Here is a 72,089-nt window from a genome sequence, read left to right as displayed (position 1 = left end):
CGTTTTCAGGGTATCAATCTTCCTCAGCCAGGCTAGCTTGAATCCAGTGGCATAGTGAGCAAGGGACCCACGTCTGGGAATACCCTTCCCACTTAGGGCAACTTTAGCAACACAAAAGTCACCAAATGTTTGGAAGATGACGAAAATAGAGTATGTATGAGCATCCCCGGTGTTTCAGTAAGGTCACGAACGTGTGCTGTTGATGAAGAACTTGGACTATCCTATGTTCCCGCAACATCAGTTTGACAACCTTAATTTTATGGTGCTCTGTTTGGTGTAATCCTGAGGCCTCTCTAAACAGTGAGAATATCATGAACTGTCTCCTTTGTGACAAGGGTCATCATACCCCTGGCCTAAAGCATAGTAATGATTCCTGTACCGACTTAGGTAGACCTGCTATTTCTTCTACGTCTTTTTTTCTGTATCCACAATGGATAAAAGTTGGGAAAAGTCTAGCTTTCGAGAACAAAGGAGAGGGTAAAGAGAGCTGTCCAAATTGAGGAAGCCTGCCAATAGAAAGTACCTGAAGGTGGTAACACACTAGGGATGGAACCTTCTTTGGAGTATGTTACTGACTAGATTTAGGTGTGGTCAGATTAAAAGTCAGCTCTCGTTTCCCCTGGGCTAGTTTGACCATTACGTTATTCTCATCTGCCCTTGCAGTGAGAACTCCCTGCAAACAGTGGTGTATTTTGTATTTTTCTGTAGGTTTTATTATAGTTATACCAGAAGGTTTTTAATCTTGCTTCTTAGATGTGCCTCGGTGACCAGATATATCTCAGCAATTTTATATCTGCAGGCTTCTCATACCTTGGGTTTGTGTTGGTGTTGTCACTTTTCTTAAATTTTCTCTCCGGCACAGGCAAACATTACTGCTTTAGCCTGTAAATTATTTACTATGCTAAGGAGCGATTACTGATGTGTGTCTGCTCATCCATGCCCGAAGTGCCTTATGGAGGGTCCAGACTCAATATCACTGTTGACTAGACTGCTGACCCAAATTGGTTGTTTAAGTCAAAGAAGATGGCAAATGCCGACGTGGTTCTAACCGTGGCCACAGCACCAGATATGCTTGAATAAAAACGCCCCCCTGCTCTTCAACAGAGAAAGAGTCTTAAAAACAAGTGTAAAAGCCTTAAAAGGTTATAAAATCCCCCACATTTTTTGCAGCAAGGAGATTATGTTGAGCACAATTACCGGCGTGTGTTTTCTCCTCATCATTGTGTCTTTACATTATCATTGTTTTTAGATGGATTGCTAGTTGCTATTTTGTTTAGTTGTTCGTGCGAGGCTGTTTATTTAGATTATCGTATTGGTGGCCCCAACATCCCTGTTAATGTAGGGCTCAGATTTGAGGTTTTTGTTGACCAGTAATTGTTGAGTGAGCTCCCTGACTGTACACTGTATTTATTATCTTTGCACAATGTGTTGTACTGTGTTATGTTGGTTTGCATGGAATGCTACTCATGTTGTAAATGTTTATCCTGGTGCTTTATTGTAATTTTGTGGTTTATATTCAAATGAATAAAGCAAAAACTTAGAAAAAAAGTTAGAGCTGTGAGAGAGCGTAGTTTAAATAATATATATATTAGACGTGAAATGCTTATACCTAACAATGCTGCATACAAAAACGATCACAAAATATTATCCACTTGAATGTATTCTTAACGCAATTATAAGTGTGAAGCTGCTATTGTACTTATACACTAATATCGATTATAAGAAATAAATACTTGCATTATGATTAATTGAATATGTTAACATCTACAAGGATTACGTTTACTAGAATCCATGAGTCTTAAGTTAGCGTGAGTTGAAAACTTAGTCGTGTAGCTCTCATATTAAAGCATATTTTTCTGTTCCTTCAGTGTGCTGACTCGCAAAACGCCATGACCCAGCATTTGTTCTTTTCTCCGCTTATTGTATCAATGACAGTTATATTCCCATCCGCTTGCTAGATGTTTTAGTATAAGATTTATATTGTTTGCAACAAAAATTGGAAACTTCCAAGGACATTCGACCATGGACAAAGGAACTTTTGACCTGATGAACGTGCCAGTAAATGAAGTAACCCCGGATGTGCCACCTACGAAAACGTCAAATATAAAGACCAATCAAAGTATTATAATTTATCATAAAATTACAAATGCATTTCTTAATGTATAATTTGATAGGTTGAAGATAGTGGGGTGTAGTGACTATCCAATAGAATTTTGGGGGAATGTATTATGAAAAAGGGATAAAAACCCATGACACAGGAGACTCGAGAGCATTAGGTAGGGAATGATATCGATTGCATCCAGAAACTCTGTCACTCTATTTGGTGATTTGAGACTTAGACAAAACCATCCTCACCCATAGACTGCCCCATTACACTTCCCTCCTTATGAGGGAAGTGTCCCTGTCCTTAGATGAAATAGACTGTTGGCGCTCTTACTGATGTCCTGAAGACGAAGACTGATCCTGTATGCTGACTCATTCTGAGGAGGGTAACTATGACAATTGCTATCGTAATTTGTCTAAATGCTTTTCCTTTCTAGGTACCAACTGCTGTATTTTTGATTAGAGACCGTAGTTAGATGTTTTCCAAATTGGTGTTCTAAAATTGTTTTGCATGAAGTCCAACATGCTGATGCCAATTAGTGGTTAGATTAGGTATTCACTTTGACTGACACCAACAGACGTGACTGACATTGTGCTATGTTGAACTAAGCGTATATCATGTTCTATGCATTCTGATCTACGTGCTTCATATATCGATGTTTATGTTTGTGATCTTTGCGTTGGCAAAACCTTATCACAGTTGTCATACCGTGACTATGCTCTTTGCTTCATGGTTTTGAGATTAATACCTTTGCTATTAGGTTGTAATCAATAGGGAATAAAAATTCACAAAACTCCAACAAAGGTGTGGTTATTCATGACTGAAAGGTCATGGTTGTGTCGGTAGTTTAACCAATGTCTAAAGTGAAATATATTGTGGTGATATATGTTGATAACATCATTGACATATTGCTTGACATATTGATTAGTTATCTCGTTCTACGGTGTCTCACCACTGGGTCAAAAGATTCATCGGCCTAAAACGAGTTCTAATGTGCATAAATTAACATAAAGGGACGTGTTAACAGCTGCATATTTTATATGAAAGATTTGAGCACCGGCACAGGTTTTGCTTTGTGGTCTAATCTAAATGCTAAATAATTAAAACAGCTGTCACAAAGTCTATTTCTGTACAGTTAATTGTACACTTTTTTGGCCATTATTTGCACAACCATTGAAATGACTATTGTTTTGAGAATTGCTTTGAATTAGACGTTCTTAACATATTGATGTTTTGACTTTTATGAAGTCCCATTGAATCACTACTGGAAGCTGGGAGCCCAATACAAAGCATCTTGTTATGATTTGAATCTCAAAATAATACACAAATATACAGAATCAAGTGTAGGTCAAACAAGTACACAACTTCTGAAGTATTATTTTTATTCACAAATTAAATCCATAGAAATCAAAATTGTAATGTTACTGGGTCGGTTGAAGCTAATCAAAATGTATTTTTAGTCACAAAAGGCAACCCTATATGGTAAACTACAGCATATCACTTTGCCTTTTATGCTCCTTATGCATCCTTTCTTTTTGTTGATGCATACTCTTTCTTCAACTGTGGCCCTCAATCAACCAAACTAGATTCTGTGTGCCGGTTTCAGGAACCAAGAGAAGGCTTCAAACCTGATTTTTGGCCCCCAAAACCACATTTATACACATTTAAAGACCATTACTTTTTTCAGTTTTCAATTGTGTTTTTATGCATATACTTTATTAATCTGATAATATTACTTAGTTTTCTAAACAGCAGTGGATCCCCTGAGTAGACCTTAACCCTGAGGAGTCTCTAGACCTCAGGATAGGAATCTCTGCTCTACAGCATTGTTGATATTACATACTGAATAAAAAATAATTTAAACATGTATTGACAGAAATCAGAGTGAGCCAAGCATTCACTGCTGTCACCTGTGGGATCAGCAAGTCAATGTGTTTTAATATCGGCAAGCCAACATCAAACTTATTCCCTTCAAGGTTGATACTTTGAGTTCCATTACATTAGATAATGATAGTATCCATACATTTCTGCACTGAGAAAGTGCAAACGGTGACATTAAGAACTACATACGTAAAAGTTATTAGTAGGCAATTCTAGTCAATGGTGCCGACGTCTATCAATCTAGCAATTAAAAAAAAAAAAAAAAACTTGCATTTTTCTCAGGTGCGTTTGAAGCAAGGTTGCATTTTAAAAAAATAAGCAGAATGGACACAAATTAATATTTAAACAGTTCTGCTTATTTCAGGTAACACAGAATATACAACAATCGCAGTGAATCAGCATTCAGATAATTTAGGATATAAACCTGATTGAGTTGGTTTAAGTTGAAGGGTTGCATGATATATTACGCCCTAAGACATATCATCAATGAGAAAAACCCTATATTAAGCTCTTACCACACCACACACATCTAAAGTGTGTTTTAACTGCCATGGAGATTGTCAATCATATAAACTTACAATCACAGTGCATGTTAACAAGTCCGAAACGCAGGCAGGCTAACGAACAGGAGACAATGGGGAAGGTAGATCACAAGGATACTGATACCCTAAGTGAGTCTGAACTGCAGAGAGACATCTACTTCAGCCAAGCAAGATAACAAAGACATTTGTAATCTAGGGCAACTGAGCAACCTGATTTTTAAATCAACTTAAATGCTCACTGCAGTACTCAATACAGTAATCCCCCATCTAGTCTATAACACCATTTTCCAAAACACAAAACCCAATAACACTTAGAAACATTGAACCCGTTAGAGTTACATTAACAACTCTCACACTATAAAACATCTAAATAGATTCAACACACCCCTTGGAAGGCAATGAAAGGAAAAACTCACCACCCAGCACATCAGTGTCACTAGGGCCCATATTTATTAAAATGATGTAAAACTGCGCAATCTCAGTTTTGCGTCATTTTTCTTAACACCAGTTAGTGTCATTCCTCAGCACCATCCTAACACCCTATTTATGAAATGAGGTAGGCGGGCATTAAGGAATGGATAGTGCCAAGAAAAAGGCACTAACTCCTGTGCAATGCCGTAAGGAAAAATGATGTTAATGCTGCAAAAATGGTGCAACACCATTTTGCTGCAAGTAAACATGTTGCAAAAGGGCTAGAGCCATTGGAACACCTCATTAGCGTCAAAATAAAATGCAAAAGCAGGAGACAGTGCAATTGCAATGGAAGATTGAATAAACAGGCAAGGAGAGACCCCAGGGAGACCGCAAACACACAAGTACCAGCCAGGAGGGTACTGAAAAATCACAGGAGATGAAGAAGAGAAAGCACAAGTTTCGCTTTAGAGAGGAGGAGCATGACATCCTGGTCAGAGAGGTGATGGAGCACCAACATCAGCTATTCGCCACCTCCTTGTCAGTTGGGAAGAGAGATTGAATACGGCAATAAATAGTGGACAAAATAAACAGTGTCACAGAGGTGAAGAGAACTGTCACTGAGGTCAAGAAGCGCTGGCATGATTGCAAGTGCACAACTAAAGAGAATCTTGCCAGAAACCGTAAGGCAGCACTGCAGACTGGAGGTTGAAGTCCTGCTCCACAGGAGGACCTGGATGAGCTGCAGAAGATGGTTGCAGCGATCATCTTTGAGGAAATGGTCACTGAAATCGCAGGTCAGCGCAGACTACCAGGAACCACCCAAATTCAGGGTAAGTTGCGGGGTGATATCTGGAACTTCACTAATGGCAGAAGGGGGAGGCACATAGGACACACTCATTGCTTGTTAAAGAGTTGCATCCATACATATAGGCTCTGAGTAAAGCCGTACCATTCTTACCCAAGCCACATATGTACTGACGCTTTGGTTGTGCTATGCACACCAACATATACACAACGTTAACATAGGTCAATCACTATTGCTAAACTCCACTGTGTAAATATGCAGCACATTGCCTGGTAGGCAGGTGCAAAAAGTGTGGCTGTGCCAGCACAACACCCATTGCATATAGTCAAAGCCCCTCTACCAACACAACGTAGACATCAGAGACTAGGAGGGAAGCTGGAGGGGTGTCAGAGTGGTGTATCAGGCCATTATGCTTACCTAACTCAATGTCACATTGCCTATACTCATGTGTGCTGCATTTTGCAGCACACATTGAAATGCCATCTCAGTTAAAATAGTTTGTACATGGTCAGGAAGGGACATCAGTGGAGCACAACCCATACAGGCTGGACCCATAACAACTCATACACAACCATATGCGTCACATGGGAATGGCCACAGAATAAATGCATACAACACATTGTGCATATGTGTGAACATCATGTGTGAAGCTGCACTAGTGGCTGCAATCTCACCATTTGACAAGTTAGAAGGCTAGATCAAACAGAAAATTATGGTGTTTGCTGCTCTGCAAAATTAGGCAGCATCATGCACCGTCATATTAAAAAAGATAGGCATGCACCATATACATTAGAATACACCGCTCCCTTGTATACCTCCCTGCGCAAGTGGTAATCAGATACTGTGTGCCAATGCACCATAGTGCAAGGATGGCAGCGTTGAGGGGCAGAATGTGTTTGTGCTGAAAGGAACACCATCCTGCACAGCAACAACCTGAAAGTGTCATTTGCTCTTACGCTGTGTGCTGCATAATGCAGCACACATAGTAAAAGCAAGAAATGCAGTACAAATGTAAGTATCACTCCTAGATCTTGACATGTGAAACCTACCCCTGGGCTGGTGTTGGATATTGGGCCAGCATCCAGAATACAAATGGTCAAAAATCTGAGACAGTGTCAAAATGCAATGAGTGTTGCCATGCTATGCCCACAGCAACACCCATTGCATTTGGACGTTGCCTCAGATTTATGAGTATCAGTGAACATGTGGCAGCGCAGAAATCTAAGGCCATCCCAGGTATGGTATCAGCAAGGCCCAAAAAGAAGGCATATATGTATTTCCCCTTGTTTATATGTTTCCATGTGTGCTGCATTCTGCACAAATGAAGGAGCCAAATTGACATGAGTGATTGTGTATGTGCAGGAACGGACACAGTCCCACACATAAATATTCAAACATTTCAACGCAGACATCCTTGCGTGATGGTTCAAGGATGCCTGCATTGGTGCGAGACAGCTCCATGTAGTGCCAGCACAGGGGACAACAAAGGGGTGCGCCATATGCAAATGAATACGGCGCATTACTGCATTGTGCGTTTGACGTCGCGGGGTGCTGCCACTCTGAGTGCAGCATTGCGCTCCGTCATTTTCCATTACTAGTGAGCGTGACCCATGTGTGATGCACAATACTACCTATAAGTCAACTACAACTTTGGGTCAGTGACATGTCAGTGAGCCTTTAGTGGCAAATACATAATGTCCCATGTCTACAGCCAATACAATACAATATTGATTTTACACTATCTCATTGCAGAGGATGATGGCTTATCTCCTGCAAGCATGCCTGTCCTGGATTTCCCTGATGACATGGATGGCCAGCTGCCAAGCATCAATGAACAGACCCTCCAGCATGTCCTAGGAGCACTTCATACACCACCTCCAGGTGCAGGGAGGACACACAGTTTTGCGGGTTATCCACAGGGACCACCCAGCCACCAACCAGTACTCACAAAGCCCTGGACCCCGAGGACCCAGAGATTAGCTTTGAGAGGACAGTAGTAGTAGTTCAGCGGGAGCTGGCACAGCAGGTTTCGGGTGGGGATGGAGACCACGACAGGCAGCCTAGAGGGAGTGCGGACGAGCCTCAGTTAAAAAAAGAACAACTCAATTTCCATCAGAGGCACCCACTCCCTGCTAAATGGAGTCCAGCAGTCTCTGGAGGACATAGCTGCTGTCATGAGGAAGAGGCTATGACAAATGCCCTCCCACAATGCCAGCAGCATACAGAATACCCTGGACTCCATACATCAGAAAGTGGCCTCCCTCAGGGAGAACATGGCTGACTACCACTGTGATGTTGTTGCGGTCTTGAAGAATCAGCAGTTCCTCCTTGCAGCAGTGAAGCCTTATGAGTTGCCACAAATGGCAGCTACCGGGTCATTTGACTCCACATCTCCTGAATTGTGTGTGGCCCCCTCTACCTCTACAACAGCACCAGCCATAGCACAGGAGGCCCCACACACATCTGAGGATGAAGATGTGATGGAAAAGCACCCGGGTGCTCCAGTCTGTGCCACATGGACAGTTTCTCCTTAGTTCTGGGCTTAAGATTGTGCCAGTGTTGTGACAGTATGAAATGTGCCCTCTTCACCTAACCACTGCAGAAATGTCTGCTATGTGCTGTCATTGTCTCTACTATACCAAATGGCAATATTAGGCACTCCTCATTAATGCACACTACTCTTAACCATGTCTCATGACATGTCCCTCTACCCTGGACTCTGAGTGTGCTACATATGGAAAACGTTTATTCATGGAATCTATGAAATTGATATTGTATAGAAATCACCATAACTATTGCTCGGGTAAAGTAAGCACTTATACACATGTAGCATTTCTACGTTTACTGTGATCCATCTACTCAGCTAAAAGTTTGCATTGTGTCAATCCATGTCAATGTGTACAGACTATCAGTACATGAGTGCATGACTGTCAGACACTAAGGGCCAGATGTAGGTAGGAAAAATTTAGCGAGTCAGAAATTGCGAGTCGTTGCGACTCGCAATTTCCGACTCGCTAAATGGTATCCAAGAAGAAAACGCGACTTCAATTTGCGACTCGCAAATGAAGTCGCACCGCAGATTGCGAGTCCGCTGTTTGCGAGGTCGCTTTTTGCGACCGCGCTAAAAACGAACACGCAATTTGCGAGTGGGTGTCACAAATTGCGACTGTGCTGCAAATTGAATGCAGGTGCTGCAGAACACTCTGGAAAACACTTCCTGGCTCATGATGATGACATCACAGCCAGGAAGTTTTCAAATACACCTGGGAGGAGGGAGGACCACACCCATTTTAACAGCAGAACTGCAAACAGAGGGAACAGCAGCTACCATGGCTGAGACACCAAGGAAGTGCAAACTTAAATTTGCAGAGAAAGAGCTGGAGGTGCTGACAGAGGAGTGCTGCCAGCACCATGACCAACTATTTGGGAGGGCAGCGCTCACCGTGCCAGAGGTGGAAAAGAGAAAAATTATGAATGGACATCCAAGACAAAGTGAACTCCCTGGGTGTCAGCCACCGGAGCATCGAAGAACTCAAAAAAAGGTGGTATGACCTGCGCTCCCGGACCAAGGAGAGGGTGGCAGAGCGGCTCCGGGAGATGAGGGGCACTGGAGGGGGACCGTCCACAATACCACCACCCACACCCCTGGAGGAAAGAGTTGAGAAGACCCTTGAGCCAGAGGCAGTGTGAGGGATGGGAGATCTGGATACATCAGAGCCAGGACCATCAACCGGTGAGTACCATGAGACATGCCATACCCCCACCCACCTTGTACACAGTAGCATGCACAACCAAAATAGCTCCATTTCAGAGTAGCAACCACCAGAATGGTGCATTATGGGCAATGTAGTCAAGTAGGCAGTTGATAGGCAACAGTTTATTAGGAAGCATATAACAGATAGTAGATACTGACAGTGTGTTCCATATGTCCCACAGGTCTCCCACAAGACACCCCCACCAGCCAAAGCATCCAGGGGCCACTGGTCAGAAGCAGCCAACAGATGAATCTGGACCAGCCACCACTGAGACCTGCACCACCAACACTCAGTCCCCTCATGAAACACCAGTTGCCATACTGGTGTGTGATTCAGCACCTGTTCCCAACCACAGTGCCACTGTAGAAGACACGGAGCCTCCACTGCGTCGCATGCGACCTGTAAATGTAACATCAGAGCGGCAGGCAGAGTCAGGGGACGCCTCCATGTCACGTGCTGAAGCCGCACTCCTACGGGGTCAGCGCCTGCAAACACAGGAGATTAGGAGAATTACAGGGGCATTGCGGCGCATGGAGCAAAACCAAGGCAGACACATGCAGCTTGTACACACGGAGTTGCAAAAAATGAACACACATGTGGGCGACCTTGCACTCTCTATGAGACAACTTGTGGCCGCATCAATAGTCAGGCTGGCTGTGAACACTACTGGCCTTTCTAGGCACACGGTCAGCCTCCAAGTTGACATGAGCCACTTTGCCAGTGATGTAGCACGTGGACTGGGCCGTCTCAGCCATGCTGTCGATATTATGGAGACACGGCAGGTGGCCAGGGGCGCGGCTGACACGCCGCAAGACAGCGAGGAGGGCTCCACCATCATCAGTGTCTCTGCCAGTGACACCAGGGTGTTGCGCAGTGGAAGCGCAAGGCAGGGCACTGCTGACACCCCTGGTACCAGCCATGCTGGCCGAGGACGGTGTCGGATATGAGCTCCACACTGTCCTGGGGTTGGGGCACATGAGGTCAATGTGTCCTCATGCCAGGAGGACTGTTACAGCCCCTGAACTGTTGTCATTGTATATAGTTAATTTTTTGTTGCACAAATTAAAACACTCGTTAGTTCCACTTCACACCTGGACTCTTTGTGTGTGACATTAGTGAGTGTGGTGACAGTTAGCACGTACCTTCCAAAGTATTGGTTTGCAATGTGTTCCTGTCCCAGTCTGCCTTGATTTGCGATGCTTCTATCCCCATGATGGCGATGTGGTAGCTCTTGCTCTTCATCCTCTGAATCTGGGTCCTCTGGGGTGAGAGGTAGCCCACGTCTGGTGGCAATGTTGTGCAGGATAGCGCATACCACAACAATCTTGAAAGCTGTTATTGGGGTATACTGGAGGGCACCTCCACTTCTGTGGAGGCATCTGAATCTTGCTTTCAGCAGTCCAAAGGTCCGTTCTATGATATTTCTGGTCCTCTTATGTGCACTGTTGTATCGCCTCTCTGTCTCATTGCTGGGTGTTAAGTACGGGGTAAGTATCCATGGTCGCAGTGCATATGCACTGTCACCTGTGTGGCACAAAATGTACAATGTTAGCTGGGCATAGATGGGTTCCACATTGACCTGTGTGTATGGCTTCAGGGTGTCTTCAGCAATACCTAAGAGATATCTGTTTCCAAACTCCCCACGTTCTAGGCGTTGGTGTATCCCACTGTGCCTGAAAATGTAAGAGTCATGTGTACTCCCTGGGAATTTGGCAACCATGTCAGTGATAACATAATGGGCGTCACATACCACCTGGATGTTCAGTGAGTGGGTACACTTCCTATTGCGGAACAGATATTCCAGGTTTGCAGGAGGGCATATTTGTATACGTGTCCCGTCTACACAACCTATGACATGGGGGAAGTTGGCAATTCTGTAGAATTCCAACTTGGTGCTGTTGATTTCTGCCTCATTCCTGGGTAGGTATATGTATCTGGACATGTGTGTGAGCAAGGCATCTAGGACTGCCCTGAAGAACCGTGAGAGTGAACTTTGGGATACCCCACCTGCCACGGCAATGACCCCCTGATAGCTACCCGAGGCCAAGAGGTGCAGTGAGCAAAGCACTTGCACATGCATAGGGATGGCGCAGCCACACACAGTCTGGCGTTGTAGCTGTGGTTTGAGTAATTCTATTAAATCCAGTATATCTGCACTGCTGAGTCTATATTTATCATAAATCTCCTCCTCAGTTTGTTGGAAAAGTGTCTGCCTGGTTCTGTATATCTTCTCCTGTCTCTGGCTCCTCCTCCTCCTCTGCTGTGCAGCCTGGGCTCTCCTCCTCATTCCTATCACATATATCTCCAACATCTTGAGTAACCCAGATGCCTTCTGGGTCTCCTTTTATACTTTGGTAATGGTTACCACCTGCTCTGAGTTAGTGGTAAATTGGAAGTGCAAAATGGGCTTTTTGCGACTAGTCGCAATTTGCGAGTGGCTATTGCATTTGGGTTGCGATTCGCAAATTGCGACTTCCTATTTGCGGGTCGCAAAATGAGGTTGCTATTTTTGCGAGTCGGTAATGGCTTGCGTCACATTTTGCGAGTCGGAAATGGGATTTTTGCATCCCATTTCCGATTTTGCGGGGTCGCAAATTGCAATTCGGGCCATTTGCGACTCGCAAAAGTTTGCTAAATCTGGCCCTGAGTCACACACTAAGGGCCATATGTACGAACACTTTTTCCCATAGACACAGAATGGGGAAAAACCTTTGCTACATCTGGCCCTAAGATCCAAACAAACGGATGCTTAATGATGGTGTTGTTGCAACAACCGATTAACTGTGTTTACCAAATGCTTTGGAACCCATATCCTTTGAATTAGACATACAGCATGTATGGTTCATTACCCAATCAATTATACTTAACCCAGATGGGAGTACCAGTACAACTGATTTGTGTGAAAAAAGAAAAGCTAACCTAATCCGTGGTGGCCACCTGTCAGTGTTTCAGAATACAGTTCTAAAATTGGGAGTTGTCAGATGTAACACACTTATCAACATTGAAATAGCAGGACACCACGAATTACAGGTGAAGTACCATGATTGCCGGTTCCTGATAACGATTACATACACATTGTGAATGGCTGGAACATAGGATGGTAAATGTGTGCACTAGTTGACAGTATGTAGCTGCCATTCTGACAGCTCCTTTATCATGGGGATGCAAATGAGAAACTTGGGAATTCAAGACAGTAACCATACCCTAGGCCATTCCCCCAACTTGGCCTTTGCACTCATGACAAGCCCCACACCCAATCAATAACAAAACTAATTAAGGTAAGACAAACATTATTTAATATTAAAACAATCAAGCAAATGAAAACCTAAAACCTACCCTCGCCTAAACTAATCTATACTAACTATTCTTAAATTAAAACTGCACCTATGTCACCTATTCTAAACTGATCTTACACATGTAACACCACACTCTAAACATTGCCCCCCACCCTTAAGAGACATGATACAAGTAGGACAACATAAACTATGACTACACATATACTAACCTAACCTATAGCCTATACAAATATATATTTTGGGGTATTTTTTTATTTTTTATTTTTTAATACACAAATCCCCCAACATAACCCCCACCCAACCCCCTAACAATGAAAACATGTTGAAAAAAAACCCACTTCCCACTATACTTTACCTAACCTATGCCTACCCTACACTAGCCTAAAACTACACATCGAAAGTGACATATAAACTATACAAAACAGTAAAAGGGAGGGAAATTACCTGAGATGTTGTACAACACATTTAAATAGTTCATTTCTTACTTTTTAACTTTTTCTTGATATGTTTCAATAACTTGCAGTCCTCTGCAGCATCCTGCTCCAATTTGGTGAGCCTGGCCAAAATCTGGCCAATGCCCCTCCTCGTGTCCTGCTCGAATTGACTAGGGATTACTGCTGCAGGTGGCTGTGGTGGTGGCTGTGTTATCACTGGTGCAGTTGATGTTGAGGGCTGTGGTCCAGCTGTAGCCCCCTGCACACCTGATGGCTTGTCTCCGGTGTCCTTTGGTGGATGTCTTGGAGGTCCCCAATAGGGAAAGGCACACCATTCCCTGATTCTTTTTCCCTTCGGAATCTCCTGCCTATTCGGCAGTAGGCATCATCAACTTCCATTATGTGGCAGTATCATTTGGCCCTCTTATGGAAGTCTTGCCTCTGTGCCCCAGTCATGTTGGCAGCTGAAACATGAGGAGAAGCAAGCATCATTATCAGCATTGGGTGCAGTTGCACTGCAACTGCAGATGACACACACAGTCCAACACACATTCCTCAGAAATGATATACTCCTCATCTTTGACTATTTCCTACCAGCCATCATCAGTATCATGTACGTCACTGGGATGACAGAAATGCACCTGAAACAACAGGGCCCATAGCTGAGTGGACAAAATTGTCCTTGATCATCAATTTTGTCTTCTAACTTGTGAGGATCATGTGTCCTAACAAGTCCGTATTTCCTGTGTCCCTGTGCATAAGGGGGGTTGTGCATGCAATCCATCACCTGAACACACAGTCATCATGGAAGCAAGGCATGGGCGATAATATAGTGGGTCAGGTAACTTTCCACCTGCTACTCAAAGGTTTGGTTAATCAACACTACTGTGTCCTGTTGTAAGACCTGACCTGAGCATACGTAACAAGGGAGCACGCCATTGTCCATGATGTGCCCACATATACAACTGATTGAAACATCCCAGAAAGTTTGGCTTTAAGCCCGAGCCGCACCTCAGAGTTGTCAACACATTCTAGAACTGAAGCCCCCTACCCTGTGCAATATAGTGCTACATGTGTTAAACGGCACACACATGGTGCTTGTATGGGTGCCATTAGCCCCACGGTGAGTTTGGCACTGCAGTGGGTGCTACACAGTATCCAGAAATTTTGTACATAATTTGCACATGCATGCCAGACATCATCAAAGTACCAGGTACGCACACAGCATTCACATCATATGCATATGTGATGTGACCTACATTACTCACAAATGTCATGGTGTCAGGACCATGTTGTATAAACTGCTTGAGATCTGGTGTGGGAAGAATCATAGACTTTTCACACAACCATCTGGAGGTTAGATGTCTACTAAATGTGTACACTACTGATTGTTGTACAGCACAATATGACTCCTTGCAGTACTCCAGACTCATTATATCTGAAGGGTACTGAGGTACCCGTAGTGTATGTGTTTCCTACATGAGCCCCGTAGAGACCTCTGCAGATGCCACCCACATCTTTACCATCTTGTCAGTAAGTGTAAGGTATAAGAGACACACTGTGCTGACAATGGTACTATGACAAAGCGGCTGTAAACAGGCATGCTATGTACATAGACAGCTGCCCTGAGACCAATTATGGTAGACACCAATGACTAACTGGCCAGCCATGACAATTCCCATTTCAAACCATTGCATGCCAGCACACGTTGCCCCTTGAACTACATGCAACCCATGCTCATTGCGCAACATTCCAATATATGTGATGTCACCATTGTTGGACATGCCCTTGTGGCAGGTTCATCCCCTGACTTTTTGCCTCCTTCCTCCTACTTTTTCTGACCTCTCGCTGTTGGCTCAAGTACTCTGAGCACTTTATCACTGCTGATCAGTGCTAAAGTGCAGGTGCTCTCCCTTCTAAAGTTGGTACAATTGGCTTATACCTAAATGGCATATTTATTTAATTTACCTGTAAGTCCCTTGTACAGTGGTATCTCTATACACAGTGCAAGTAAATTAAATGCTACTACTGGGCCTGCAACATTGTTTGCGCCACCCACTAAAGTAGCCTTTCAAACCTGTCTCAGGCCTGCTAGTGCAGGGCCTGTGTGCACAGTTTTCTGCCACATGGACCTGGCATCTAAATTTACTTGCCAGGCCCAGAACTCCCCTTTTGCTACATGTAAGTCACCCCTAAGGCAGCCCCAGCTAACCCTATGGGCAGGGTGCTATGTATGTAGAAGGCAGGACATGTGCCTGGTTGCGTGGCCTGTCCTGGTAGTGACAAACAACCTAACTTGTTGTCTCACTGCTGTGAGTGCTGCATTCTTATATGATTGCATTAGAAAAGCCCTGCCTTATATGTAGGGGTTATTGTCTGATTTATGAGGGGTAGCGTAGGCATGTTTGGTATGGTTGTAATGGTGATGAGAAATGTTGCTTACTGGTGTAAGTGGATTTTTTATTACTATTACAGAAATTCCACCTCTAGAAAGTGAGCATTTCTCTGTGCTTATGACTTTGGTGTTTTGCATCTTGACTCCAATCCACGTCTGGGAAGAGTGACAGTTGAGCTTTGTGCATACTTTTCAGACAGCCTGAACACAGGGAGGGTAGAGGTGCGACAGAGGTGCATCTGCATGGTGAATATTCTTCCTGGGCTGAGAGAAGAGAGAGGCGGGGCACACCTGCATTTGTAAAGGCTGTGCCCTGGCCTCACACAATAGTGTCGTTTACCCCCAAATGATGTTTAGAGCTTGTGCTGGAGCCTGTGCTGGAGGAGAGAGGGGGCACTCCCAGAACCAGTTGGAACCTCATCTCCCCTTCCTTTGTAACCCACTGTAAAACTGAGTATAAGTACAGGGCAATTTTCCTCACAATTTGGTGACACTTTGGAACTGAACCTTACCTGGAACTGTACACAGAATGCTGGACGGACTCACCAGGAACTGCCATGGACTGCTGCTGTTGTGCTGACCTGTGAACTATTGGGTCACTAGGAGAGACTGCCATCTGCCTGCATCCCCCTTAGGCTGGCCTGCTACTGGGCCCTATCACCTGTGTGCCTTTTTCCTGGACTTTGTCCCCCAGGGGCAGGGTGCTGTGGCCCTTGCCCCCTGCAACACTCAGAAGCGCATGAGGAGCACTTCTTCCCCTTTAATTGGGTACCTGGTGGGTGTTCTGCATAGTCTGGAATAGCGCCTGGAAATCGCTTTGTGATGGTGCCCTTTGCGCTTGGTAAAGAGAACTTCTGGATCCCAGAATCACCGCTGCAACCCGGGCTCATGGATTTTCCTCAAATGCTCTGAATGTGCCTTCTGGAGTCCCCGAATCACAGCTGCAGCCCGGCGGGCTTCTTTCATCGAGCACTAGTGACGGTCTGTGTCTGGGACCCCCGGGGCACGGCCCGGTTGAAGATCAGAGCAAGTGTGCTCCGGATAGTGCCCCTGGTGCACCGAGCGCTGAGGCAAGTGCCCAGGGGCATCACTGCATCACTGTTGTGGCCTGGCCCGACAAGGAGAGAGGGGCCATGCTGCCCAAAAAGACAGCTAGACCATGAGGACGCGGTTGCAGGCTGCTAAGTCCCGCAAAAGGAAGAGAGAGGAGCCGAACTGAGAGCGCACACCAGGGTATTGCAGTCCCCGAGATGAGAGTGGGGCTGCAACCCTTCTCCTGGTCTCCCTGACGCTTGTGGGTGGGGCGGAAGCCTCACAGGAAACCCCCGGCACCGCAGGCCTCCCTCAGAGGCCCCACTTGTTCTTCGGGGGCATTGTTGCACCCCCCCCCCCTTTTTTAGAGGGCCAGTGGAGGTGGCGGGCCCCCAGAGACTGCAGTCCCCAGGAGGGGCCCTTCATAAATCCAGAGGGAGGTGCATGTTGCTCCCCTCCTCCCCTAAATCACTGGAGGGCCCCCATTTTGGACAGTGGAGCGCCAGGGGCCTCTTTTGATCTCTTCATGGTACTGGAGGTGCCTGAGCATCGTAACACAGGTACTTTTAAAGGACATATATAGGCCATAAGTTCCTTATGTGGACATTGTTGATCTATATGTTGCCGACCTATTTTTATGATGTTTTATGTATGTATGCTAATGTTCCTTTTATGGGCATGACCTCCTGATATGTTTTTCTTGACTTGCCACATGTTGTATAATGTTTCTGATATGGGCGTTTGTGATATTTCTATGACAAGTGCATTTTTGTAGTAATGTGATTCCTGACTACTGCTTCTGTTGCAGAATAATAAGTTACCTGTGTGTTATATGTGACTACTGCTGGCCCCGCCGAGTAACTAATGTGTAACGTTCTGGCAACTGCTAAGGTAGCAGGATGTTGCTGACATGTTGTGTTTGGTCTAATAATTGCATTGTGTACAATACAGTATATTTTCTAATAATTTGGTGCTGTGTTTCCTATGTGCTGAGGATAGTGCGACACATGCATTGTGTGTGTTGTGCAAACGATTTACACATTGCCTCCGGGATAGGCCTGACTGCTCGTGCCAAGCTGCCAAGGGGGTAAGCAGGGGTTATCTTGGATGTGTAACTCCCTTGCCCTGACAAGAGCGGGTGGGTTCTGCTTGGCTTAGGTGCATACCCTAGCCAACCAGAAACCCAGTTTCTCACAACCATCCATTCTCCAATGACATCAGATCATTGATCAGGCAAAACCATCTTTCATGGCATTCCACTCTTCAGACTGACTCAGACCAAACCCTGGATTAGCACCCATGACACAAAAGATGACACTTACTGGGTGCATCAGGGTCATCGAATCTCACAACCTCTCCCACGGTGTAGGGTGCAGCTCCACCTGTAAGACATGGGTGGAAAACATTTAATAGTGTTTTTTGTACATTTCAGTAAATGGATGACATTGTATACTGTTAACTTGTTAAGCTGAGTGAGCATGTCATCCTAGTGGTAGGGCAGAGCAACTAACAAACATCTGTGATCAGTCAATCACACATAGGCCCTCATTACAACATTGGCGGCAAAAGCCGTTTACCACTGTGCAGAAGACCGTCACACACCGCCGCAGCAGAGGAATTCCACCAAGGTCATTATGACCCACTGCTCGGAATCCCCCAAAATTCAGACACCCACACAAGTCCGCCACAGCAAAGGTCAGTGATAAACTGGCGAAAACAAAACATTCACCATCACGCCAACAGAAATACGCCCACACTATCACGACACACGAATCCACGCGGCGGTCATTCAACCGCGGTATTCCATTGGCAGTACACACCGCCGCGCTTAAAATACACACACATTTACAAAACACTACCTCATTGGGCAATTTGAAATACACACACCTGATACACATACACACACCACTCCCACACACCCATTATAATATAAAACACATACCCATATCACCCACAAACCCCTACGACAAAATTACCAAGAGAAGGCCAGAAAGAGACACTACAAACAACTACCAAGCATCCACAGGCACACAATACCATCACCCACATAACTTCCACGCACCTCACACAACACACCACTAAATATCACCCACTTAACACTACACACATCACCCCACACATTACCCACACCACCCCATGGCACGGCAAAGACACCCCAGGTTCTCTGAGGAGGAGCTCAGGGTCATGGTGGAGGAAATCGTCCAGGTAGAGCCACAGCTATTCGGATCACAGGTGCAGCACACCTCCATAACTAGGAAGATGGAGCTATGGCGAAGAATAGTGGACAGGGTCAATGCAGTGGGACAGCACCCAAGAAATAGGGATGACATCAGGAAGAGGTGGAACGACCTACAGGGGAAGGTGCGTTCCATGGTCTCAAGACACCACATCGCGGTACAGAGGACTGGCGGCAGACCCCCACCTCCTCCCCCACAACTAACAACATGGGAGGAGTCAAATCTTTACTATTACATCCCCCACCCTACTTGCATGCTATCACATACCCCCACCCTCACCCCCATCACTCCAACTCCTCACAAATGTCACAATATCACAAACCACACATCCTAACACCAAGCCCTGCATGCAACAACATGGCATGGACACCCATCACCAAAGCATGGCCACTGCACATACCCATACACCCCCCTAAACCACCATCACACATGGACCCACACAGGAATGCAAGCACTGGGGTACAGGGTCACCCACCCATTGCACACCATGGCACACACAGATGTAATAAACATCCTTTTATACCCCTGCAGGACCCCTACCCAACGTCACAGGACAGGAGGGCCCACACATGTCCACACCAGCAACAGAAGAGGCCCACAGTGATGACAGCAGCACTGTCCAACTGGATCTAGATGACCAGCCCGGCCCATTTGGGACCTCTGGACAGTCGGTTCCCCTGACACAGTCACAGGCCACCACAGAGCTTCCCCCCTCCGGAAACACCAGCACAGCACCCACCCAGCGGGCCCATACCTCTTTCCCCAGGACACGTCAAGCAGCAGTGTGTCCACCACTACAGGTAACCCAGGCTAACCCACCACCCCAACAACAACAGGGACCTGGGGGCAGTGGCAATGGGCACACGGTCCAGGGGATGGAGGCACAGGAACACAGGGGAACTGGGAGGGCTGCTGTGCGACATGGGGAGGACAGGCCAAGGGAACCCACTCCCCACGAGGCCCTCTCCAACATCATGGGAGCCTACCACCATTCCCAGGAGACGATGGCAATGGTACTGGCCAAGTTTCAGGAGACCCAGTGCATGCAGGAGGAACAGTATTTGGGCTTCAGGGAGATGCTCAGATCCATCAATTCCACCCTGGGCACCATCGTAGGGGTGCTGAAGGAAGTCCTCAACACCAGGAGGGACACTGTGGCACAACAAGGGGCCCCTGACACTAGCCTGGATGATGAACTGCCCACCACCTCCGCCGGAGCTAGTGGACAGGAGGCACTGCCACAGGACCACCACACCAGCACCCTGCAGAGGGAGAACCACCCCGCAAACGGTCCCTGAGATCCAGGACAAAGACAGAGAATGATGCCAAGACACCCGCCAAGAAATGAGACCACCCTGAATGTCATCCTTCTGTCCCACCTTGTCACCCTGTCCATCCTCAAACTGTCCCAGCTCTACTTCCTATGCCCATTTGGGCAATGCACCTGTGAGACTAATAGACTGGACTCTGCCATGGACATTCCTCCATCATCACCCCTCACCATTTTACAACCCACTCCAATATTGATCACTGAAATAAACACCCTTAAAGCACACAACAATCTGGAGTCTGTCTGTGATTTCGAATTAGTGTATTAGCAATTACAGTGACAAAATGTTCTTTCAATTGTAATGTCAACATACCTATGTCACACAGCTCTAGTCCATGAAGAAACAAAGCAGATGTCACACAGTGGGACCCACATCTGTGAAATTGTAAGGGAAAGTGACAACTCAGTGACCATACACTGGGTGAAAAATGACAGACAGTAGAGAGGTAGTAGTGTTAAAGTACATGTAGTAGGCAGGTTTGTATTCTTACCTGTGTCTCACTGGAAGTATTGCAGGATAACCGAGTTCCTGTTGTCGATGTCCTCTTCTTCTGCTTCCTCATCTTCACTGTCCACAGGCTCCACAGCTGCCACAACACTGCCATCTGGACCATCCTCCTGCAGAAAAGGCACCTGTCATCGCAAAGCTAAGATGTGAAGCACACAGCAGGCCACGATGATCTGGCACACCTTCTTTGGTGAGTAGAATAGGGATCCACCTGTCATATGGAAGCACCTGAACCTCGCCTTCAGGAGGCTGAAAGTCCGCTCTATAATCCTCCGAGTCCGCCCATGGGCCTCATTGTAGCGTTCCTTTGCCCTTGTCCTGGGATTCCTCAATGGGGTCAGTAGCCATGACAGGTTGGGGTAACGAGAGTCACCTGCAAATGGCGAGGGCAACTGTTAGACACACACTAACCTGTAGGGATATCCCCAGACCCAGACAACCATTCCCACTGACTTGCTTCCAGGTGCTCACCTAATAGCCACACACGGTGCCTCTGGAGATGACCCATCACATAAGGGATGCTGCTATTCCGTAGGATGTAAGCGTCATGCACTGAGCCAGGGAATTTGGCATTCACGTGGGAGATGTACTGGTCCGCAAAAAAAACACCATCTGCACATTCATGGAATGATAACTCTTCCGGTTTCTGGACACCTGTTCACTCCTGCGGGGGGTATCAAAGCCAATTGTGTTCCATCAATGGCACCTATGATGTTGGGGATATGTCCCAGGGCCTAGAAGTCACCTTTCACTGTAGGCAAATCTTCCACCTGAGGGAAAACAATGTAGCCCGCATGTGTTTCAGCAGGGCAGACAACACTCTGGACAACACGTTGGAAAACATAGGCTGGGACATCCCTGATGCTATGGCCACTGTTGTTTGAAATGACCAACTTGCAAGGAAATGGAGTGCTGACAGCACCTGCACTAGAGGCTGGATTCCTGTGGGATGGTGGATAGCTGACATCAGGCCTGGCTCCAGCTGGACACACAGTTCCAGGATTGTGTCACGATCAAGCCTGTAGGTGATGATCAGATGTCTTTCCTCCATTGTCGACAGGTCCACCAGCGGTCTGTACACCGGAGGATGCTGCCATCTCCTCACATGTCCCAGCGGACGGCGCCTATGAAGGACAACAGTGAGCACCCAACTCAGAGGTACGTACCCACAGCTTACACAGAACATGAATCACACTCCTGTATGAGTGTTGAGTCAAGACCTAGGTATGTGTGACGCAGTTAAAAATTAAGCCATGTGGGACCCTGAAATGGCGGCTGCTTGACCTGTAAAGTGGGACAATGGGATGTGAGGTAACTGCGCTGACATTGTACACCGTTGCGGTAGGCGGTCGAAGACCGCGGCACAATTCTGCATTGGTTAACATTGGACCCTATGGGTCCCAGGAGCCAATGACCGCCATTTTCTATCTGTTCAATCACTCAATACCTGATCTTCGACAGGAGAGGACCTACACTGCAAGTGGTGCTGTGACCTCGGTCCGGAAGAGATAATGGCTTGTGCGTCTGGGGAAAGGGCCCCTGCCTTCACATCGGAGGAGTTGGAGAAACTCGTGGATGGGGTCCTCCCCCAGTACACGCTACTTTACGGTCCTCCAGACAAAAAGGTAAGTACACTGGGAGCATGCTGTATGGGCTATGCCTGTGTGGAGTGGGGTGGATGAAAGATGGGGGGGGAGATTGAGGCGTGCATGAATCGACGGTGAGTGCATGTGCCACATGGCAAGGGTAGGGATGTGGGCCAATGACTGTGACGGTGCAGTTGGTAAAAACTTTTCTTTTTCCCCTGTACAATTCATGAAGGTCAGCACCCACCAGAAGAAGGATATTTGGCTTGCCATCACCAAGGACATCCGCACCCTTGGGGTCTACCACAGACGGAGCACCAACTGCCGTAAGAGATGGTAGGACATTCACTGCTGGAGCAAGAAGACGGCGGAGGCCCAGCTGGGGATGGCCTCCCAACGTGGGAGGGGTGCCCGTCGCACCATGACCCCCCTGATGTTCAGGATCCAAGCGGTGGCGTACCCCGAGATGGATGGGCACTTAAGGGCATCCCAGCAGCCACAAGGGGGTGAGTACACTCTCATTCTGCTGAATTTGCATGCAGTGGAGGTGTCTGGGTGGGGGAGGTGGGCTGTGGGTTTCCCTAGGCCAGGGCGAGTGTGCTAGATAGGCCCCCTTGTTCTGGCAGACCCTGTGGCACCCCACCCCACCCCACCTGTGTACAGTGCCAAGTACACCTAGTCAGGCTCCTGTGACATCCATGTTTGCAGTTGTCGGCCATAGCCTTGTAGGCCATGTCCCAGGAATTGAACAGTGGACCCCAAGTGCGCTGCGTAGTGCAGGGGGCTTCTGTGTCTGTCGTGTCCGCCAACGGTAGCGGTAATGCATGCACTCAACATGTCTTTCTTCTGTCGTTCATCCCCTTTTTGTGGTCTCCCTGTTCTTGTGTGCATTAGCATCATCAGGTGGAGGAGCAGTGGCACCGGAGTAGGAGGGAGCTGCATCCCACATGGCCCTGGAGGGCGACACTACAGACTCGGAATTCACAAGTGGGATGGAGGGCGAGGGGAGCTCCAAAGTGGGGACAGGAGCTGACACCAGTGATACGGACTCGTCCTCTGATGGGAGCTCCCTTGTGGTGGTGGCCACATCTGTGCCCCCTGCACCTACAGGTACAGCCGCCACCCCCCCACCAGCACCACCTTCCCAGCAGCCCCTCAGCCTTTTCCCTGTGCCTGCTCACCCAGGAGGGTGGGCATCACCTTCGCCCCAGGCAACTCAGGCCTGCCCCAGTCACCCCCGCTGCCCTCAGTGAGGAGGCCATTGACCTCCTCAGGTCCCTCACTGTTGGGCAGTCTACCATTTTGAATGCCATCCAGGGTGTAGAAAGGCAGTTGCAACAAACAAATGCATTCCTGGAGGGCATTCATTCTGGTCAGGCGGCCCTTCAGCGAGCTTTTCAGACTCTGGCCTCAGCACTGATGGCAGCCATTGTCCCTGTCTCTAGCCTCCCCCCTCCAACTTCCTCCACCCAGACCCAATCCCCTCTACCTCAGCCTATCCCAAGCACACCTTCAGACCAGCATGCACACACGTCAACACACAAGGGAAGCCCAGGCAAACATAAGCACCACACATCCCACAGGCACTCACGCAAGCATCACACACATGCAGGCACACCAACATCCACTGCCTCCACTGTGTCCCCCTCCTCCTCGTCTCCCTCCTCCCTCCCAGTCTCGTCTCCACTCACACCTGCATGCACTACATCTACAGCCACTACTTCCATCACCAGCACACACACCACCACACCCCGCCCATGTGCAGTCACCACCCCCACTACCATTCACACGTCCCCTGTGTCATCTCCCAGTGTGTCTGTGACGCCACCTCCCAAGATACACAACTGCAGCCACACACCCACCCAAGAGCCATCCACCTCACGACAGCCTACAGCGCGTGCACCTTCACCCAAAGTCACCAAACGAACACCTCTTACAACCACAACCTCTTCCTCCACTCCCAAACCCCCTCCAGCTACCCGTCCGAGGGCTCCTAGGGCCCGACTCCCCAGGTCCCAACCTAGCACCGCAGCCACAACATCTCCGGGACCAGTGGTGCCTGTAGTCACCGGAATCTGGACTGCACCGGGCAGCAGGGCAGCCAGTGTGACACGGAGCCACAGCACGGACAGTCCCCCACCTGTCAAGCATCAAAAATTGGCCAGTGCCCGGCGGGAGAGGGGGAAGCCTCCAGCCACCAAAGCCGCTCCCAGGTGTACAGGTGGGAGTGTGGATTCAGCTGCGACACCTTCCAAGGTGGGGAAGGGGCATAAGAAACTCAGCAAGTCTGGGAAGAGCAGCACAGCGGAGAAGACCGCCATCATCCCCGCTGCCCAGGAGGCCACCGCCATCATCCCCGCTGCCCAGGAGGCCACCACCAGCACCAGCCCCGCTGGGCCACACAGGACCACCAGCAGCTGAGTCACTGCCAAGGACCCCGCCGCCACAAGCACCCCTGAACAGGACACTGCCGCCACAAGCACCGCTGCCAAGGACACCGTCGCCACAAGCACTGCTGAACCGGACACTGCCACCACAAGCACCGCTGCCAAGCACACCGTCGCAACAAGCACCTCTGGCCCATGAGCGCCAAGGGCACTGACGCTACTGAGTCCGTCACGAGCAGGATGAAGCACTCTGGGCACAAGGCCCACTCCAGAACCAGTGGAGACTGTTATCCACTTGAGAGACTGTGGCTTTGCACTCCCCAGGATTGAACAGTGGGCAACCCACCCACTGTTGAGACTTGAGAGACTGTGGCTTTGCACTCCCCAGGATTGAACAGTGGGCAACCCACCCACTGTGGAGACTTGAGAGACTGTGGCTTTGCACTCCACAGGATTGAACAGTGGGCAACCCACCCACTGTAGAGACTTGAGAGACTGTGGCTTTGCACTCCCCAGGATGGAACAGTGGGCAACCTACCCAATGTAGAGGCTTGAGAGACTGTGGCTTTACACTCCCCAGGATTGAAAAGTGGGCATGTGGCCCCCTCGTGGATTTGGCGTCGTGCACTCAACCGGCTGAGGTGCCCCCCCTTTTCCTTCCCCCTGAGGTGCCTGTTTTATTGCTATGTGATGCCCCTGCAGTGTTCTCTCCGCCATGTTCGGGGATTGAGTGCGGGCCTCGCCCATGCTGTGTGGGCCCAGTGTTCTACGGACTTCAATGGAGCACTACCTGGACTACTATTCTTGGTGTATATATTTGTTTATAGTGTATATATATTTTTGGGTACTGGATTTTAATATATTACAATGGTTACACTCATTTCCTTTTGTCTTGGCATTCTTCCGGGGGGTTTGGTGGGAGTATCTGTAATGTATCATGCTGTATTAGTTTGTTTGTTGTAGTGGGTGAGGATGGGGGTGGGGTTGTTGCATGTGTGTGTCCCTGTTTTTTCCCTCCCCTTCCCCTGTGTCGTAGGTGCAGTACTCACTGTGGTCTTCGCCGCCGGCGTTCGTGCTCCTGGTAGAGGAGCAAGAAGATAAGGGCTGGTAGGATCTGGAGCTCGGGTTCCATTGCGTCCGGATTCCTGGTGGGGTGTGTAGAGGTGAGCGTTTTCCCTTCGAAGTCCTGTTTCCGCCAGGTTTTTGTTTGCAGTGAAAACGCCCCGGAAAAGGTGGCGGATTGGTAGGTTGTGATACTGTGGGCGGTACATTGTCCTCCGCCTGCCTGTTGGCGGTGCCTGCCATGCTGTTTGTTTGTACCACCGTGGCTGTCTATGTTGGCGGTTTCCGCCACGGTCGTGATTCAATTTTTTTTCCGCCGCCCTGTTGGCGGTCTTAATGCCGCTTTATCACCGACCTCCAGGGTTGTAATGACCACCATAGCCTCAGATAATGTAGAGCCACATACCTACAAACCATCACTGTCCCTGACACTCCTGTTGTGCTTCTCACCACACTATTTATACATGGCATTGTCATGCAGGTGTCTGTTAGCTCTATACTTCCATGACTATATGAGACTGCTTGACACTGTATATTGCATCTGAGGGGCATGCAATGGTTTGTGTGGTAATAGACATAGTATGGGATTCATGTGATACACAATGTACAGGAAGAGGGAAGTTTTAGTACTCTGGACCCAGTGCATGGTCAAACTCCCTTACATGACCTTGGCCAATGGACACAAAGGGACCAATAGAACAACAGGGGGGGCAGCACCAACTGCATTAATACAGTCCTTGTGGCCCTCTGTACACCCCTCAGCCCTGCATTGTGTGCACCTAATGAGAATTAAGGCACAGCATGATGCAGGTAAGGTCCAAATGGATCTATTACTGTGAAGGTATATGACGTACTCAGCAGGAGTTGAAACAAATCCTCACAACTTCTACTGAGTACTTTGGGGGCCAGTATAATTGTACTAAGGGATTTCCCAACTTACAAGTTTGGGGACCCCCTTCCATACATGATGCATGGCACAGTCGTCCTTTGGTGATTCTCATTACTGAGTTGTCCTTTGCATGCAACACAACACTTTGTAATGGTTGTGCAGTGAAAATGGTACATCTGCCCATTATCCGCTTCATCATTGTACATCTGACTTGCAGGCCTAAGGTGGTGCTGGGACTCATCATGCAGGTAGCGTACGACATGTCCACATCCACAGGCATGAAATGCAGCACTCAAACATATCTTCAACTGTCATGCACATGCAAAAGTAAGGACTTTGTATGGAAATGTAAGACTTACAAATGGCTCCACCAATTACAATTCCAAGATTATCCATCAGATCCTGCTCCCTTGTCACTAGATCTGCCCATCGATGTTTTAGTTGGTGGTCATTCCTTCCACTGCCAAATATCCTGGTTAGGTGGTGGAGCACCTTACCTCAATGCAGCCACTGTGCTTATGTGGGGTATCCAAGGATTCTTCAAGCACCCAGTTGCAGCATCAAAGAGAGGTAGTACTGTACAAGCCAGATGAGCCCCCCAGCTCATATGTAGACACCCGCTGCATCCTCCCCTTACCAGACATACTGCAAATGCAGTTCCCCTAAAGAATAAATTAAAGTAAACCTAACCCCTAACCCAACTACCCCAAATACCCCAATAACGATTCTACCCCAGACAAACACCCCGCAATATAGAGACAAACTAGAGTACAATTACACTACAAAAGACAAGCTTAAAGACAACTTAGGACAACACCTGTAAGACAAAGCACACAAAACACTACAAACACTACAAAATGTACCAATACAACTAAAGCACCACCTCCACACACCCTCAATCAGTCACAGACAATAAGACGGTGAAGTGAAAGTGAAAGTGAACTCAATATACCATATTTGGAGGCAGGATGTGCTCTTTCATCAATTCCTGGGTAGGTGCATCACGTTTCCAGTCATATGTAGTTTTTTTTTATGCATGATGGTCATGCGTAGTTTTTGGTCACCATTAGCGAGAAAAGGCCTGTGACCGTGCTATAGATCCTCAGGGGCTAGGCGCCTCTTAGCTTAGAGGTATTGTATGGTATATGCATATGCGTGAAAAATTTTGACGCATGATGGTCTTGCATGGATTATACACCATGGGGCATTTAGAGGTGTGTGTACGTGTAATTGCCGCTCAAGGTACAGACGTAATTTAACAAATATTGCAATCTGTAATTTATGCATTTGCGTCATACATTTTTGATGCATGATGCATTTGCATGGATTTTTTCATAGTAGGCCTTCAGTGCCTGATTAACTTAACATGTTACATGGGCTGTGAGAATGTTGTATTTGTGTTATGGCCACAGTGTGTGTATGTCCAGTACTGTCATTAAGGTGACAATAGTATGTGCAACCAATAGGTTTGTTTACGAGTCTGCTGAATTCAATTACTCATAGCTCATGCATGTGTATCTATACTGTGTCCACATACATGTTGGCACATGTGTGCTATATGTGTATACCTGTGTATGTATACTTATTTGTGGGTGGACTACATTGGTATGTCTGAGATACAAATGTACACATACCTACAACACAATATATATGGTGGCCTACGTCCAACACGTGGAAAAGCATGTGACAGCCATGACAGTTTATACTCACAGTATTCAGTGGACTTGGACTGCAATGATATCATGTAAACCCTGCCAATTTGTGTGTGCATGTGTGTCCACTCTGTGATGTGTTATTGTATTTTACTTCATGTTGCTCTGCTACACATGTGCCATTTGGTCCTCCATACATTTTAGTTGCAGGAGATGTTCTACACACGTGTTGGTGAAGATTGGTGTATATACTGTGTGTATGTATTGACATGTGTTTTGTAATATCTGTAACATATGATGACAGAGGTGTGTTCATGGGATGTGAAACCTAATACCTTCCTGCATGGACACATGTTGGCATTTGACAAATGCATGCATTGTCACATTAGTGCCACCTATGTTTCCGTATGAGGGCACACATGTGAAGGTCATTTTTTACAGTCACTGATCTTGTGATACCCATGCCCTCACTATTGTGCTACATTGCCTTTTGCTCAGAATCCATACACATTGACATGCCTGAGCCATTACAGTGGTACATGTGTGCTGAGAAATGCAGCATATGTGTGTATGCCATGAACTAGGCACTCACAATGGTCCATATCATGTTTGTTATGACAGTCACAAACAATGGCATAATACTGTGTAACAGTCTTGCAGTCTGGCATAGATGGCAGCCTACTCATCATCACAACTGGGTGAGTTTATATGGCAACACAATCCCATGGTTGCATATGAAGGGGCAAGTTGATGGAGCTCCAATTTACTCAATCCCCTGTGTACATGTATCAGGCCCCAGACAATGTAATTCATTAATGTAGTGAGAGCAGTGTTGTGTGGGTTTATTGAGCAGGGACCTAGCCTCTTCATGATTGCTTCTCAGCAGAACTTTGCACACTCCCCAGCAGACAGACACATGCACAATTGTGTTCATACAGACCAGGATATCACATTTTCCTCTGCGGTACTTGATGTCAGCTTTCCACTCTCGTGTACAGAGCACAGGTGCTTCCACATGTGGGACATGTGACATTATTTGGTGCCTTTTACTTGTTTTTCTTGGGCAGCTTGTTGGACTTGTATTTCTGTTGTGACTTCAATATTGAAGCATGCCAGGGTACAGATGGTGTCATCTCTCACAGCTTCCTGACATGGTGGCATGCGATGGGCAAATACCATAGTATGCCATTGCCCAACATGACTGGGATTTGCACTGACCTGTCCACCCTCTCTGTACAGATGTGAAATGTTGACATGCAGACATTGATGTGTTGCACAGTCAGTGTTGGTCTATGTGTGTCCCTTCTCAATGTATTCCTGCTGGTAAAGTATGTATTGTCACTTAGATTTCTCCCATTCTTTAAGCTGCTTGCACTTTGTACAAATCTTCTACAGCAATATTGTCTGTTCATAAATGGACATGATGCAACATGTGACTTGTGTAATTGGAAGATGTACACATCTGTTTGTACTGGCTACTTGATAGTTACAGCTCCATTGATGGTACTTGTGAGATGTAATGAGTTCACCACATACATGACATTACTTCTGCCACAGCACTTGTGTTGTCTCCATTTCACCTCTCATGTCGTATTTACAAGTATCTGTGGGTGTCTCGAAGCTGTCCATCCACAACCTTCATTGAACAAGGGTATGCATTTCTTCCAGCATGCAACAGCCTGGGTAACAATTACCATGACTAAATGATATAGAGTTGTGAAATAATCTCAGTGCTGTACAGTACATTTGCCAATTGCAACATATGTGGATAGGTCTACTCACACTCAGATTGGTGTTGTGTCTCAGATGTTTTTCAAAAATGCTGAACATAGTAGCACATTCCACACCTGTTTGCAGTGTTTGGAGGCCACAACATTAATGGGACAGTTTGTTACTGTTGCTATCATGCACATGTTCTGTCATGTGAGTGACAATGAGTGCTGTGTATTCCTTTGTGCTGTGTGATGTATTTATACACAGCATACTAGTATGTGTGGAGACAAGTCAAGAATTGTTGATACTGGCAAATCTGTTGCTACCTAGGACATACACCCGTACATCAGTCTTCACATGTTAACCTGGATTTGCTCTAGGCATGTGTCAAGAAAGCAGATTTGTGTGCTAAGTGCGCACTCTGGGGGTGATTCTGATTCTGGCGGGCGGCGGAGGCCGCCCGCCAGAATTCCGCCCCCATTATACCGCTCCGCGGTCAGAAGACCGCGGAGGGTATTATGAGTTTTTCCCTGGGCTGGCGGGCGGTCTCCAAAAGACCGCCCGCCAGCCCAGGGAAAAACTCCCTTCCCACGAGGATGCCGGCTCGTAATCGAGCCGGCGGAGTGGGAAGGTGCGACGGGTGCAGTGGCACCCATCGCGTATTTCAGTGTCTGCAAGGCAGACACTGAAATACTTTGCGGGGCCCTCTTACGGGGGCCCCTGCCGTGCCCATGCCATTGGCATGGGCACGGCAGGGGCCCCCAGGGGCCCCGCGACCCCCCCTACCGCCATCCTGTTCATGGCGGCTTTCCCGCCATGAACAGGATGGCGGTAGGGGGGGTCAGAATCCTCATGGCTGCGGAGCGCGCTCCGCAGCCATGGAGGATTCAAACGAGCAGCGGAAAGTCAGCGGGAGACCGCTGACTTTCCGCTTCTGACCGCGGCTGAACCGCCGCGGTCAGAATGCTCGTTGGAGCACCGCCAGCCTGTTGGCGGTGCTCCCGTGGTCGGTGGCCCTGGCGGCCACCGGCCGCCAGGGTCAGAATGACCCCCTCTATGTACATAGTGAAAATTAGACACTCTTCCTACATTCGACCCAGATAAAAAATTGACGGTGCATTGTCCCAATAAATCCATGGATTATGACTATGGGTCATGTGTTTGGATAGTGATTCTGCACCCATAGCTGATCATTTAGTCAAGCATTCCATTGCGCACTCCACAGCCAAAATGCGTGTGCCATAAATGAGGTGCAGTCCACCATGTGCCAAGGTTGTGCCCAATTGCAGTGCCAGGATACATTCCCATGGACATACTGTGCAGGATCAGCATCGGACATTGGTTACAATCCCTGAACATTTACAGAAGGACCACTGTTAGCAATGATCTTCCACCCTTGTCACACATGTACCATGCAGGCAAAGCTACTGTCACCATGAGTTGTGATAGTTTTCAGTTCCTACAAAACTTGATATCCATTTGTTGACAGCCCCTACCTCATGTGTGCCCCCCTTGCGTACTTACTGTTATGCATGGTGCTGTTGTGGTGGTTTGGCTAGGCACCTTCCCCACTTGACGGAACAAGATATGTAGTAGTGCATGGATCTAGACCTTTAGGAGTCATATAGCCACAAACTGCGTGTCACTGATATATGAGATGCTGGCAGTAGACCCTCTTATACCACAAATTAAGCTGCTACCATACTGGTCACCTTTGTGTTACTTACCTGCTCTCTGAGGTTTGCGTCATATTCCAATGTTGTATGTTGTGAAGAATGAGTAGACCAACGAGATTCAGATGCAAAGCAATTTATTTGTGCTATTTTCAATGTGATGTTTATAGAATAGTGTCTTTGTTTAGAAGTTCTCAACAATGAGGAGTCTTCTATGAACTACTCCAGGAGTGTTCATTTGTTCCCACTCCATATTATCTTCTCCTTCGTCATCCTCCTCCTCGTTGGGGACATCAATCTGTTCATTCCAGGGGATATTTGTCAGGACACAAATGTTGTGCAGGATTGCACATGCCAGATTGAGTGGTGGAGCATACAAGAGGCTTCCTCCTGTCAGGGCTAGGCACCTGAACCTGGATTTCAGGATCCCAAATGTCCTCACTGCCACATTGTGAGCTTTCTTGTGTTCCTCATTGTAGGCACGCTCTCCCTCCATTGTTGGATTGGCAAATGGTGTCATCACCCATGGCTGTCTGCTGTACGCTTGATTGCCTGCAAAGGATAGGGAGAAAATGTGTTGGTAAGTGTTGATAATGGTCTGGAACATACCATGGCAGTTGTACTTTTTAGTTGGAATGATGACACAGACTTGCTTGTGTTATAGTGTATGTTCCTGTTCCTGTTAAATGGTTTCATTGGACTGTGTTGATGGATATGACAATCTTGGGTAGTGGCTCAAGGGCCTGAGTAGATTAATGTTGATCCCAAAATGATGGTTATTATTAAGGTAAATCCGTTGTGTAGTCCATATTTGAAGAGATATTCTATTCTTAGATGGAACCTACCACCTCCTAGCACCACAATGGTGTCAGATGTTGAAACACCATAGTTGCCCTACAAAGCCAGACTGTGCCGTCCATGTTACCATGTGGCATTACGCATGCAGTGTGACCCTTTGTGGCAGATGATGGTTGTGCCAGCCATCAAGTGTACACTAGGGTGTATAACACATTAGTAGGATGATGTAATTTGGTGCATTAGTATCTCCTAGCTTCCAATACATGATTTGTGACAGAAACGTTCTACACATACACATTGTAGGCTTTGGGCGGTGGAACAGCTATTTCTAACATGGGTCCCTTAGTACGCTGCATGTAAGGTCAGGGATGTCCTCTATACTCCTACCAAGTACTAATATCTTATCTATGATTGTTAGTATTGTTTTTACAAATTTAGGCCCTCATTATGATCTCAGTGGTAAAAAAATGCCAATAGAAGACCGCCAGCGCGACTACCCCCCCTGATGGCCGAATAATGTTTTCCCCGCAGGCCTGGCGGGCAGAAACAGTGTTTCCACCCGCCTACTCAGCGGGGAAAAGGGCCATAACATTGACAGCGGCTCCAAATGGAGCTGCCTCCATTGTTGGTGTGTGGCAGGTGCAGCAGCACCCGTCGCGCAGATCACTGCCCGTAAATCGGACAGTGACCTGCGCCATGGGGCACTGCACGGGGGCCCCTGCGCTGCCCTTGCCAAGTGCATGGGGCACCACTTCCGCCAGCCTTTCCCTGGTGGGGGAACCTGCCAGGGAAATGCTGGTGGAAAAAGGGATCATTATCCGAAGGGCAGTGCTGCTTGCAGCGCTGCCCTGTCGGAAAATGATTCCCTCCACTGTCAGGCTGCCTGTTGGCGGCAGCCTGGCGGTGAAGGAAGGCCGCCATAGGCGGCCCTCACTGTATCCATTATATGGCAGTTCAGACTGCTGTGCCGGTGGCGGTCTATGCCCCCGCCGCCGGCATGGCGGTCTGCACCACCGGGGTTCGTAATGACCCCCTTAGCACCATGGTGGTCCGTTTCTGGTATTTGCAACGGACATGGTGTTGTTAGGGGGCACTAGGGGTGCCTGTGAGGTGACACTGGAGTAGGTGCTGACCCACTTCTCATGATTAAGCCCCATGATCTTTCAAGGCAGGTAAATCTATATTTGTATGTGTGACACACAATGCAGCAGACAGGTGTATGTGCACACTACAGGTATGTCAAGTATGTGTAGCTGATATATATTTGGTTATGGCACCATTTTACTTTGAAGTTCTGCCAGGGGCTTGCACACCATGGTTTATGTGGGACTGTGCCTATGTGTGACTTCCTGAAAATGACCATAGCCTACACCATTGACATGCCTGTGCGCTACTTTGTTTGGTGTTATGTGTGTGAGAGATTAGTATTTAGTTGTCAACCTGTGGACACTTGTACTTACTTGTGAACAGCTTCTGTATGCAAAAGGGACTTGGCTCCACTTTCCACACGTAATATGCAAGACAGGGTGTGGCTGTGTTATGAACATTTAGGTGTATGTGTTTGTGACATGCAATGTATGCAGTGTAGTGTGGCAAGTTGCATATGTGTTGGTGGCTGTACATCTCTGTGGCCCTGCCCATGTGTATTTAGTGTGGTGTTTGTCTTGTTTGTCTTAGATGGTTGGTGTGTTGTGTGTAGTGATTGGTATGATGGCTTACCCATGAGTAGCCCATTGCCATATTGGCCATCCTGGAACCTCTGGTTGATGGTGCAATGATGAAAGATGTATGCGCCATGAACACTGCCGGGATATTTCACCAGGATGAGGTTGACAAGCCCACGGTGGTCCATGATGGCCTGCACATTGATAGAATGTGTGTGTTCGCAGTAGATATATAGATGCTCTGTTACTGCAGTTGGCACCAGTTGGACATAGGTACAGTCCATTGCACTCACTACATGTGGAAAGCCAGCAATTTGATAGAAAACTTGTTTGGTCTCCTGCTGCAGATGCTGAGTGTTTGGGAAGCAGGTGTGGTGGGTTTTGAGGCTTAGGATTGCGTCCACGACCTTTGGTAGAAAGACTGAGAAGGATGACTATGAGATGCCAGCCACTTGTGCACCCATTATTTGTAATGATCCAGATTTCACCATTGGAGGACAGCGAGGAGTTTTGTCATGGGTAGAATGTTATAGGGAGTTTGCACCCTCGCCATGATGTGTGGCACAATGTGGTGCAGCAGGCATACAATGGACTCCCGTTTGAGTCTGTACATCTGGACCACATCTTGTCCCCTCATTACGAGGATGGTTGTCCGCTGTCAGAATATCCTCTCCCTCCTTCTGCGCTGCCTTTGTGGCTGCTGTGTTGGTGTTTGGGGTTGCTGCGGTGGTGGTGGAGGGATCTGCTGTCTTCGCAGACGTCTTCAGTGTTTACCAAGCAGTATGACTTCATGTTGTCCTGGATGTTTCCAAAGCTCCTTCTGTGTGTTTTCCTTGAGTGGTGGTGTGTGAGCCTCTTTTTAAAACCTGGTCTAAACAGGGATTAAAATTTGACACTAATTGGATTTAGCAAAATTTTTTGGGTCTGGTTCCTTAGTTGTCATAATTTTTGCGTCAGGAATTAAATATGGTGCTAGGGGGTTTGCGTGGTCTTTAGGACAGGAACGCCTACATTGCTTTTCATTGACACAAGGTGACTTCGTGCATCCTAGATATGGCGCTTACCCCAATATTTTTACGCTAGATTGCTCTAGCGTCAAAATATAAATATGGAGTTAGGTTAGCACCATTTTAGCAGCAAAATTAATGGCGCTAAAGTGATGCTAACCATCCATAAATATGGGCCTAAATGTGCATAATCTTTCTAAGGACAATCCCACTGTGATCTTTTATAGGCAAGCCCACGACTACAAGATCGTTCATTTTCAAGTAAAAAGCGTTCCGCCAACAGGCTGGCGGTACGGAGACCCATATTATGACTGCGGCGGTAGCGCCACGGTCGCACAGCCGGGGCCAGCGGTTTCCTGACGTTTTAGCCCTGGCGGTGATAATCCGCAAGGGCAGCGCTGCAAGCAGCGCTGCCCTGGGGATTATGACTCCCCTACCGCCAGCCTGTTTCTGGCGGTTTGCACCGCCAGGAAGACGCTGGCAGTAAGGGGAGTCCGGGTGCCCCTGGAGGCCCCTGCAACAGGGCCCCGTGCAGCTTTTCACTTTCTGCATAGCAGACAGTGAAAAGCGCGATGGGTGCTACTGCACCCGTCGCACGGCCGCAACACCGCCGGCTCCATTAGGAGCCGGCTCCTATGTTGCGGCCGCATCCCCGCTGGGCCGGCGGGTGTAAACTATGTTTGCGCCCGCCGTCCCAGCGGGAATGTTGTAATGGGGACCGCAGGAGTGCGGCCGCATTGGCGGCCGCACAGCTGTTACCGCCGCCCACCAAGCTTGTAATGACCCCCATGGTACAGAAAAGGATGCATATCATAAAGTACACCATAACACCATCTTGCAAACTCCACTATCTCAACATTTAATACTAATACATTTAAACCAAAAACATCTTGCTACAGCATTAACATGCACAGCATACCATCTGGTCATACTCATCTGAAGTAAAGAGTGTCCTCCTCTATTTCTACTCATTATTTGAGATCTAATAGTTTGCATTCTAATGTAACTACCTATACTTCCAATTCCAACACCCCTTCTCCTTTTTGTGTTCTCCTGTGTTTGAAGCAGAATCTCCATACTTTTACATTTTAAATGCAGTCCCATTAGTACTCATAGAAGTCTATGGCAGTCATAGATTTCTGGGAATATGACTAAAGTTCCAGGGGTTCATGTTTCTGCCACAACATTTATATGAACTATTGATATGGAAAGGAATATTTGCCCATACATGCTGTTCTCCAGTGAAAACACATGTACCCAGGGAGCAACACTTGAGTCAATCTCTGCTGTTTCCTTCCTCACTCTAGAGATGCACTTGCTCATTGTGAGATAGTCGATTATTAGTTGGGGTTGAGGGTAGTCCACCACAAGTAAAAATGTCAATGTTTCTGACCATTCATTATTTTTAAATACACATTGTGAGTAAGTGGTTTATTTGTTGGGGTAGATTGGCACCAGCCACAAGGAATAAAGTAATTATCTTGTTAGGTCTGGTAAATTTTTCAATAATTTAAACCTGAGTTCAACCCCTGGTATCATTGGCACAGAACAGACAGGCTTAACTTTAGAAAGAATGTAGTAATAGCAAAACAGTTAGAAAATAAAAAGCACAACACAATAAAAATCCCACTCCAATTTACAAAATGGAGAAAAATATAATGAGCAAAGTGGCACCGCAATGACAAAAATCCAATGAGGGGAACCAAATATATATTTTTTCAATTTTAAATAAAAGTAATACCAAAAAACACCAAACCTGTCTTGTCCATGACAAGTGTGTCAGTTGCTTGGAGTCCCATAATAACTTCCTACACTCAAATGTGTTGTGTGGATACCTAATGCAGTCTCCAAACATTTAGAGAAACACCCTCCTCATACAGGCTGTCATCATACAGGCCCTACTCATACAGATTCAATTTGTGTTGTGTTGGGGTTCAAAAGAAACTATGGCCTGGAACACTACCATGGAAACAGTGTGTGAAAGCTTACTCCGCCTACACATAGTTTCAAAAATGCAAACCTGTCATAATAAACCCAGATAATATGTCAACCATCAATGTTTTCACATGGCATATATGGGTACAGGGTTTTCTGTCATTCATCTAGAGTTCTCACAACCAGTCAGACGCTAGAGCTTTGGCATTTGTGCTTTATTGCACAGGGAATGTGGGGTGAAATCAAACTTATCAAATGTTATTCATGGTTACTGGAACTAAATGCTATTGATCACAGCACTGAACACTACTGTGAGTGTTAGAAATGGGGCTTCCATTGGCAAAGGCTTCCTGATCAAGCAGAAACCACAATCCTTGTCATGGTAAGTCCCAAACTCAGCCTAAATTAACATGTGCTCACCCTCGGGTAGATTGGCACAGAGCCATCAGGCTTGATTTAAGAGGAAATGTGTAAAGTATTTGTGAAACATTTCAAACAGTAAAACAGTGAAACTCCACACAAAAGGACACCACACCTGCATAGAAAAATAGAAGTTCATTGAATAAATAAATCTAAAATGTCAAAATCCAATAAATAGAACTTGAGTAATGAATATTTAGAGAACAATCTATAGAAATAGAAAGGGCCAACCATGGCTATCTGGTCACAATGGACTGGGATAAAGTCAAAAGTGCAGGCAAACTGCAGTGGAGCATGGGCCATCTGCAGTGACCCAGTTGGGCCCACTGAACTAAAGCGCTTTAAATCCTAGTCTGGAATCATTGCACTGGTTCCAAAACACCTCATTGAGGAGATGTGTTGATTTTCTCCATGCAGTCGAAGAGATTCTCCAACGTTCCCCATGCAGCAGTGGTGATGCATTGGAGCTTAGATGCACTGGAGTTTTGGTGTGGGTGTCAGCTCTGTTGACTTCAAAGCGATGTACTGACCTGATGGGTGCAGTGAATGTGATGCAGAGTTCTGAGTCATCGACAATGCTGTCATTAACAGAGATGCAGGAACCCTGCACCAAAGAAAACACCACAGTGCCGGTTCCAAATGCAATGCACCAATTTTATCTATGCTATGGCAGGAGCATGCCAGTTCTGTTCACACAGAGGTGGAGATGCAATAGTTCTGCTGGAGCAGCACCTGAAGCTTTATCTGCAAGGGCCCAGGATTGGGGTGGCACCACCTGGCAGGTCAGGCTTACAAGTGACAGAGTCCATTAGCAGTGTTGGGTTGGGTGGAAGTCGCTTTGTCTCTGAGACAGATCAGAAGTCATTCTGGGGTCTGGGTTGGACATGACAGACAGCAGGTCATCACAATCAAGCAGCAGTTCTTCCTGAGTAGTAATCCAGCAGAGTAGCAGTCCTTGAAGCAGAACAGCAGTTCTTTTTCCCAGCAGGATATCCACAGGTTCGGAAGCATACTACAGTGTAGGATGTGAGGTCCAATTTTTATAACCAGTGGTGCCTTTGAAGTGAGGTAGACTTCAAAGAGGCCTTTGTAGTGCACAGAGGTCCTCCCTTCCTGCCCTGACTCCAAACTAAACACAGGGGGTATGCAGACCTTTTGTGTAGGACAGGACGCAGCCTATTCAGGTGTAAGTGTGAGGCTGTGGCCAGCTCATCCCTCCCATCCTGTCAGGGCGGCTCATCAGGTCCATCAAGTCACACCTAAGCTCCAGTTGTACGTGGCTGTCTAGAGGGAATACACAAAGCCCAGTTGTCACCCAATCTAGCCAAGTGAGCATAGACAGGCTACAGACACACAGGGCAAAGAACAGGAACATCCCAACTTTCTAAAAGTAGCATTATCAAAATTGTTACAATAAATCCAACTTTACCATCAAAATAGGAGTTTTCATTACATTTCCATAGGTACTAACATGACAGATCTACTTCCTCTAAATCGGTAATTAAAGCTTAGTAAATGCAATAAGGAATCCCCAGTGTTATCCTATGAGAGGGTTAGGCCTCAAGGTGTAAAAAATGACATTGGGATTTTTCACTACCAGGACATGTAAAACTGAAAGGTACATGTCCTACCTTTTAAATACATAGCACCCTGCCCTATGTGTTATCTAGGGCCTACCTTAGCAGTGACTGATATGTAATAAAAGGGGAGTTTAAAGCTTGGCAGAGGGTTTTAAATGTAAAGTCGGCATAGAAGTGCAACACTGCAGCCAGGAAGCAGGCCTGAGACACGTTTTAGAGTGCTACTTAGGTGGATGGCATAATTAGTGCTGCAGGCCGACTAGTAGCATTTAACTTACAGTCCCTAATTATATGATATACCATTCTACAAGGGACTAATGAGTAAATTACATGTGCCAATTAGGTATATGCCTAGAGGACAATGGAGAGACCACAAACACTTTAGCACTGGTTAGCAGTAGTAAAGTGCACAGAGTCCTACTGTTGTAGTTTAGCAGCGATTAGATTAAGCATTAGCAGAAGACATCGTGTATTTAGTAACTATTGTGAACATTTCGCGGAATCCATTTTGTATTCATGGCAGCCATTTTCTCTTCCACATGCTGCCATGTGCTCACCATGTGCTCTGTCCTACCTTTCTGTTAACTACTCTTGAAAATCTGCCCAGTGACAAGTTATATTTAGCATCTCCCACTTTCGCACATGCTCAGTAAGGTCTGCAGCTGTTAGTCCTTGAAAACTGTTAGCTCCTCCTACCTGTCGACTGTGCATTTTCCACATGACATTACATGTATGCAAGTCTTGTTTCTATAATTGTACCACCTCCTGTTAGCCCCTGCGTGGGTATAAAAGGACCATGCTCTCTCATTTCAGTGTGCTACTTCAGACATTACCTAAGGGTGCTGGTTGAACTGTGGTACCACCTCATGAGGTTAATCAACTTTGTCTTTTATTTCAGTTTCTGTGCCAACTTCTTCCTACATGGTCTGAGGACTTTGTGCAGAGAAAGGTGAACCCCTTGCACTAGTAGGCCTTGCTGAGGCTTACTTCAACAAATTGGCGCCCGAACAGGGACTCATCGATGACTCAGATGCCCAACGGATTGGTCGCGACGAAGGATTGGGATCTCGCCGTGGACGATCAATGCCTGAGGAGACCCGAGTCTTGGCAACCACAGCGTTTTTCCCTTCTTTCTGATTTGACCATCCAGGTGGCACCGGTCCTCGACTGAGATCCTTTTTGTTCATTCGTCATGCAGTGACCATTTGATCGATTTTAGAACTTGGCAGTTGGAACCTGGACACCCTGTGATTGGTAAGAGCCGTTTTATGGCACTTGCTGTGGGTTTTGATGCCTTTGTTTGGTAATGTAGTTTAGCACTACTTACTGTGGCTCTCATGTTTTGGGTGACTAGTCAATTTGTGTCCTTTGAATTGATATATAAATTGCAATTTATATAGGCAGGTAATGAGGAGAATTTTCTCCAATTTAATTTTGATTTGAACTGCACCTTAAGTGCTACTTTGATTATAATATTGCATATTCTGCACTATTTTTGGCATGCCTGTTTTTAGCGCACTTCGTAGGATGTGTTGCTTTTGTAATGGTACCAATTTGAGACTGGAAGAATCGCAACCGGCACCCCCAGAGGGGACGCAAAATAGAGATATGTATGTTAAACATGGTCTTTCTTCTATAATGTACAGCACATTATGGAATAAATACACTTGTGCGGATCCTGAGTTACATTGGCCTATGCATGGGTCATTTGATTTGCGAAAGATTGAGTATGTGGAACAATGTATGTGTGAGCGAAAGTCTAGGCAAGATATGTTTGACTGTGTACAAATATGGGAGAAAGAAGTGCGTGGGCGAGTGAAGCGTGAGCAAGCCTTTCTTGAGAAAGAGGAGCGGAAGAATGTATATGTGAAAGCATTGGAAATGAGAAATAAATAAATAAATGACTTAAAGGAGCTAGAAGAGAAAGAACGTAAATTACAGGTAACTGTCCAATACACCGTTAGGCAACCTCTCTATCCTATCCTTAATAAACCACATGATGATTTATTGTTATTAGATCGCCCCCCACCTCCGTATGTCGTTCCTTCTGCCACATGACCTTACATGTATGCAAGTCTTGTTTCTATAATTGTACCACCTCCTTTTAGCCCCTGCGTGGGTATAAAAGGACCATGCTCTCTCATTTCAGTGTGCTACTTCAGACATTACCTAAGGGTGCTGTTTGAACTGTGGTACCACCTCATGAGGTTAATCAACTTTGTCTTTTATTTCAGTTTCTGTGCCAGCTTCTTCCTACATGGTCTGAGGACTTTGTGCAGAGAAAGGTGAACCCCTTGCACTAGTAGGCCTTGCTGAGGCTTACTTCAACACTACGACCAAACAAAAATGAGTTCAACAAAATTAGAGATAAGCAGGCAAATAGTTTGGGGTAAGTTTAGGTAAGGCAATCCCAACGCTGTCAGGTTTAACAGTAAGAAAGTGGGTTATTACTTGGGATGGAGGGTATTCCACCACCACCCCCAGCAGTGAAAATTACTTCATTCTTGTTAGATCCAGTAAAGGTTTCAGTAATTTTAACCAAAGCTCAACCCTCTTGGAAATATTGCAGAAAGCAGGCAGGCTTAAAAAAATGTGTTAACCATTAAGAAGTATCAAAACAGCTAAATTATAAAGAACACAATACAAAAAATATCCAACTCCAATTTATAAATGTAGAGAATGTTAAAGTGAACACATGGATACTAGAAATACAACATTCCAATAAAGGGAACCAGAGATTTGAAATTTGAAGGTTTTCACAAAAATGGCTCCAAAAAGCGCAAAGTGTCAACCACAGACAACGAGTCATGGAAGTCCAGGACAAGGGCAAGGTTTAAAGCCTACAACGATGTAGCTTCTGTCAGATTCAAGGACCAGGTTGGTCCAGGTCAAAAAGCTAACTTTGGACTTTAAAACTTTTTAGCAAGTTAGCCTCCTCAAAGGAGGAAGGCTGAAGGCTTGATCTGAAGATAAGCTTGTCAATGATAGATTGACAAAGTATGAGGTCTGTTGAATCTCTGAATGAAGGCAGGAAAAGTTCCTTGTGGGAAAGGTCCAGAGTTAACATCCAGGGAGCCATCACTGTCAATCAGAAGCTGCTTGGCATCAGGCATGAGGAAGATTTCTATTTTTTGGCTGAGACTCTTTTCTGGAACTTGGATTTTCTCAGAGGGCAAGGCTACAGGCTGCAGCCAGAAAGGACTGAATGTTAGTGTATGTCAGTCTGCACTGGGCCTGCAGAATCAAAATTGCTGTTGCAGAGAAAAACATAATAGGAGCTGTAGTGAAATCAGGTCCACCGGTAATACAACCTTGGTGGGTCTACTGAAAAGTTGGTCCCAGTCTCACGGCCATTCTCCTGGCATAAAGATAGCAAAATGTTTCTAGGGTTAGGCAGAAGGAGTATACTCTGACAATAAGCAAGGGTGCAAGGACCACAGGAAAAGCGCTTGGGGGTCAAGATTCACTCCCCAAAAGCTACTGGAAATGTTGGGGACAGGGACCTTTGAAACTGGTCAGCTGACTCTTCCAGAAAGGTAGGCTTTTAAAGCTTTTGTGTTGCTGCAGATTAACAGGAAAGCAGGCAAATGGCCCTTTGAGTCAACGTCCTGGGTACATGTAGGAGCAGAACTAGCTCTCAGGGTTCTTCTTACAAGTCAGAACAGCAGGTGCAGTCATTCTTCCGTCTTGCCCAGGTCACTAGTGTTCACTGCCTCACCCTTGTCAAGTAGTTTATAGGTGTGAGAAGACAGATTTATATTCCAGGCATCCCTGCTCAATCCTAGGATGCCACACCATTTCTCCAGCACTGAAACAAAGAATACAAATAGTATCTCACTTGTGTGTGAAAGCCTAGTGCCCACCACAGGAAAGGGCAAAAGGCCTAAATCACAGCATAAAAGCATCACAGTGCTCCACTGAAAACTAACCCTTTTTGGGGCCCTAAGTCAGCTGGCAACCAGGGAAGCCTACCAAACCTGCACATTTAAAAAAAAAACTAGACACCCATGGAAATCTTCACACTTTGATTGAAAACACACATATTCCTCCTGTTTTTGAGAGAAAAACTTCTGAAATATCTTTGAGGATCCACAAGTTTAATGCCACCAAGCATTTCCCCAAGTCGCCGATAATAAATAAATGGTACTTCACTTGTGGACTAAGGCCGAGTGCCAGTGATATGAAAAGGTGTGAAACGCAACATGGACACCTCACATTTTTCCACTGAGAACCAACCATTTTCTGCAATTTAGGCAGCTGTGGATTTTGGCACCAAGGGAAACATAGCAGATGTGAATGTTTTTGAAAACGAGACCACCAGGGAATCCACATGAGTGGCTTTCGCCAGATCTTCTTGCCCATGGACCCTTACAAACTTCAATCTTTGACTCAAACACAGTTTCCTCACATTTCTGTGAGGGAAACTTCTGGAATCTGTGGTGAGCCACAACCTTCCTAAACCAAATGGACACAAATCAAATCAACAAATAATATAAGCGATTTAGGATTATTTTGTATTACTTTGGCCCTCATTAAGACATTGGCGGTAAATCCCACTTACCGCCACGCGGACGACCACCAACTTACCGCCACCACCACGGATATCCGTTCAACACACCAATCCATCCGTATTCAGCCACATACACAAATCCGCCAGCCCTACGGTCAGTGATGAACTGGTAGTAACAAAACCCACATTTATGACAACAGAACAACGCCCACCACATTATAACCCATGAATCACCACTGCGGACATTCAACAGTGGTAAACCATTGGCGGTACATGCCGCTGCCCACAGAATGGACACCCACATACAAAACAACACCACATTGGACAATTCAAACAACACACATCTGACACCCATACACCCACCACACCCACACCACTATAAAACACCCACCCACATTACCCACAACCCTTTACAAACAACAATTACTAGCAGGAGATTGACATCAAGACCACTGACACAACTAGAGCCACACACTATTCACACCTATACACCACTCACACACTCCACATCACACACCCAAACACACTACCCAACACACCCTCACCAACACACATCACACAACAACCATGGTACCACAAAGACACCCCCATTTCGGCCTTAAGAGGAGTGTGGCGCTCCACGCATCAAGACGTAGTTATGCTAGAAAAGGAGGGACACACGCTGGAAATAGCAGTTGCGTGATAAACAACAGGTATATGGAGAAGCGGATCAGACTCTGCCGACACAATTATTATCACCTAATGCGCCTGCATGCAGAGGGTGATCGTTCGGGGCGGCTCTTGGCGTGGTTGCTCCGAGATGAGCGGCAACATACCCCTATAGTGGCCATCCGCTTGGCAAATTGGCCAACAGTTTCCACACAGGAGGCCATTAACGACTCCTTCAGGGATTACTATATGGAACTATATCGGGGGCGGGAGATATCCGATAATCAGAAGCTAGGACTCTTTTTGTCTGAGACACCGCTTGCAAAGTTATCAGCCAGTAACAAGGCAGCACTTGATGAGCCCTTAAGGCTGGTGGAACTTAATGGGGCAATAGCACAAATACCCTGGACAAAACCTCAGGCACAGATGGACTGCCGATCTAATATTACGCTACTTACTCGCAACACCTATTCCGTCCCTTGCTGTCTGTGTATGAGAAAGCACGGACCCGTGCATGCTTCTGGTATCTCAACGGGAGGCGCTGACTGTGGTACTCCCCAAACCTGATTTGGATCCCACATATGTGAGGTCTTATAGGCCATTGTCCCTTCTCAATTTAGACTGTAAGATTTTGGGTAAAGTGCTGGCAAATAGACTTGCCCCTGTTATACACACCCTAATACATGAAGATCAAAATGGCTTTATACCCACCAGTAACACGTTCCTGAATATACGTAGGCTGCTCAGCATCATTAGCGATACGCCAGCCGATGCTTATGACAATATGGCAGTCTCTTTAGATATAGAGAAGGCATTTGATACCCTAGGTTGGAACCTTTTGTTTGCTACACTGCGTTGTATGGGTTTCGGCCGGGGCTTTGTGGGGTGGGTGCAGACACTGTATGCTAATCCTACTGCTAGGGTGAAGATGGGGGGAGTGAAATCTGATAGTTTCCCTATTGGGAGAGGGACTAGGCAGGGATGGCCATTGTCACCCCTGTTGTTTGCCATTGCAGTGGAACCCAGCTGTGAATGAGTGCTGAGCAATGGGGACTTTACAGGATGGGGAGACATCACATCATCTCGCTTTTGCAGATGAAGCTCTGATTTATTTGGCGAACGTGGGGTCCACCTTGCCTGCTGTGATGGCATTATTGGATGCATATGGAGAGATATCTGGCTTAGGGATCAACTGGTCCAAATCCTGCTTGTTTCCATTTGGTGAACCTCCCAGAGAGGTGGGAGAGGCGCTACCCCTGAGCAGACTGAAATGGTGCTTTGATACTTTTAAGTACCTGGGCATACAAATATACTGCAGGATGGACGACCTAAGGCACGGCAACATGGCCCGCAAGCTCTCATTGTGGTGCTCGCTACCTCTTTCCCCATTGGGCAGGGTGACTGTAGCGAACATGTTAATCTTGTCAAGGCTCCTATACTATTTTGTGGCCTTGCCCATAGCGGTCCGTTGGAGCTTCTTCCACGCGCTCAATAGTATGTTACTAGCACTAATCTGGGGGCAGGTTAGACACCGGGTCACACTCACTACCCTGCAGAGTCCGCTACGATTAGGGGGGCTGGGAGCTCCGAATTTTGAGTACTATTACGCTGCAGCACAACTGCAGTGGCCACTGCACTGGTTGAGGGGCCCTGACTCACTTGAAGCCATATGGGTACATACACAGATAGGTGACACTCCCCTCTACACATGGTTATCTAAACATGCACCATGACGCAGCAGCGACAATCCGTTGTTGGCAGCAGCACATAATAGCTGGTGTAGATACATACAAGGTGGAAAGTCTGACCCCCCATACTCACCCCTTATCCCATTGGGACAAATATCAGGAGGCATGACGTTATCCAGCACTCACTCCACGACCTCATGGACAGAAGCGGGGATGGACACGGTGGGAGACTGTGTCGACAATGGCACACTAATGTCTTTCGAGGCAATTATGGATCTTACCTCTCTAGGACCGGGGCACTTTCTTACATACCATGCTCTTTGCCACTTGATCAAGACAACCTGTGCTCATGGAGATAGGGAGCCGCCGACCTCTCCTGCCCTGCATGCTCTGCTCTTGGACAATGGGTCAAAGAAGGTTATCCCTAATTTATACAGAGCACTGACTAGTGTGACCATTACACAGCATGAGGCAGCCATCCATAGATGGAACCTGGCTCTACCAACTCCCCTATCTGTTATGAAGTGGACTGAGGCCCTCCAACAGGTGCAGAGAGTGTCCTGAAAACCCAGATTTAGACATACACAATTTAATTATGTCCATCAAAGAGACCTGTCTCTATGTCGTATCCAACAAATTTACCCAATGGCGACTCCAGCATGTCCCCGCTGTGTGCTTCACGCAGCTAGCTTTTATCACATGGTATGGAAGTGTGCCCCATTACAGAGGGTCTGGCTGAACGTTTTAACAGACATCACGGATATAACTGGACGTGCATTTGCACCCACACTGGAGTCTTGTCTTTTAGAAATACGTCATAGAGCTAAGCAGCATAAACATATTCATAAATTTGCTGATCTAGCGTTTATTATGTACAAGCAAATGATTGCTATGAGGAAGGCCTCTCGACCTACGGAATTGTCTAGTTGGCGTGCCATGACATTGAAATGGGCACGTGTGGAAATACGCATCCTGCGAGTCCTGCGGGACAGGGGGCAGGCATTTATAGGCTATGACACTTGGGAAACATTGGTGGCCAAAATGTAGGCCAAGAATGATGAATGTCCGCCGTGATCCCTTAAGAGGTATACAGAGGATTAATACAGGTATTAGCTTTTCTACGCTTGCTGTATCGAACCAACGACAAACAGTTTCCTAACTAAATACCAATTACTAGTGGCGTAATGATGGTGATGGAATGCCGTAATTACTAGACTATCACCAAACAACATGCCCATGGGAATATCACAAGCAATAGTGACCTATCGGGCCTATCCGGGTCCAGAAAGGAGGACAGTGGTACACACATGGGGGTTGCAGTGCTTCTTTGTTAGATTTACATTGTTCTAATGGACATGATGGCGGAACATTGGAGAATGTGTACTATAGGCATGGTAATAGAATTTCTACTGTATGGCATTGTTGTAAGGAAGAGATATTATTCCATGTTAGTGTTGCTCAGAACCAAATGATTGACCTAATGCCTGCCTAAGACACCAAATTGCTGGAATGTGGTTTGACTTTTTCAGTTGTGCAATTGTGACCGGTAATATATATTGAAATTAATAAAACAGATTAAAAAAAAAAGACTCCCCCGTTTCACAGAGGAGGAGCTAAGGGTCATGGTGGAGAAAAATGTCAGGGTAAAGTCACAGCTATTTGGAGCTCAGGTGCAGCAGATATCAATAGCCAGGAAGATGGAGCTATGGCGGAGAATCGTGGACAGGGTCAACATCGTGGGACAGCACCCAAGAACTAGGGATGACATCAGGAAGAGGTGGAACAAGTTATGGGGAAAGGTACGTTCCATACCAGCAAGACACCAGCTCACTATCCAGAGGACTGGCAGTGGATCTCCACCCCCCCACAACTCACAGCATGGGAGGAGCAAGTCTTGGCACTACTGCATCCTGAGGGCCTGGCCGGAGTCAGAGGAAGACTTGACTCTGGTATGTCAACTCCCTAATATTATCACCCCCCTACCTGCATGCCATCAAATACCCCCTCCCTCACCCTCACACCCATCACGCCACAACATCCCACATACCCCACCATCACAACCCACTCATCCCAATGCCAAGCCATGCATGCTGTACCAATGCATTGACACCCCTCACATCCCTGCATTGGCACTCATCACTAAAGCATGCACGCCATAGAGAATTAACTATCCCACCATTCACTTACATACAGAAGTGAAAGCGGCAGGGCAAATCCAACCATAGAGGGAAAGCCACAGATGTCACCGGAGAGGAGGTGCCAGCACTATCCAGCCCTCCAACTGAAGAGGCCCACAGTGATGACAGCAACTCTGATCTTTAGGATCTGGATAACCTACCTGGCCCATAGGGACCACTGGACAGCTGGTTCCCCAAACCCAGTCACACACCACCACAGAGCCTCCCCCATCAGGAAACACCACCACAGCACCCACCCAGCATACCCATACCCCTGTCCCCAGGACACATCGATCAGCAATGTGTCCACCTCTACAGGGACCCCAGGGCACACCTCACCCCAAGGCAATCAGGGACCTGGGGTCAGTGGCAGTGGGCACAGGGTTCAGGGGACAGAGGCACAGGCCACTAGGGACACTGGGAGGACTGCTTTGTGCCAGAGGAGGACAGGCCCAGGGAACCCACTCTCCAAGAGGCATTCTCTGAGATCCTGGGAGCCTATCCACATTCCCAGGACACCATGGGTCGGATCCTGGACAATATGCAGGAAAACAGGCGGCTGCAGGAGGGACAGCACCAGGGGATCAGGGAGGACTTGCAGGCCATCAACAACACCATGATCTCCAAAGCAGGGGTGCTGGCAGACATGGCCAACATTATGAGGGAGGCAGTCTCACACCAGCCGGCCCCTGCCACTAGCCGGACATCTGAACAGCATTCCACCTCCGCTGCTGCTAGTGGCCAGGAGGCCCCACCACAGGACTCACAGGCCACCAGCACCCCTCCCCCTGCAGAAGGTGAACCAACCCACAAACGTTCCGGGCGATCCAGACAGAAGCCAGAGACACTTGTTAGTACCCCCGCCAGGAAATGAGACATTCCTGATTGTCACCCTTGTGTCCCACTCAGTCACCCTGTCCACCTTGAACTGCCATTACTTCCCTTCCTATGCCCCCTTGGACAATGCACCTGTGCTACAAACAGACTGGAACAATAGCCTGGACTTTCCTCCATCATTACCCCATCCATTGCACTTGCCCCTCTGAAAAAAACATTTGGAGTATGTCATGTATATCAAATATGTATTCATTGAAACAGGTACAAACATTGAAAATCAACTGTACAGAGAATGAGCATAGATTAATGACCTGTAGCTGGCTGTAGTGATCACACTGGGAGTATATGTCAGGTCACCAACTTCTGCAAAATGAGTTGCCAGAGGGAACAGTAAGTGGGCATAGAAGTGGAAAATATCTGCATGCCATTGCCACACAAATTAAAACCAAAGTCATTGAAATGTAAAGTTAGACTGTCCTACCTGTGTGTCATTGGAAGAACTGCTGGATCACAGATGTTCTGTTGTCCTCATCCTCATCCTCTGCCTCCTCATCCTCACTGTCCACAGGGTTTACTGCTGGCACGCAGGCATCTCCAGCCTCCGCCTCCTGCAGGAATGGGACATGGCGTCTGAGGGTCAGGTTATGCAACTTGCAGCATGCCACCACTATCTGGCAGACATTCTTGGGTGAGTAGCAGAGGGAACCACCTGTAAGATGGAGGCACCGGAACCTGGCGTTCAGGAGGCCAAAGGTAATTTCAATGATCCTTCTTCGCCCATGTGCCTCATTATAACGTTCTTCTGCCCTTGTCCTGGCATTCCTCACATGCATCAGCAGCAATAATAGGTTTGGGTATCCAGAGTCACCTGCAAATTTTGAGGGACAACATTTAGCCACACACTTTCCTATATAGCCCACACCATACCCACACACCAACATCTACTGTGTGGGAGCCAGGGCTCACCTATTAGCCACACCATGTGCCTCTGTGGTCTGCCAATCACATCTGGGATGCTGGTATTCCTCAGGACAAATGTATCATGCACAGACCCAGAATACTTAGCATTGACGTGGGAGATGTACTGGTCTGCCAAGCACACCATCTGAACATTCATGGGGTGAAAACTCTTACGATTCCTGATCACCTGTTCATTCTGCAGGGCGGACAAATGCAATATGTGTTCCATTAATTGCCCCAATAATGTTGGGGATATGTCCCATTGCATACAACTCAGCCTTCACAGTGGCAAAATCCTCAACCTGGGGAAAACAATGTAGCTGCACATGTGTTTTATCAGGGCAGACAGCACTCTTGTCAGCACATTTGAGAATATTGGCTGTGACATTCCTGCTGCCAAACCCACTGTGATTTGGAAAGAACCAGTTGCCAGGAAATGGAGTACTATTAGCACTTGCAGAAGAGGGGGGATCCCAGTGGGGTGACAGATAGCAGATATCAGGTCAGGTTCCAAATGGGCACACACCTCTGTGATTGTGGCCCTGTCAGGTCTATAGGGGAGGATAATATGCCTGTCCTCCAATGTTGCCATGTCCACCAGGGGTCTGTACACTGGGGTATTTTTCCATCTCCTATTCATCCACAGTGGTAGGAGTCTAAGGGACAAAAGTGTGAGGAGCCAGTCACAAACTGAACAATGGAGCTACAACAGTAGTTTGCATCCTGAAAACATGTAATGGGTCAGTATGATTTGTCCAGTATGTGCTAATATCTCTTGTGATGCAGCATTATTCCAGGGACTGTCCCCCCCCCCGAAATGGCATCCACCTGTCCTCTGTGGAGGGACAGGCAGAAGTAAGGTAATTCTGCTGACGGTGTGTGCTGGTGTGGGAGGCGGTTGGGAACCACTGTGCAACTACTCATTGGTTAACATTAGGCCCTATGGGGTACAGTGGCCAATGGTGATCTACGCCAGTGGTGATGGTATGCATCGCTGCGGACGTGACTGCCATTTTCTATCTGATTCTTCACTTGCTACCTGACCTTCCATGCGAGAGGACCTACATTGCATGTGCTGCTGTGACCTGTGTCTGGAACCTACCATGGCCCGTGTGACCGGGGAAAGGGCCCCAGCCTTCATGTCGGAGGAGTTGGAGAGACTGGTGGATGGGGTCCTACCAAAGTATGGACTGCTGTATGGGCCTCCAGACCAACAGGTGAGGCCACTATGGGCACAATACATGTGGCATGAATGCATGGAGTTATGTGTGTGAAGGCCTCGTGTAAGGGGGGTAGGAGGATGTCCTCTTGGCGGCGTACAGGTTGTGTGCTGGGCCATGTGTGTGGCAATGTTGATGGGAACGGGTATGGTCGGCCAAATGTGTAACAGGCAGGATTGTTTGTCTAATGGTATTTTCCTGTGTGTATTGCCTCTGCAGGTCAGCGCCCAACAAAAGAAAGGTATGTGGCGTGCCATCGCCAAGGAGGTGCAGACCCTGGGGGTCTATGGCAGGCAGAGCACCCACCCTCCCAAACAGTGGGAGGACCTGAGATGCCGGGCATGGAAGACAGCAGAGGCCCAGGTGGGGATGGCCTCCCAAAGAGGAAGGGGTGCGCATCGAACCCTGACCGCCCGATGACCCGCATACTGCTGGTGGCCTATCCAGAGCTGGATGGGCACTTGAGGGCATCACAGCAGCCACAAGGGGGCGAGTACAGTGCCCATCATTACAACTTACACATGTATGCTGGTATACGGGTAGTGGATGTGTGTCAGTGGGTACACCTAGGACAGGACTGACATTGCAGCATAGGTCCCCTGGTGGATAGGGTTCTGAAGGGTAATCCTGCTACCTGGTTCGTAGGCATCCACTACTGGTCAGGGCTGTATGGGTCCCTGGTGTGATGCATTTGGTGGTGTGTGCCACTCCCCATGCCTTGGTGGCAAGCTATTTTTCTGGCAGTGCAATGCATAGGGCATAGGGCTGTTCCCTGTGTGTGAGCGTGCTGTATACGCCAACGGTGGTGTTGGTTTCAGCCATTGACCTACTGTATCCTTTGTCTCTTCCCCCCTTTCTTGTTTTGTCATCCTGTCCTTATGTGCATTAGCATCATCTGGCAGAGGAGCAGATGCACCGGCGACAGAGGGAGCTGCATCCCACAGGACCCAGGAGGAAGCTTCCACCGACGGTGAGGTCACCAGTTGGATGGAGAGCGAGGGGAGCACCAAGGTGGAGACTGGAGGGGACAGTTCAGACACAGATACCTCCTCCGATGGTGGTGGTGGACATTCCTGTGACCACCCCAGCTACAGTTACAGCTGCCACCCCCTGCACCAGCACCACCCTCCCAGCAGCCCCTCATCGAGTTGCCCATGCCCTCTCACCCAGGAGGGTGGGCATCTCCTTTGCCCCAGGCACCTCAGGCCCTGCCCCAGTTAGCCCTGCTGCCCTGAGTGAGGAGACTATTGACCTCCTGAGATCCATCTCTGTAGGGCAGTCAACCATTGTAAATGCCATCCAGGGGCTGGCAGCCCAGATGCAACAATCTAATGCATTCCTGGAGGGCATTCACACTGGATTCACGGCCCAACAGAGATCGATTTAGGTTCTGGCCTCCTCTCTGTTGGCAGCTATTGTCCCTGTTTCTACCCTCCTCCCTCTAACTTCCACTGCCCAGTCCCATTCTCCTCAACCCCAACCTATCCTAGGCACACATACAGATGAGCATAAACAAAAGACAACTCCCAAGAGTGTCACAGGCAAAGACAAGCACCACACTTCATCCCACAGGCATTCACACAAACAATATCCAGTTGCAGACACAACAACATCCACTATTTCCTCTGTCTCCCCCTCTTCCTCCTCCTCCTCCTCCCACCTACCTACATCCACACTCACACCTGCATACACTACATCATTATCCACTACCAGCATCATAACCACACCAAGCAGGACACACACCTCACAGGCAGACATCTCTGCAACATCCATGCACACGCCCCCTGTGTGTTCTCCCACTGTGTCTGTCCCCCCTAAAGTAAACATATGCAAGCACTCAGACACCCAAAATCCATCCACCCCACAAGAGCATACAGCCCATGCACCTGCACACAAATCCAGCAGACACCTCCAACAACCATTCCTTCCTCCTCCACTCCCATTCCTTCTCCCTGTTTCTGCCCAAATGTCCCTAAAAACTGCTCCTATCCACCATTGACCTCTTCCCTACCCCCATCCTGCACGTATGATGAGGATATCACAAACCCAGCCAAGCACCTCAGCCACCCAGTCCACGGGCCGAGTCCTAACCGCACCCACTTGTGGTGGAAAGGTATCCTGGCCACATGTACTAAAGGGAAGAAGCCTGCACCAGCCAGCCTAAAGGGGAAGGAGCCTGCCCCAGCAGGCAAGAAAGGCAAGGAGCCTGCACCTGCCACCCAAAAGGCCAAGGAGCCTGCACCTGCCACCCGAAAGGCCAAGGAGCCTGCATCAGCAGGCAGGAAGGGCTAGGAGCCTGCACCAAAAAAAAAAACAAAAAAAACTGATGGATTAAACCCAGATCTGTGACTGGGGGTTTGATTTGGTCTACATTCCGTCCATCAACTGTTCTTTTTGCATCTGTCGCCCCAATTGGGCAGGGTATGCCCAGACGTGGGTCCCGTGCTCACTATGTCACCAGATTCAAGCTAGCCTGGCTGAAGAGGGGTGATACCTCGAAACCGGTCCCAGGATGCTTGTTTCTGGTCCAGGGAGGACTTGGCCTGGCAGTTCGGGCTGGACTGCTCCCATGGGGAACAGGGTCACAACTGATTTGTATATGGCTGGGTCCAAACTGGAATGGCATGGTGAGCAAAAAAACTGATGGATTAAACCCAGATCTGTGACTTGGGGTAAAGGTTTGATTTGGTCTACATTCCATCCATCAACTGTTCTTTTTCCAGCAGGCAGGAAGGCAAAGGAGCCTGGACCAGCAGGCAGAAAGGCCAAGGAGCCTGCACCAGCAGGCAGGAAGGGCAAGGAGCCTGGACCAGCAGCTGTGACGGAGCCCCCACCACCAACCATGGTTGTGCATCCGTCCGAGGGTGCAAGAGATGTGCAGGAGCCTTCTCCCACCAGCAGCAACACCACTGTGCATTCGTCTGAGGGTGCAGGGGATGTTCAGGTGTCACCCCCACCAGCAGCGCCACCACTGTGCAGCAGTCCGAGGGTGCAGCGGATGTGCAGGAGCCTCCCCCCACCAGCAGCACCACCACTGTGCAGCCGTCTGAGGGTGCAGGGGGTGTGCAGGAGCCTCCCTCCACCAGCAGCACCACCACTGTGCAGCCATCACCACCGGTGGACGCAATGTAATTCTGCCTCAATGGGCTGCTGTGTGGGCTGCCCCCTCCAGAACCCGTGGGCAAGACACCCACTCGACTGACTGTAGCCCATCACTCCCCAGGATCAAGCACAGGACATGTTGCCCCCTCCAGAACCAGTGTGCAAGACACCCACTCAACAGACTGTGGCCCATCACTCCCTAAGATCAAGCATAGGGCATGGTGCCCCCTCCAGAACCAGTCGCCTTGTTTCATCTCCCATCTGAGGTGCCCTCATCCCTCTGAGGTGCCTGCCTATTTACTAACTGATGCCCCTGCAGTGGTCTCTCCGTGTTGAAGCAGGTGACAAGTGGAGCCCTGGACTTTGGCCTGTGGCCATGTGGCCCACGCAAATCGGGCCACGCAAATTGTCCCTTTTTCTGTAAATTTGTATATATCTGTTATATTGCCTAACTTATTATTTCTACTGTGTTGATCTTATTACAAACTCTTTGGCAAAATCATTTTGTCCTTGCATTTTTCAGCCGATTTAGCGGGGTAACTTTTTTTCTAGGGCAGCTGGTTGTGTGTATGGGGTGTGTGTATGGGGTGCATGTGTTGCGTGTCTGTGACACTGTCGTTTTCCTCCCTCCTCCCTTGTGTGCTAGGCGGCTGTACTTACAGTCATTGTCTTCACTGGCATTGGTGTTCGTGGTGGAGCAGAACGTAGAATATAATTGGAGAAACCTGCAGTTCTGGTTCCATGGTGGCGTAGTTCTTCCATGTGTCTCCAATGGTGAGACCTTTCACTTCTGTGCAGTGTTTCCGCCAGGCTTTTGATGCCGTTGGAACCGCCCCGGAAAGGTGGTGGTATGCAGGGTCATAATATGTTGGGTGGAACATTGACTTCCGCCTTGCTATAGGCGGTAACCACTGTGGTGGCTGTTGTTTCTGCCCTGGTGGTCAGTGTGGTACATTGGCTGTTTTTCAGAGATCTTTCCGCCATGGTCATAATTTGATGGTAGTTATCGCCAGCCTGTTGGCGGTATTACCACCACTTTATCACGACTGCCAGGGTCAAAATGAGGGTCTTAGTCATTATTCAACTTAGCAATGCCATAAAGAAACATTTAGTATACATATAAATTCAAAAATACTGATCAGAAACACAGTCATATGCACTATGGACATAACACATAAATGCCACAATACAAATAATGTAAATCATGATAGTTCAGATATAAAACAAATTAACAAAAACAGATTCTATAAGAAAAAAAAAAGTTATGGAGTATACATCCCTAACTTAGGGCTTGATTTAGATATTGGTGGATGGGTTACTCCAGCACAACAGTAACAGATATCCCATCCACCAAAATATAAATCCAGTATGAAATAATGGTATTTGTAATTCAGTGGATAGGATATCGGTCACTGTTGTGACAGAATAACCTGTCTGCCAAAATCTAAAAAAGGCCCTTAGTGTTGTTCATATAAATAAAAAAAAAGGTCCAGAGATTTTGAGCACAAAAATATTAGCAGCACACATTATTCCACTGTGTTTTTAGACAGTTAATGAAGTCCATAGGAGAGGGTGAGTACATTTTTATTTTCTGTACTATTTCTACTGCAGAGAATATCTTCCCATTATTAACATTTCTAATTTTCTTTTGTTCATTCTTGCTAAGATATATTACTTTGAAGTGTTTCAATAATAGAAATTGTTTTTCTATATTCCTCCCTTTAAAAGTTGCAAACACCTTTTAACCTCAGTATTGATGCAATATCAGCAATATCTTTAAAGGAGGTCTTCACTGAGGCAAAACTCCAATGTATTTTCTGGACACTAAAGGGCAGATTTATGGAAAGTGGTGCTGCACTGAGTGCAGAGCCACTTTCCCTGCTCCCCTTAGCGTCCCTATACCACCACCATGTGTGCCCCGTATGTAAAATACAGCTCACCATAGCTCACGGTAGAGGGCAATAGCATTCTATGTGACGTTATTGGTGTACTCTGCAGGAGTAGCGCCACAAATTTGGCACTACTTCTGCCGAGTACATGGGGCCCGTTCTAAATAATGGAAGCCCCCTTTTAATGCTTGCTTGGAGCAGGTGTTAAAAGTGCCCAAAAAAATGGCGCAAGGAAATCTCACAGATTTCCGTGTGGCATTTTTTCGTCCCTCCCTTTGCATTCATTATGCCTGACGCAGGCATATTGTAGCACAAAGGGTTACAAAGTGGCACGATACAAGAATTCCGCCACTTTGTAAATATGGCATGAAGATTGTGGCCTAATTGGGCCACATTAGAGTAAAAATAAATTATGCTAATGTGGCACAAGGTGGCGCTAGGGGCTTATAAATATGCCCCTAAGACGGAGAAATAGAAATTCAAAACATTATGAAACTAGGCTTTATTTTTAGAGCAAGAGAAAAGATAACTTGATGTTTGCTCCCCATACATTAAGTGTTTGGTATCTTTCAGTGTCTGGAAGTTAAAAGAAAGTGGAGGATTGATTGATTTATATGGTCACACAGGTATCATGAAGTGGCCTGACACATGTGAGGAGATATTTTTATAGGGTGCTCACCAATAAACAATGTTAATGCAGCTTTAAAACCTATAGGAAGAAGAGGGATTTGTTGCTTTTAATATATACAATTATAAAAATGTAGCAACTTGGTCGCCAAACATTAACGGTCGTAGCTTAATTGGTTAAAGTATATCATAACATATTATAACTTCATGTAACATTACCCCCCAGATAACCACATTTAAGGTAGTTGACACAAAGGGCCTGAATACAACTTCGGCTGAGGGGATTAATCTGTCCCAAAGGTGACGGATATCGCATCTGTCGTATTGCGAGTTCCATAGGATATCATGGAATTGTAATTCAGCGGGTGGGTTATCTGTCACATTTGGGATGGAGTAATCCCCTTTGCTGAAATCATAATCAGGGCCAAAATGTTCTTGCCTACTTCTCATGGAACAGTCATTGCTCTTGTGCACGATGTTAACACTCAAGATCTCCATACTGGTGCACAGAAAATGTCTGCCAGGTCACAGGACACCTTTGGCTTGGTGCAGCAGCATTTGCAAGATGTGTTCTGCATCCAAAAAGCTGATTAGGTGGACAGCCTTTATGTTAGCAAGGGTGATGCTGGGAGTTAAAGTTGTAAAATAAGAGATACTACCATTCTGTAATGCTTAATTGTTGTAAAAAAAAATGGCACATCGACTCAAATAATACCACTGCTGTGCAAAACTTCTGGGTACTCCATTATGATAAAAGGGATGCAGAACTTGTGACCTGACTTGGGACTGAGTACATCATTCTTTTTATGCTGGCATTTCATAGTCCTGGAATGCTGGGAGTTGTAGTTTATGGCATTGTCATATTGAGCTCCCCTTGTGTGACATTCTCTTTTTCATTAATAAAAGCTAAAGGTTGATTAACAAGTCTTGTGTTATATGTATCTGTATATTGCCAGCATTATGTAAGAATAAGGTCCTTCATTAGGTTGAAGTGAAACAGAAGCTATAGCCTTGAATTGGGTACACCATTCTTTTTTAGAGAACATAGGCCCTCATTACAACCCTGGCGGTCAGTGTTAAAGCGGCGGTAATACCACCAACAGGTCAGCGGTAACAAAAATGGAATCATGACCACGCCGGAAACTGCCAACAGATACAGCTACTTTAACACTCTGACAGCCACGGTGGTAGCAACAAACACCACAGCGGTAACCGCCAACAGCCAGGCCACTGGACAATGTACCGCCCACCCCTTTACAACCCGCCCATCCGCCAGCTTTTCCGGGGCAGTACCAACGCCATCAAAAGCATGGCGGAAACAGTACTTTGAAGGGAAGCCACTCACCTCTCGGCACTCAAGGAAGAACCAGGACGCCATGGAGCATGAGCTGCATGTCTTCACCATGCTGGTGTATCTACTCATAAACCAGCAGTAACAACGGCGGCGACGACGACCACGGTGAGTACTGCACCTAGCACAAAGGGGAGGGGGAAGGAAAAAGAGAGTGACACACACACGCAACACTCAACACCCCCACCCCCACACTCACCCCGAACACCATACATACAAAACATTACATATACACCATGTAACCCTCAGGAATAAGGCAAGGACAAAAATAATTGAGACAAATGAGTGTTCTATTACAAATAGTTAGAAATATGTTAATAATTCTAAAACAGTATTTACAAAATATACAATATGTACAAAAGGCGGGACAATGTCCACTCAAAATGTCCGTGGCCCACTGGGCCAAAACACATAGGCCAAGCCCACACTTGACTCCTGCCTCAATACGGAGAGAACACTGCAGGGGCATCAGGTCAAAAACATACAGGCACCTCAGGGGGATGGGGAAGGGGGGGCACCTCAGCCGGAAGATGGTATAATGCCACTGCTCCTGGAGGGGGCTCCATGCCCACTGCGATGTTCTGGGGAGTGCAAAGCCACAGTCTCTCAAGTCTCTCATGTGGGTGGGGTGCCCACTGTTGGTCCTAGGGAGTACAAAGCCACAGTCTCTCAAGTGGATGGTTTGCCCACTGCAATGTCCTGGGGAGTGCAAAGCCACAATCTTTCAAGTCTCTCAAGTGGGTGGGGTGCTTGGTCCTGAGGAGTGCAAAGCCACAGTCTCTCAAGTGGGTGGTTTGCCCACTGCTTGGTCTTGGGGAGTGCAAAGCCACAGTCTCTCAAGTGGGTGCCGGTTTTCCTCTGGTTCTGGAGGGGGGTGGTGCCCCGTGTGTTTCATCCTGCCAAGGATAGGGTGAGTGGATGCCTTTTTCCACTGGTTCTGGAGGGGGCTTGATGCCCAGTAATGCAGCACATGGGGTGTACAAGGTCACAGTAACTCACCTGGGTGTCAGATCCACAGGATTTTCTGTGCGCAGGATGCATGACACACCATGGATGCATGACTACAGTCCATCTACCAAAGGGGATGGCTGTACAGTGGTGGCAGTGCCGTGGTACAGCTGGTGGTGGTGGCCGCGGTGCAGGTGGCGGTGCTGCCAGTGGTTGGGGGAGGCTCCAGCTCTTCCCCTGCAGCCTCGGACGGCTGCCCACTGGGGCTGCTGCTGCTGGTGGCGGTGCTGCTGTCTGCAGTGCAGGTGGGATTGCCGGCCGCAGGGAGCTGGTGGTGGTGTCCGCGGTGCAGGTGGCAGTGCTGGCAGTGGAGGGAGGAGTCTCCAGCCCTTCCCCTGCAGCCTCAGATAGCTGAAGTGCCCTGGTGGGTGTTCTGTGCCCCTTCCTCCCCTTGGCAGATGGTGATGCCTCCTTGCTTCTGCCAGCTGGAGTCTTTGCCTTGGCCTTGCTGGCTGGTTGCGCCTCCTTCTCCTTGCTGGATGCTCTCCCCTTTTTGCCCTTTCCTGGTGGTGGAACCTTCTTGTCCTTGGCAGGTGTTGGTGGCACACCGGCTGAGCTGACTGGTGCCTCCTTAGAGCCTCTCAGAGCTCCAGAAACCACAGCGGACATGGGCTTGGTGGCTGAGGTGCTGGGCTGGGTTCTGGCCACCCTGGTCCGATGTGAAGGACGTGGGGGGGTAGGGAATAGATCAATGCTGGTGAGGAAAAGCTTCTTAAGGACACTGGGGTGGAAAGAGGGTGAAGGTTTGGGAGTGGAGGAAGAGGGAGTGGTTGTAGGAGGTGTCAGTCTGCTGTCTTTGGGTGCAGGTGCATAAGCTGGATGCTGTTGTGAGGTGGATGGCTGTTGGGTGGGTGTGTGCTTGGGTTTGTGTACTTTGGGAGGAAGGGTCACAGACACAGTGGGAGAGGACACAGAGGACGTGGGCATGGATGTGGGGGTGGTGACTGCCAGTGAGAGGCAGGTAGTGATAGGCGTGCTGGTGATGGAGGTAGTGGATGAGAATGTAGTGCATGCAGGTGTGAGTGGAGATGCTACTGGGAGAGAGGTGGACGAGGAGGAGGAGTGGGACACAGTGGATGCAGTGGATGTTGAAGTGGCTGCTTCTTGATGGTGCTTGTGTGAGTGCCTGTGGGATGATGTGTGGTGCTTGTGTTTGCCTGAGCCACTTCTGTGTTTTGATTTGGGTGAATGCTGGTCTATAGGTGTGCTTGGGATAGGTTGGGGTTGAGGGGATTGGGACTGGGTATAGGAAGTTGGAGGGGGAGGCTGGAGACAGGGACAATGGCTGTCATCAGTGCTGAGGCCAGAGCCTGAAATGCTCTCTGTTGGCCCGCCACGCCAGAGTGAATGCCCTCCAGAAATGTATAGGTCATCTCCTGTTGAAGGTCAGGTAGCAAGTGACTGAACAGATAGAAAATGGTGGTCACGTCCCCAGCGGTGTGTACCGTCACCGCCGGCGTACATCGCCATTGGGTCATCGAACCTATAGGGCTCAATGAGAACCAATGCAAAGTTGTGCGGCGGTCATCGACCACCGACCGCAACGGCGCACAACGCCAGCGGAATTACCTCATTTCCACTTGTCTCTCCTCAGAGGTCAGGCAGCCGTCATTTCAGGGGGCACAGGCCATGGCACTTAACTGCATCACAGCAGACATTGGCACATCAACTGACTTTCGAATTCATATACTGTTTCTTTAAAGAAAGAAATGCATTTCTATTGTAACATATGTGTGAATATGACCCTCTGCTCACCGTTTTCCACCCTAATGTTTAACCGCTGAGGATGAATAGGAGATGGAGAAATCCCCTGTGTACAGACCCCTTGTGGACCTGGCAACTATGGAGGACAGGCACATAATACTTACCTACAGACTTGATCGGACCAAAATCCAAGAACTTTGTGTCCATTTGGAGCCAGACCTGATTTCAGCTATCCGCCACCCCACGGGTATCCCCCCCTAGAGCAGGTCCTCTCAGTGCTCCATTTCCAGGCTAGTGGTTCCTTCCAAACAACAGTGGCCATGGCATCAGGGATGTCTCAGCCAATGTTCTCCAATGTGTTGACCAGAGTGGTGTCTGCCCTGCTGAAACACATGCGCAGCTACATCGTATTCACCCAGGTGGAGGATTTGGCCACAGTGAAGGCTAACTTTTATGCCCTGGGACATATCCCCAACATCATTGGTGTCATTGCTGGTACCCATGTAGCATTTGTCCCCCCTCCCAGAGAAATGAACAAGTGTTCAGGAATAGAAAAAGCTTTCACTCTCTGAATGTGCAGATGGTGTGTTTGGCGGACCAGTACATCTCCCCTGTGAATGCCAAGTATCCTGGCTCTGTGCATGACGCCTTTATCTTGAGGAATAGCAGCATCCCACATGTGATGGCTCAACTCCTGAGGCACCGGGTGTGGCTAATAGGTGAGCCCCAGGTCCCCGCCCAGTATATGTTGGTGTATGGGTATGGGGTTGTCCATAAGGGTGAGTGTGTGGCTAACAGGTATCCCTCGATAGTTGCAGGTGACTCTGGTTACCCAAACCTCTCATGGCTACTGAACCCAGTGAGGAATTCCAGGACAAGGGGAGAGGAACGTTACAATGAGGCACATGGGCAAACAAGGAGGATAATTGAGAGAACCCCCGGCCTCCTGAAGGCCAGGTTCAGGTGCCTCAATCTGACTGGTGGATCCCTGTACTATTCACCCAAGAATGTGTGCCAGATCATCGTAGCATGTTGCATGTTGCACAACCTGGCCTTGAGACGCCAGGTGCTTTGCTGCAGGAGGATGAGCCTGGAGATGGTCTTGTGGCAGCGGTGGAGCCTGTGGACAGTGAGGAAGAGGAGGCAGAAGATGAAGATGTGGACAACAGAAGTTCTCTCATACGGCAGTACTTCAAGTGACACACAGGTAAGAAACTGTAACTTCACTTTACATTGCAGTTTTTTGTTGGGCATTGGACATGGCAGCATGATTTCCCTATGTCTATAGCCACTTACTGTATCCTTTGGCATCCCTATTTTCAGATGTCTGTGCCTCACTCTGGCTCCTGGTGTGTTTACTGCTGTCCACTTCAGGTCATACTAATGTATATATAACTGTACATATGAATTGCAATGTTTACAGATTGTTGAACTAATACATATTTAAATCAATTGACAGACTTCAGACTTGTATTTGTTCCAAGGGTGTTTATTTAAGTGCTAAGAGGTTGAGGGGGATGTGCAGTGGGTTGGGGTGATGGTGGAGGAATGTCCAGTTAGAGTCCAGTCTCTTTGTAGCACAGGTGCATTGTTCAAGGGGGCATAGGAAGGGGAGTAATGGCAGTTCAAGGTGGACAGGGTGACATAGTGGGACAGAAGGGTGACATTCAGGAGAGTCCTATTTCCTGGTTGGGGTCTTGGCAATGTTCTCTGGCTTCTACCTGGATCATAAGGACTGGTTGCGGGGTGGTTCTCCTTCTGCAAGGGGTGGGGTGCTGGGTCTCCTGCAGCTTGGCCAGTATATGGCCCAAGGTCTCCTTGTAATGGTGGTATGCTCCCAGGATCCCTGCAAGTGCCTCGTGGAGAGTGGGTTCCCTGAGACTGTCCTCCCCGTGTCGCACAGCAGTCCTCCCAGCTTCCCTGTTGTCCTGTGCCTCTGTCCACTGAACCGTGTGCCTACTGCCACTGACCCCAGGTCCCTGATTGTTTTGGGTTTGTGGGTTTGCCTGGGGTCCCTGTAGTGGTGGACACACTGCTGATTGATGTGTCCTGGGGACAGTGGTATGGGCCCGCTGGGTGGGTGCTGTGCTGGTGTTTCCTGAGGGGGGAGGGTCTGTGGTGGTATGGGACTGTGGCAGGGTATCCGACTGTCCAGAGATCCCTGATGGGCCAGGTTGGTCATCGTGATCCAGGCGTGCAGAGCTGCTGTCATCACTGTGGGCCTCTTCTGTGGGGGGACTGGATGTTGGTGGCACCTTCTGTCCAGTGACGTTGAGTGGGGGTCCTGTGGGGATGTAAATGCCTTGTTATTGTATCTGTGGGTGCCAACTTGGGCATGGGTGTGTTTCCCTGTATGGTTGTGATAGCCCTGTCAGCTTTGTCTTGTGTGCGTGGTGGTTTTGTGGGCTAGGTGATTCTCTCTAATGGGCATGCTTTAGTGAAGGGTGTCCATGCAAGTCTATGATGGATGTCCATGCATTGGTGTTGCATGCAGGGCTTGGTATTGGGATGGGTGGGTTATGATGGTGGGGTATATGTGAGGTGGTGGAGTGATGTGGGTGAGGGTCAGAGTTTGTGATGGCATGCAGGTAGGGTGGGGGATATAGTAGTAAACATTTGACTTACCAGAGTCCAGTCCTCCTGCTACTCCTGTGAGGCCCTCAGGGTGCATGATTGCCAAGACTTGTTCTTCCCATGTTGTTAGTTGTGGGGAGGAGGTGGTGGTCCATCGCCAGTCCTCTGTACGGCTACCTGGTGTCTTGCAACAACGGAACACACCTTCCCCTGTAGGTCGTTCCACCTCTTCCTGATGTCATCCCTTGGTCTGGGGTGGTGTCCCACGGCGTTGACCCTGTCCACAACTCTGCACCATAGCTCCAACTTCCTTGCAATGGACGTCTGCTGCACCTATGATCCGAATAGCTGTGGCTCTACCCAGTTGATTTCCTCCACCATGACCCTTAGCTCTTCCTCTGAAAACCTGGGGTGTCTTTGGAGTGCCATGGATGTGGTGCGAGTGGTATGTGTGAGGATGTGTGGGGTGATGTGTTGTGGTGTGTGCTGTGAGGTGCGTGGCTGGTGTATGGGTGATGGTGTTCTATGGCTCAGATTGAGTGGGTGCTCCTGGCTTGTCTCTCTCTGTCAGAAATCTTTTTTTTCATTGGAAGGGTTGTGGGTAATGTGGGTATGTGTTTTATAGTGTTGTGGGTGTGGTGTGTGTATGTGTGTCAGGTGTGTGTATTTTGAATTGTCCAATGTGGTGTAGTTTTGTAAGTGTGTGTGTATTTTGAGCGCCTGGTGTGTCACACCAATGGTTTACTGCGGTTGAAAGACCACCGCAGTGATTCATGGGTCCTGATACTGTGGGAGTATTTCTATTGGCGTAACGGTGTGGGTTTTGGTACATTTGGGCAAGTATGTCTTCCTCAAACCTTTGATCAATAAGTTACCAAGCTATTTGAAAGAGGTACAGACATTCTCTCCAACACAGATAAAGCTTGCCTTTAAACAGATTAATAGATAACACGAACATAGTTATAAAACCTGCTGATAAAGCTGGGACTATAGTTATAATGGACAGAGACAAATTTGAGAATGAATATATCAGCAAATTCAAAGGGAATCTAACTATAGAAAAATTGCAGGTGATCCTTTCCTCTTAATCATGAATGAAATCTACAGATCCATTGAGAAAGGAGTTTATGGTGGCTGGCTAACTGAATAGAGAAATCATTCCTAATCAATAATCATCCAAGAACTCCAGTTCTATATATCCTGCCAAAGCACTGTGCACCAGATGGTCGAATCATTTCTAGGGTTAACTCGATTTTGGAAAATTTGGCCAAATATGTGGATGTGGTCCTGAGAACTTTGATCAATCAGATACTATGATATTGGAAAGATACCACCAATATACTGAACAAGTTGAATTGTGTTGAATTTGAAGCTGATAAGGATCTACTTGTTACTATTGACATCACAGGTTTATACATCAATATTCCTCAAGATGCTGTCCTTAAAGCAATGGAATCCTTTCAGGATAACAGACAGTGCCCAAATTAAGTACCCACATGGTTTATTATAGAACTGGCACAAATCTGTCTAAAAATAAATGCCTTCAGTTTAAAAAACGAATGTTTCCTGCAAATAAAGGGGTTGCAATAGGATGCCCCTTTGACCAAGAAATGGCTATTATGGTTATTGCAATCTATGAAGATAAAATGATCCATAGAGACAACCCATTCAATGAAAACATCATGACATGAAAGTGTTTAATCAATGATATCTTTATGATATGGTGTGGCAAAGTAAGCCTTCTTCAGAAATTTGTGGACTAGCTTAATAATAGAACAGTAGACGTCAAGCTCACATCACATTGGGGCAAGAAGAAAATTGAATTATTTGATCTCATTATCAAACATGAATATGTTTTAACTACACTATATGTAAAAGAAAATTGATAGAAACACATACCTCCATTACTCATGCCATCATCAGAGGAATTTGAAAGACAACTTACCATATAGCAAGTTCTTGCGGATCTGAAGAAATTACTCAAGAAAAGAGGATTACTTCCATTATGCTGAATTATTGATATTAACACATAAAGGCAGCAACTACCCATTTAGACTTCTGAAAAGGTCAATGAGGCGTCCATGGTCAAAACCCAAGGAAGCAAGAAGAAAGAAATGGATGTGTTACAACATTTAATTCCAACATGACTGATGTCAAGCACATAATCAGAAAACACTGGAATTTGCTTTCCACATTGAATCCTTTTAAGGAAAAACCCATATTTGCACTTGGCAGACCTGGCCACCTTTGCATGTTTTCCTCTATCTATTTGCCCTTTGACCTCCTGTTTTTATGACTTCACTTTTGCTGGTTTTAGGATTCCGGGCACTTTACCACTGCAGACTAGTGCTAAAGTGCAGGTGCTCTGTACTCTAAAACATGACCCCATATTTAACGGACAATGACAGAGCGCGACGCTGCACCAAAATTGGCAGCGCTGTGCACTGTCATTTTCACAATGCAGGGATGTGCCGTATTTAATTGAATACGGCGTACCCCTGTGTTGTCCCCTGCACTGGTGCTAAATTGAGCTGCTTCGGGCCAATGCAGGCATACTTGCACCATCGTGCAAGGATGTCTGCATTGAGGGGTTTGATTGTTTATGTGAGGGAAGGTGTCCTTACTGGCACATTAACAATCACTAATGGTGATTTGGCCGAATGAAGCACACACAGAAGTGCCAAAGCATCATTTCGAAATGATTGCTTATGTGCAGGAAGGGACACCTTCCCGCATATAAGCAATTATGTCTGGAATTTTGCTCTTTCTATGCATGCTGCAGAATGCAGCACACATAGAAAAAGCAAAAAATTAAGAGGAATAAAAGTATTCCTCCCCGTTGTGCCTGCTAACTCCACTCCTGGGATGGCATTAGATTTTGGCGCTGCCTCAGTTTTATGAAAACTTGTAAATCTGAGGCAGCATCAAAATGCAATGGGTGTTGCTGTGGCACACCTAAAGCAACACCCATTGCAAGCCCCTTCCACAGGGCTGCAATTGAAGGGGCTGTATTTACAAGGTGGCATTAAGCCACAAAAAGTGGCTGAACACCACCTTGTAAATATGGCACAGGGCAGAGCGCCATTGGAACATCAGGAAAAGTGAAGCTGTGGTGGTGCTAAGGCTCATGAATATGCCCCATGGTGACATTGGCGTATCCACAATTTGCATATCTTATTTACTTGTAAGATCCTACTAAAGTGCACTATATGTGCCCAGGCAGGGTCTTTAAATTAAATGCTACTAGTGGACCTGCAGCACTGATTGTGCCACCCACTACAGTGACCTTTGAAACATGTCTCAAACCTACCACTGAAGAGCCTGTGTGTGCAGTTTTAAACTGCCATTTCGACCTGCCAAGTGTAACCACCTGTCAGGCCCAAAACCTTTCTTTTTATTACATATGGACCACCCCTAAAGTAGGCGCTTGTTAGCCTCAAGTGCAGGGCGCAGTGTATTTGTACTTTTAAGTTTGACATGTCCAGATAGTGAAAAACTGCTAAATTTGTTTTTAACCACTGCAAGGCCTGTCTCTGCCATAGGGTAACATTGGGGTTACCTTGACGCTTCCTTTAATCCTAACTTTAAATTGGGAAAATATAGAAATGTGGAGTTTGGTGTTTCTGGACTCACCATTTAAAATTACAGTGAATGGTGAAGTTGGATTTTGAATTGCAAGTCATTGGCATTTTCTACCTCTAACCATTCTGTGCCACTGCCTGCGTCTGAATACATGTCTGGGGTAGACGACAGTTAGGCTTTGTGTATTCCCTCTAGACAGTCACATAGAAAAGCTATGGGTGTGACATTTGCATCCTGATTACCCATTACCAGGTTGATTGGGCTTCCTGGGCTAGATGGAAGGGGGGAGCTGATACCTACACCTGAATAGGGATGTGCCTCTCCTCACACCCCTGCAGAGTGTCAGGAGCCTGGTTAATAAGGGAAGGACTCTTTTGAAGTCTCCCCAACTTCAAAGACACATTTTGGTATAGGTTTTGGACCCTAAATCCCACCACATAAGTTCACATTTGGGTTGTGAGGGGACTCTGCCAAAGAGAAGAACTGCTCTGCCAGGAGGGACTGCAACTTTGCTACTTGATTTGCTGTTTTGGCCTCCTGTCTGCCTGTTGCTGCATTGCCAGGATGGACTACTCAGTCTGCAACTTTCTTTGCTGTGTTGGCCTGCTGTCTGCTACCTTTGGCAAGGAAAGAGTATTGAAACTGCCCTCTACAACATTTTTGCTAGCCAAAAACTCCAAGGACTTGTTGGTTTACCCACTGTTGTAGAATCCTCAGGGCCATCAAAGGCTTTGATCTTCACCAGATCGAGCACTACACTCGGCAAAGTTCCAAGTGTTTGCTGTTTGACCTCCAAGTACAAACTACAACAACTTGTTCTCTGCACCTATTGTAATTGCCCACTGTGTGAGGCATTGAGGGAAGACTTTGTTTGCAGACCCCAGCATCACCTTGACAACCAGAGATTCCCTCCATGAGAGAGACCTCACCAATGCTGCACCCAGGAGAGTGGTGCCATGTGTGAATGGGATCAGTGCACCAGGACCCTGCGACTGGGTCGAGCCAATGGGCTTGCCAGCTTTTGTTCTGCCAGCGTGCTCAACTGCCTTCAAGAGCTGCAGTTCAGCTCAGGAGATTGCTGTGTGACCAGCCCTGACCCAGAAGACCAACATCCTTGCTGCTTTAATAGGAGCAGCCAATCTGTCGGCTGGTGTAGTTCTTGCTGCCGGTCGATGTGTCACAAGTGTCTGGCAGGACTGTTTTAGAAACACTGTTTCTCTTTCTTGCCATTCCCCACTGGGACTGTCCTGCTTTCTGATCCCCTGAAGCAGCCCGATGTACTTGGGCTAGAATAACTATAATCATTCTAAGAAAAGGGCATGTGTTCCAAAGCAGTACTTTGCAAACTTGCAAACTTGCCTTCATTATCACTTGAGAAATATCAATTTGATTTGGACTATTTTCACAAGATAAGGATACTTTATTTTCCTACACTGGTGTGGAGTCTTTGTGGGGTTTTCACTGTTACTGTAATTGTGTTGCACAAATACTTCACACATTGCACCCTAAATTAAGCCTGACTGCTCTGTGCAAGACTACCAGAGGAAGAGGACAGGTTACTTTTGAATGTATATCTGACTTACCCTGACTAGGATTGTGGTCCTTACTTGGACAGGGTGCATACGTCTGCGAAATAGAGACCCAATTTCTAAAAGCACTGAAACACAACAAAAATCTGAATGCCAGACTGTTTCGTTCTAATACAGAGAGAGACACAAAGCTCAGAGTAATCTAATAAACCTTTCTGGATTAACACCTGTTTGTGGTCACCATAAACGTGAGAGCTGTATTGTGTGTGATCTTACCATTGAAGGAATAGATTTTGTGTACAATGAGACTCTAATCAAATAAAATAAACTCACCAATTGCAGCTCAAAAATGTGATTTATTGCATTCGTTGTCCCTGCCAAAAAGCATACATTTGAAAAGCCTCTCAGGAAGTACGGCATTGCATCAGCCTGCATAAATGTAGGATTAAGTGCCTCACCATCAGCCCCTCTAGGGTAACATTATATACAATGTAATCATGCAATAACAAATTTAAGATGGACTGTGCTACGACAAGTTCAAATGAGACCAGGTGGTGATTTAACATTACTTTACCAGGAGGTCTTCTTGATACTGAAACTGCCAACAGCTGAAACTGGATTGAATGAAATGTTAGACAATGTCTATGTTTTCTAGAAAAGGATGATGTACCCAATTTTACATTGAAATCCATAGATTCTGTTTTGCTTTACCCAAATGAAGAACCTATGAGTCTTGCACAATGCTGGTAAAATACATTTAGTTAATGGAAGAGCTTTTTTATCAATCTTTAGCTTTTGTTGGTAAAAAAGGGATTGTCATACAAGGGGGTTCAATATGACAATGACATAAACTACAACTCCCAGCATTCTATGACTATGAAACGCTGACTTAAAAGAGTGATGCTTAATTTAAGGTCACACGTTCTGCGCCGCTTTTACCGTAGTAGAGGCCCTATGAGTCTTGCACAACAGCGATATTAATTGATTTGATGTACCTTTTTGGGTAAAACCACAACTGAGCATTACAGAAGGCGATACCTCTTAATTTACTACAACTACCAGCATCAACCTTGCTAACACAAGGGACTACCGCCTAATAATGCTTTTATGAATAGGCCTCAAGCTTTGCAATTGCTGCCCCAAAATGAAGGCATCCCATGGCCTCCCGGACAGATTCTGGGCACCCGTACTGAGATCTTGAGTGTTAACCGAGTGCCTACGAGCAACGACTGTTCTGCTAGAAGTAAGCAAGAACATTTCAAGCCAACTACTTTAACTGCAGTTTCTTCAACATCAATTTGCGGATTATTGTGACATGAAGTGATTATGCGTTATGATAAACGTTAACCATTTGACCTATAAGCTTTCATTTGTGACGAGAAAGTTGCTACGTTTATGATATTTTTCGAAAACGTTACTTATCTTTTCCTCGTAGTAGTCAACAATGCCGATAAGTCATGAGGGTTCACAAGAGGCGATATGCACAGTGCAAGTAAATAAGGTTTAGCATTCAGAGGCTATAAACGTAGCAAGCATATTTATCAAGTAATTGAAATCTACAATGAATATGACAGCAACACATGAAAAGTAGCGGCCTCATCGGCTGTAGAAGGGCGTGGTGTGTTGTAGGATGTAGGTGCGTAATCACTCATGCTTCCCTGTCATGCTGAGAGCCTGAACGTTTGGCATCTTGAATACATAAATATTCTCTCAGTGGCTGCCAAATATCTTTTGGTCTCGAAACAGGGGTTTGGAGAGACGCTTAGATTTCACTGGTGTTATCACAACATATGAGGCTTCTCAGCCTCCCTCTTTGCCAACAAAGGCGCAATAGCAGAGAAGTGGTTCATGCTCTTAGGTATATCACCCATATATCCCATTAGGGCCATCAATAGATCAGGGTGGAGAGTTGTGCCCACCATTTGCAGAAGCCGGTCAAATACATCACTCCAGTGGACACTGGGGGCTGTATGTCATGTGTGAGAAATGGACCATGTGTGTGCGGCATTTGGGGCAAGCAGAGGGTTGGGAGGGATCCTTATGAGCTATAGCACTAGGCGTGATGCATACCCTGCATAGGAATGCGAAATTTATAAGTTTGTGTCAGTGATTAAAGGACACAAGTTGGGTCTGTGCAGAACACGCCGCCCATATTTTTTTGGATAAGGTGTGCCCCAAACCAGATTTCCCTAAGTTTCGTGTCCGATGAACTGCACGCTTGGTAAAGTTTGGAGATGAGTTGTGTCCCAGAGTCTGCTGTGAAGATCAGGATCAGGGGAATTAACTCATCCGGGGCCAGCGGCTACGAGGGGAACTGGGCATGAAGGGCACTCTGTAGGTTGATAGAGCAAAAAGTGTTCTAAGTTGGTGGCATTAGCAAATTGTTCCCAGTACAAGCACAGACATGTCCATCTGGGAATGCGCCTCCAAAGGTGCGGATGGTTTATTGGCCAGTGTTAATGCAGGTAAGTAGAGTCATTCACACTGTAGTAGACGAGCAAGCTTAGGCCCGCTCAGCTGATGGTGGATAGTCTGTATATCCTTGGAGTCTAAGGGTATGCCCAGAGGCAGTAAGACTCGCAGTGGGACCGGGAGAGTGAGGTCACATTCTGGGATGAAATATGGTAGGCGTGTGTCAGGGTGAAGCCAGTGGTAGGAGAATTGGCATTGTGCTGCCAGCAGAAGGTAGAGCTCGAGGTGGGGAACCCTAAATCCACTGCATTCATATGTGAGGTTTAAAATGTCCCATCAGTCGTGGGATGCCTATTCATCACAAAAGACATATCTGCAAACTGTGAAGGGTATCAAAGAAAGCGTTTATGAGCGGAAAGGGGATGTTAAAGAATAGCTATAGGAATTGCGGGAGGACCACTATTTTGATAAGAGAGATGCGGCCTGCCATTGATAACGGGAGTGCTACCCAGCGGTCCACCTGTGCAGTTAACTTGTCAATGGCAGGTCCATAGTTGAGCTCTATAACCTGCTCTTTGTCACAGTGGATTTGGGTGCCAAGATACTTTGCAGTCATTGCACCACTTTAGGGGTGGCGTGGTGACATCCATAAGTGGGATTAGAACAGACTTTTCCCAATTTAGGGGCACACCTGAACATTTGCCAAACTGGACTATTTCATCCAGTATTTGTCACCAGGTTGACGTATGAATAATAAGATATCCTCCTCATAGAGAGACACCAGGAGTGGCTTGCTGGTGAATTGCAGGCCCCTATGAATATGTTTCTCCTGCAGATGGCATACCAGAGGATCCATTGCTAAAATGAAGAGAAGGGGCTATAGCGGGGACCCCTGCCGGGTGCCCCACTAGATGAGCAAAGGGGGGGGATAGAGTTCCATTGAGCTGTATAGTATCTGATGGTTGTGTACAATTAGAGAATAATCAGCACTGTGTACCCCAGTGGAAACCCAAGTTTGCAGAGAGTGGACTGAAGTAATGGCTAGTCAAGTGAATCAAATGCTTTCTCCACATCCAGCAGTGCACTTGCTGGTGTCATGGGGAGTACTCTGTTCAGTACTAAAAAGACTGTGCAGAGGTTTAGAGATGTGTCGTGGTGAGGAATAAAGCTAA

The sequence above is a fragment of the Pleurodeles waltl genome, chromosome 9 (genome assembly GCF_031143425.1).
Source record: "Pleurodeles waltl isolate 20211129_DDA chromosome 9, aPleWal1.hap1.20221129, whole genome shotgun sequence".
Classification (NCBI taxonomy): domain Eukaryota; kingdom Metazoa; phylum Chordata; class Amphibia; order Caudata; family Salamandridae; genus Pleurodeles; species Pleurodeles waltl.
This window is presented reverse-complemented; position numbering follows the sequence as displayed.